The sequence below is a fragment of the Malaclemys terrapin genome, chromosome 19 (assembly GCF_027887155.1).
Source record: "Malaclemys terrapin pileata isolate rMalTer1 chromosome 19, rMalTer1.hap1, whole genome shotgun sequence".
Lineage (NCBI taxonomy): Eukaryota > Metazoa > Chordata > Testudines > Emydidae > Malaclemys > Malaclemys terrapin.
Window position 1 is genome coordinate 5,686,349 of NC_071523.1, and position 69,176 is coordinate 5,755,524.

Sequence of the window (69,176 nt, forward strand, 5' to 3'; positions counted from 1 at the left end):
AGCAGCAGCTGCTGGCCAGGGTGTTCATGTTGTTTGTGGGGCTGGAATACAGGTACTATGGTTTTTAATTCCCCCGCCCCCACCCACCCCATAATACCCACTCTGTTTTTATCCCTCTTACACTACTATGTTTCCAGTTTCTTCACATACCCCAGTTTGCGCACCACTGCTCTAGTAAATGCATTGGCTGGGCGTGTTTGCAGGATACAAGAAGCAATGGCTGGAAGCCGAAGGCAGCAACGTAGAAATACGAAATCAGGCTCGCATGGTGAACAGGGAACGTAGCTGCAACTCCCAAGGGCAGCGGTGGATTCTCCGTCTCTTGATGCAGCCAGTCTGGATCTGCTGGAGGGGACGCTTTAGCCAAGCACAAGTTACTGGGGTCAATACAGGGGTGAAATGTGAAATACAGGTGGTCAGATCTACTTGTCCCTTCTGGCCTTAAACTCAATGACGCTATGAAAAGTATCATCTATGGGGACATCAGGTTAGACTGGGAGCTCTTTGGTGCAAGGACTGTCCCCTGTGCTCTGTTTGTGCAGCACATGGGCACAACGGGGCCCCAGGCTCGGCTGGCACCTCTAGGCGCCGTGGGAATACAAATAACAATTGCAGCCTCCGTGGGAAAGCGAGTCGAGAGTTCCTAGTGGCGAGTGTAGGCCCAGAAATCGGGCTGGTTCCTGCACTGCCGTCACTGGGGTTACATGACCCCAGTGTAAACGTGGGGTGAGCAAGAGGAGAATCACACCCAAATAGAGGCACTCGTCCAATCAGAGGACAACAACACACCATGTGATCTTGGCGTCCAATCAAAACAGCTTGTGTTTCCAACTAGGGTGACCAAATGTCCCAATTTTATAGGGACAGTCCTGATATTTAGGGCTTTGTCTTATCTAGGCGCCTATTACCCTCCACCTCCTGTCCTGATTTTTCACACTTGCTACCTGGTCACCCTATTTCCAACACCGAGCATTCCCCATCCGTGTCACGAGCCGGCCGTCATGTGGCAAATGATGCCCGTACCCAACATGATAAGGATTTCCCTCAGACAAAGGCCAGAGGTGACATTGACTAGATCACAGAGTCGCCTGCCACTTCACTGCGCAGACACTGAGGCTAAATCGAGAAGGTGAAGCACTTTGAGATCACGGCACGGGAGCCGTTCTAGCCGGGTGACTCACGCTGATGCTATGAAGGCCGGGCAGCGGCAATTCCAGTATCTCTTAGAGAATAGTTCTAGCCCGTGAAGTAAAATGTTGGTCTCTGTTTCTCAAGCCAAAATCCTAAAATCAAGCCACTGTCCCAACATGCAAGCTCAGCACATGGGCCGGGCCACCCGCTAACTGTTGTTTTCTTTGCTCTGGCCGGCTGGCTGGCCAAGGCCGGTGGATGATGAAGTGGCTGGAGGGTTAGGCTGCAATTGTGGCTAGGTCCCTGTGGAATGCGCCTGGGCATAGCTGCGGTTGGGATGAAATGCGGGCAGGGAATGGGAGGCTCTTTAAAATACCAGCTCCACCTGGGTCGTCAGTGGGCTCAAGGGAGGGCGGTTGGGTGGCCTGAAATAAACATCCCTGGAGTCTGCGACCGTCCACTGACCGGTGGGCGTTGCGCACGGAAGGCGTGCAGGGGTGGGCCCCTCTCTGAGGCTGTTTGTTGGTGACCCGGGCACTTTGGGGGAGGCCATGGGAGGAGAGGCCCCAGGGCCGGTGTACCCAGTACGCGGTACTGTCTGCAGCATTAACAATTGTAAACCCATATCATCTACAGAGCTCCAAGGAAGGTCAGTAGTACCACCATCCCTGCGTTACAAATGGGGAAACTGAGGCACAGAAAGCGACTTGCCGAAGGTCAGCAAGTCAGTGGCAAAGCTGGGAATCAAATCCCTGGCTCCTGAGTCCCAGTCCAGTGCCCTAGCCTTTAGGGGCCAAACCCATCCCTGAACTAATGCCTCGATGTCAGCCATTCCTTCCCCGCTGCCCCATTCACCATCACCCCACAGCCCCAGGGAATTGCTCCTAGGAGCAGGCAGTCGGGGGCGTTACCCTCCCCCCCATCCCACCTGTTCCCTGTCTCACCCCACTGGAGACGTCGTTCCCCTGCCCTGTATTTTCCCTTCCCTTCCGTCCATGGCTCCAAGGCCCTGGTGAGCCCTCCACCGCCACCCGGGTGGGGCCCCCGGCTTGTCACAGCTCAGCCCCTGCCCTCCAGCGCAGTGTCGAGCACAGCTGGGCCAGGACTGTTAGTTCACCCAACGCACCCCCCGCAGGCTGCCCCGGCGTGTCAGAGCCCAGCATTGGGATCACTCCACCCCCCTCCAGGGCTATCGGGGCACACTTCACCATGACCGTCAGGCCCACCCCCTGCCCACGGCCTGCAGCGTCTCCTCCAGGGGCAATTGATGGGTCACCAGAGGCCTCACAGCAGGACGACAGCTGATGGCCACGTGTTGTGGTACCCACACCCCCTCCGAGAGCCTCCTCCTGCAGGGTGACATCCAGCATGGCATCTGTGCCAGGCTTCTGGGGCCCAGCCCCACCAGGGCCAGGTGCTGCCAGCCTGTGGTGTATGCCCCAGCCTGTGGTGTGCCAGAGCCACTGCCCAGGGCTCCTGCTCCCCCCTGGCACCCGCCCCCAGACCCTGAGCCTCCTGCAGCTGCTGGCTGGGCAAATCACTGACCAGCACCTGGTGCTGCCAGGAGTGGAGGAGCCGGTGGGAGCCAGCCCCACACAGCAGCACGCGGCTGCCCAGGGAGAGCCGGGCCCAGTGGCAGGCATAGAGGGTCCCGGAGCATGGCTCCAGCCAGGCAGCCTCATCCCAGCTGAGGCTGGGGAGGAGGCCAGGGCTTGGCGGAGGTAGCCATGCAGGGCACCAGTCTCAGCAGGCAGGGTGCCACAGCAGGCCGGGCGATGGGGGAGATGGGTTATAGCAGCCCGCCTGGCACAGTGGGGAACAGCCAGGTGATAACCCGGCCTCAGCCGGGACGTGGCCCAGTCCATGGCCCTCACCCAGCCAGCTGCCTTGGGCCCCACACCAGAGCCCCACGCTGTGAATGTGCAGCAGGACCTGCGAGGTGGGGTCCCCAGTGAGTGGCTGGGCCAGCAGGCACACGCCCCCCGGGCCATGCAGCACCACGCACAGGTCTGACCCCGGGCCTAGCAGAGATCCCTGGGTTTGCGTCTGGCCCGGGACAGGTTTAGATTCCCTGCAGCAGTTATCGAGTGTGGCTAGCGTATGTCACTGCTGGCAACTATTGGGTGGAATCGGAAGTGCCGGTCTGTGTGTCATAGCCCTCATACTGCTCATAGATGATGGTGATTCTCCTTTAGCTCAAGGAGCAGGGGCCCAGGCTTTTGGAGCAGAAGGAGCTGAGGTCTCACCCTGCCTGTAGCTGTGGTGTGCTAGCACTGCAGCGCTATTAACGACCTCAGCCTCATGCCCTTGCTGGGAGAGTGGTAACAAGTAACACCCGCATCGTACAGCTGGGGAAACTGAGCCACAGAGTGCAGAAGCCGGGACTAGAGCCCAGGTGTCCTGCCCCCCACCCCCGCCATGCCAGCCTTCCTCAAGGGCCTGCGAAGCGAGTGGTTACAAAGGGGAAAAGTGATTGTGTGCAGGGAGCGGGTGAGGGCCCCAGAGCAGCTGCCCGGCAAGGGGAGGGCGGCTCTGGAAGGCCTGTCTTTGCTCTCCTCTTTCCCCTCTGGCTGGGGTGTCCTGGCCTGGCCCCTGCAGGGGAGGAGGGGCAGCCTCCTCCCCCCACTAATCCCCTTTGGGCAGGGTGTTAATTTCACCTCCCTGGCAGCGATCCAAGCTCCGGGGCAGGGGCAGGGAGGGAGCCAAGATACCGCAAGCCGAGCAGGGAGGTGGCCCTGGTGGGACAAGGCCATGGGGAGAACCGAGGGCCAGGGACTCCTAACGCAAGAATCCAGCAATCTGTGTTCGGTGCTGGGCTTGAACAAACCCTTTGATACACTAGAGTGCCCGGGGGGTCATGGTACTGGCCCACCCGCCTGATCCACGCCTGGAAGGGTTAACTCGGCTTAACGGCAATGTGCTGTGTGGGACTGGGAAAGCCTCCCGCTGTGTGGGGCTGGGCAAGCCCCTCCGCCAGCCCGGGAACCAGCCTAGGGCAGCTGTGCGCAGCGTGGGGGGCAGGAGGGGTAGCCCCATAACATGTTATACGCAGCAGGGCCGGCTGGCCATTCCCTGGGGAAAGCCCACGGCCTGGCTAGGGCCATCCCAAAGGGAATTGAGGGCTGGAGCTCACCCATGAGCAGAGCTCTCTGCACAGCTTCCCGGCAAGCCCTTGGACAGGATGTGCTGTGGGAAAGCCCCACTGACAGGAGGGTTGCACAGAAGCCTGCACTGGCCTGGTCTGGCTTACTTAGCCAGTCATGTTTATATTGCTGTGGCTTCTGGAGGGAAGCTGGGTCAGCGCCCCGTTGCACCAGGTGCTGTACAAACACGCAGGAACCGGGCCAGCGCCCTGTTGTGCCAGGCGCTGTACAAACACGTAGGAGCCGGGCCAGCGCCCCGTTGCGCCAGGTGCTGTACAGACATATAGGGCCCACTTGCCATGAGTGCCGAGCATCCCCGCACACGTAGTCCATGGGCATTGCTCAACCTGCAACCTATGAAAAGCAGCCCCCTAGTGTACCGCACCCAGAGACTCAGACCCTGGATTGAGAGCACCAGTCCCTGTCCCAAGGAGCCTGCAGGCTGGAAGCTAAGACACAACAGCCCAGTAGGGCGGGGGGAAATAGGGTCATGGGAACAAACCCAGAGTCAGGTGGGGGAACGGGGGCGCTCCAGCAAACACCCCAGAGCCCCTCATGCCCCCTGAGGTTGACCAGCTACCGGAGGAAGTGGGGCCAGTCTACTGGACACCATCCTCGCCAGCTGTGCCGCCCCCACCACCCCTGGATCAGCGTCACAGCATGACAGGAAACAACATGGCCCTACTTTAAAAACAAAGCGTTTCTGTTTTCCCAGGCCCAGAGCGTGAGGCCTCACATGGCCAGCAAAGGCTGCCCTTCCCGTGCCCGGGGGGGGCAGAGCGGGGGCTGCCGTGGGCGGCGCTGGGCTGGTGCAGGGCCCACGGGGCGGCCTGCTGGGGGAGGCGCCGTTTGTTTCTCCGAGACTGCAGCAGTGCGGCCCACGCGCCTGCTCGGCCCTGTCTCCTTTTTCTCAAGCTCTGGGAGGGCCGGGTCATCGCTCGGCCAAGCCTCTTTTCATGCTAAGTGACCCCAGCGGGTCAGGCCGTTTTCGCCTCTTTCTCTTCTAGAGCTGATGGGAAGGGAAATCACAGGAACTTACCGGCCTGATTGGAAACCTGGTAGCCCTGGGCTAGTGTTTGCCTCATGGGGCCGCCTCTAAAACCCAGTGGCCAGAGAACCACTCGGCAACTGCAGCAATAGCAATGCCCTTCACCCAAGAGTTCCACAGTGATCGAACCTCATTAAACCCCCGGGATGTAGGCCGGGCTTACCGACCCCCCTTTACAGATGGGGAAACTGAGGCACAAGGCAGGCGAGTGACTTGCCCTGGGTCACGTCGATAAAAAGGGGAATAGACAAGCCCCAGTGTCGTGACCCCAATCCCGTTTGTTCTAACCACTAGGCGACACTGCCTAACGCTTGAGAGGCAGTGGGGGTCAAAGATGCGGGCCCTGCGTGGTGCCCATGTAACTCCACCACGTCTGTTGGCAAAGTGCAGAAGGCAGGCAGACACTGGGGGGAGGCCACGCTCTGGGGGCGGGGCCCAGCTGGGATGGTGTCTGCAGAGTTCAGTCTCTTTCGCCAGGCTGCGCGTCCTGGATGAATCCTCCTCGTAAACGACAAGCCAAACCTTGCTCTTGGCCCGGGCGCCGGGTTCGGTTGTGCTCGCTGCAGCCATGGGCTGCGTTTACACGGACGGCCCACAATAGGCTGAGGGCTCCTCGTTAAATGGCGTGCAGCACTGGGCTGGGCCGGGCACGGTTTACGGTGGGGCCCACCAAAGCAAGCCCCCAGCCCAGTGTGGCTGGAATGCCTAGAGCTTCGCCAGCCAGGCCTGAATGACACAGCCAGCGCGGGCCGCCTGGGTCATTGGGGGAAGTGTGTTAAAACGCAAACAAGCTGCATTTCCAAGGCCAGGACAAAGGGGGCTTCTTAAAGAAAAGCTCCTCCGGACAAAGGCGGCTAGCCCCATGCTGGGAGCTCCCGCCAAGCGCAGGGGCGTTCGGACAATGCCCCAGGGAATGGCTGTGCAAAAGCCGCGCTGAGGGCTGGGCTCAGAGGAGCAGGGGCCTCACTGGAGCAGCCCGAAAAGGGCCCGTCCATGAAGACATTAACCCCCCGTGGCGGGAACGCCTGCCCGGGGCCCCAGAGACAGCCTGGGCTGGCGCCGACACGCCCACTGAGTTCGGCCCAGGAGAAGAACCCGAATGGCCCAGAGCCACTGGCAAATTACTCCTCCTGTGGGTTTAGCAACAGCCAGGAAGGCACAAGAAGGCCAATGCCCCGTCCTCTGGCAGTGGCATCAGATGAAGCTTGGGAGCAGAGCTGTGTCCTCGGCCCTGTATTACGAACAGAGACACCGGACACTCCTCTAACTCAGCCAGCAGGGAGCGGGGCCGCTGGAGCGGGCGGCGTGACGGGTGATCCCCCCTGTGAAGGGTGGGCAGGAGAGTAAGAGGCCCAGAGTGATTACAGCACTTCCTCGTTTGATGGCTTGCTGGTCTTTTCTGCCTCCCCCGTCGTTGCTAAAACCCCAGGAGACTCGGCTGGCAAGGGGGCATCGCGGGTACAAAGAGAACGAGATCCAGCGCCAGGGAGTTGAATTCAGACTCGCGCTAACGTGCACATGGCCAGTGAGCGTAAGTCACCACTGGGCCAATTGCCCGAGGCGGGCCGTGGCAGCTCTGTCACGGGGCGTCTTTAAATCAGCACCAGATCCACTCCAACTCAACCGATTCCTGCAGGAATCGCCGGTTGAGGGTCTTTCTGTGTGCAGGAGGCTGGCTAGATGACCATGAGGATCCCTTCTAGGGTGATCAGATGTCCCAATTGTATAGGGACAGTCCTGATATTTGGGTCTTTTTCTTGTATAGGCTCCTATTACCCCCCACTCCCTGTCCCGATTTTTCACGCTTGCAGCCTGGTCACCCTAGTCCCTTCTGATTTGACCATCCGCGGATCTATAAAACAGCCTGTGGGTTGGGTTCTTTTTTCAATATAAACATCTTTCTTTAAGGGTTTTCTCCCCTCTCCCTGCATTATTGGGAGGACAGGGACGGTTGATGGATTTATTTCTTCTTGTCCCTGAAGGAGCAAAAAAGAGCTGTGTTGATCTGTCGTTAACCTCCCTCCCTGTTTGCGGAGAGGCCCAGCCTCCCAGAAGCCAGAGATCAGAACAATCATTGAATTCTGAACCCAGCGTTTATCCCGAGCAAATCCTTGTGGCGCTTTGCTGCCCATGATTCGATGAGATGGTTGAGTTTTAAAACAGGACACGACGCAGAGGGAAGATGCTCGGGGTGATGCCAGCACGTGCGACACGCCGCCGCTAGGGAACGATGTGCCAAGGCCAACGCTGCTCGGTTTCCATCTCCGAACCGGGCTTCAATTTAAAGGTGGAATCCGAGCCTAATTGAATCGCTTATGGTTAACAATCAGGGCTGAGACTTTGTGAAATATGCAGCTCCTCTGGGCCCAGGGACACTCGCTTGAGAGCTGTTGGCAAGCGCGCCGAGGTTACATTCCTGCTCGCTTCCATGCAGACATTGGTTTGGAGAGAGCACATCCGCCTGCAACCACTGTGCTTGCCTCAGCTCGGCTGCCTCAGCATCGGGCAGAACCACAGCGTGGCCCCTTTGAAAGGACGGCAGACGCGCAGAGCCATTAACCGACTCGCCCACGGTCAGTGGCAGAGGGCTTGAGCCTCAAACGAAGTGCCTAACTCCCATGGACTTCAATACCTTTGAGGATCGGGGCCTGAATTAGGACTAGGCCCCACAGCCTCAACTGCCAGTCCCTCTCTTAGCCCAGAGGCAAACACTGCTTCCTGTTTATTGGCCCTGGAAGCTTACAAGTTAATTGATTGGTCCCTTTGTGCTGTTTAATTTGCCATTAAACTACCGCCATCTTAGTCAGCCTTTGCCAGATCGCTGCCAGAACTCTGCGAAGAAACGGTCTCTCTCCGGGAGGCTGCATGTGCCTCTGTGCGGAGGAAACTCTTTCCCATGGGCTGACCCCAGCCCTGCCCTTTGCCCTTCCAGTTTTATCTCGTTCCTGTCGTTTGGGAGCCCGTCCTTATGGGAACAGGCCTTCAGCTGGGTCCTCATGCGCAAAGCCGGGCTTGTTCCTTCCGGAGTATTCAGCTTCAGAGCTGGGCTGGAGCGATTCGTAAGCAGAGGCTCGAACGCAATCCTTCCAAGGCAGTTTTGCAATCTCAGGAGGACGCTGCTGACTAAGCCGGGCTCGGCCATGCAAATAAATCTCCTTCGCCCGCCTCTGCAAAATCCCGACTAACGGCCTAAGAACTGGCTCGGGCGGCTAGTAGCACTGATTTGCGAGCACAGACATGTTCCCACACAGCAAGCAACCCACAGACACCTCTCTGCACGGCGCCGGACACGCAAGGTGCATGGCTCCGCAAAATCCGGCACTGGTGCAACCCTGCTGTGGGCGCACGGCTGCATGGGGGGCATCAGCCGAGCCGTGCAGAGGGGTGGGCAATGGATTCTCCATGCCACCGGGCCTCTGTCCAGAACCCAAACTGTCTTGGTCTTTTCTCGTTTGGTCCGAAGAGCGAATCGCCAATGGGAGTCGCACCTCGGAGGTGTCTGACCACCCGGCTGGGCTGAGTGAAGCCCCCCGGAGCCCTCAATACACATGCAATGACCCCTGGCTAAGCTGGCAGCAACAACTGAATCTGGCACCTGCTGGCACTTGTTTACATGGTGGGGTAATGCGCTCCGCAGGTGTGGTTTCCAAAGCACACTAACGCGCTGGGCATGAACTGGGCAGTGTAGACCCTGCTGACGCGCTGTAACGTAGTGCAGTTTGAAACAGCGCTGCATTAAAGCGCACCAGGCAACCTTTAGCGCACCCCAGCAGGGGCTCCACGGACCAACTAATGTGCAACCCCTCCATGTGTTTTAGAAATCACACCCCATAAAGCGAATCACCCCGTGTGGACAAGGCAGAGATTTTGTCCTAGTAGAACCCCGTGGGCCGGGGGTGGGGTGATTTTTACTCAGAGTTCTACCAGTACAACGCCTTGTGTGGATGCAGTTAAACTAGTATAAAAGTGCTTTATACCAGGATAGCTTATACCCCTCCCCAGCTGGGACTAGCCCCAAGTCTGTGGTGTGTGCCCCCCATCCCTCTTCCAGAGTGGGCAGCCCCCAGCGACTGCTTCCAGCTTGGGTTCCAATGCCCAACGCACTCCGGGCAGGTCAGCTTGTCTGCACGGCAGCGTTACCTGAGTTGGCACTCAAGCGGGAGGCTGCTGTTAATTTGAGGTGGCCGGCCAGAGCGGGAGTATAGGGCCATATCGGAGTGAACACAACTCATCAGCTGCTAACGGGACGCTCTGTAATGTGGACGCAGGTTAGCTCCACTCGAGCGCGGCTTGTCTTCCAGTGACGGTCTCTGCATTGCATCTAGAGGCTGTGGGGTCAGTCCCAACTATGTATTACCGTGTCGATTCTCCAAATGTCGTGCAAATGATAAAGTGAACCTGCGTGTTCCCTGCTCCACACAAGAGTTTACGGTCAATGGAAAGTATTTTAAAAAAACCCGCACATTTTATTAAAATCGCAGAACAAATTTTCCTGGAACCCAGGAGCAAACTCAATTCCATTGGACTGTCGGCCGTTTTAATCTTAACAGCAATTTTGAGAGAAGGCAAAAGGCCTTTGATTTCCATCAATAAATATAAAAAAATATAATAAATTACATTAAAAAAAGTGAACACTGACAGACTAGCAAAGGGCGTCTAGCGAAACGCAAAGGCGCGCAGGGTGGGGAGCGGAGTGGAAGAATAAATAGAGAGAAGGAAAATGGTTACATGACCTTGGGCACAGCTATCAACCGTCATCTGCAAAGCCGCTCCGCTCGCTACCAGAGGAATGTCAAATTTAAGGCACTGGCATCTGCCCTTCTCTTGTGGCACCGACAGGAGAAAAAAACCTACTTAGCAGAAGGTTTTTGATACAGCCAGTTGCTTAAAAAGCAAACGCACTGGAGCGGCGTCTCCGTGCCCAGCAAAAGGAAATCGATCGAGCCAGGCTTCGGGTCACCCTGGTCAAGATGTGGGTTCCCCTGCACCTGGAAACTTGGTTGTTTTGAAGTTTAAACTGAATCACTTTATTTACTATAAATCTTCATCCTCTTATAAAGAGCAAAGGAAAAATCAATGTTGCTTTGTCACAGCAAAGTCCCGGCCTACCCTCTGCTTAGAAATGGAGGCCGTTCTGGAAAATCCACATACTCCTGCCAGTCAGGAGAGGGTCAGCACAGCAGGGAACGAAAGACAAGCGGAAGGAGCCCCGCTCTGCTTTGGCCGGCCCTGTGCAAGCAGCAGGCGGGGGAAGAGTTCGCCACGGGCCTCCTCTGCAAGCACAGAACCTGCCTGACATCCGGCCACGAGGCTGCACGCAAGGCAGCTGGAGCGCTTTCCAAAGATGGCAGCTGGTGCCCTGGCCAAAGCCAAGGAGGGCGGTCCTTCCGAACAGGCTGCAGTCTAGCGCCTCCCCCTGGAGCCAGCTACCATCGCACAGCAGCGGTTGCACGCAAGAGACCACCCAATACTAATCATCATCATATCAGCAATAAATAAAACTAACTGCTGTGGAGGTATAATTGGTACAAGATGGCATGAGAGACTGGCTGACTCCGCTCTGGGCACTGCCATCCAGTCGGTCGGTGTCCTCACAGGCTCTTGGTTGGGGACGATGCCAAGCACACTTCAATTCTCCACTTCAAGTATTTCCCGGTTTGCACAGCCGCTGAGTGTCGCTTTCTCTCCCGCAGTGATTCCTTCTCCACGCGGGTGGCGAGGCTGCCTGGGCTGGGGCCGGCTCCTGCTCAGATCGGGATGCCAACCATGCTCACCTGCTCCTTCAGCCCCAGCAGGCTATAGGCGATGCGTTTCTGGTGACCCGGCAGGCGCACCCCGATTTTCTTAATGTCGCTGGGGAACAAAAAGGCAAAGGGGAATGTCAGCAGGGCGCAGCCGCGACCACGATGCGCGAATGCCAGGTGCGGGCGAGGGCCTCCCTTTCGGTCCGAGCTGGTTTGAGCGGCTATCCACAAGGGGAGAAGGACTCAGCCCGCATTTACCAAGCGGCCATGAAAGCTGGCCTAGCAGCCCGAGCGTGTGGGGCGTGGCCAAGGAAAGGGGGCGGGGCTGGAGTGCGGCTGTGCCCCTGCCATCCCTGTCTGGTGCATTACACCCCTGGCAGAGCTGAGAGCAGCCTTGAGGCTGCCCTGAACTAAGCAGCAGACGGTGTTGAACTGGTTTCAAGACCAAGGAGCCACCTGCACCTCTTGGGACCACCACTGAGGACTGGCACCCACCCTGCATCGTCACGATCTCCCCCTGCCCTTTCTTCTTCCCCGTCCCTCTCTCGTCTTCTCCTTCCCCCCCCGACCCAGCCTGATCCTTCCCTTAGGACAACTGCCGATGGCCCGCTCCAAAGCTAGTGAAGCCAAGGGAAAGACTCCCAGGCTCCAGTGAGCTCTGGGGGAGGCCCCATGTTCCCGGCTGGAGCTTGGAGAATCTTTCTCATGCCCTGTCCTGACACTGCTTCCTTTTGGCAGCCCCAGTGCTTGAACAATAAGGGGAGGGCAGGCCAGCCTGTCTGTTAACGAGCCTCTCCCTTGTTTCCCTGTAAAGCCAGTTAATTACAGGGTGCGTGTTCGGATCGGCAGCACCTCTTGAGACATCGCTGAGCCACCTTGTGGGCTAGGGCAAGGCCAGTGGAGAAAACAGGCAGCTCCGCACACCTCCACAGGGAATTAACAAGGGTAATTAGTCTCGTTCGGCTCCGCAGCATGTCTCCAGGCCCTTCACAAAGGGAGCTTTGTCCTCATTGGGGAACCCAGGTGGGCGGGCGTGGCTTTGCCAGTGGTCACAGGCACGGTGGAGCCAGGAACCAGATCCAACCCCCACCCTGCCCAGTGCTATGCTCTAGCCACTAGACAATGCTGCCTCCCTACAGACATAGAGGGACAGGCCAGCTAGTCTGCCTTCCAGCCTTGGAAATAGCCAAACTCCGCCGGCCTTGCTGGCAGCCCAGGAACACCGAGAGGCCCCAACAGAAATCCAGCGCCAGACTCAGCCCTTGTCCTGAACAGCTTAGGATAGAAATGGAAACTGAGGCACCGGGGGCAGGAGGGAGGGGAGGGGCTTGACCAGCAGGCTGGTGGCAGAACTGGTAATAGAGCCCAGGTCTTCTGAGTGCCACTCTAGTGCCCTGACCACTAGGCCACCCTGCCTTCTCTGCATTTAGAGCAGGCACGCTGCAGGGAAAGGCTCCCCGGGCTGGGCGGAAGAGGAGAAGCCCCTTGGGCTTAGTTGAGCCAGCTTTGTTTAGGGAACGTGATGTTCTGCAGCTATCCCCGGATGCTCCCCCCCATCCCCGTCCCTGGGGCGTACAGAAAACATTCCCAGCCTGGTCCAGCAGCCAGCCAGCCCTGCTGTTTACACAGGCTATATTTATCCTACAGGGCTTGGGCTGTTGTTATTTCCTGGGGGATGAGGATTTGGAGGGGGGAGGAAAGGAAAAGAGGGCCCCCCCTCCTTCCAAGAGTGGCTGGAGGGGAACAGGGGGGGAGATTACAGCGCTTCTCCCTTCTGGGTGACTCTGAGCGGGGTCCCAGCGTGGAGAGGGACGCGGCTTCCCGCGGTTCTGCCAGGAACTCAGGCCCTCAGGCTGTGGGGTTGGGAGCAGGGAAGGCGGAGGGGCAAAACTGAGCCCAAACCACCAACTCCAAGGAAAGAGAGAGCCCGAAGGGGGGCTCCATTCCCCCACCTCGGCCCCTGGTACCTCACCCGCGCCTGGCCCAGCGGGACGGGGGCGACGCAGAGCAGGGAGGGGGCAGCGGTTAGCACCATGCAGTGCCACACAGCAGCTCTGGGCTCAGCTCTCTGGGCCCAGCCTCCCACTTCTGGGTCCAGCCGGAGCTGGGAGCGCTGGAGAAAGATGAAATTCCGGGGGCGGGGACCTAGCACGTGCCCCCGCTGCCTGATCAGGGACAGCTGACGGGATCCTGCCCTCCTTGGGCAGAAAGCAGGTAGGGCTCGGGGGGAGGTAATGCCAGTCGTTGACGAGGGCAGGAGAACGACGCTGGCAGGGAACCAGAGGTTCCACCAGGGGAAAAGGGACAGCTCAGCCCTGGAGATAAGAAGAGCAGCTCAGTGGGCATCAGGCCCTACATACCAGCCCAAGGGGGACTCCGGGGCCAGGCCCAGTGCTGCCCCCGGGTCAGAGCTCTCTCCCCCACACCCAGGACTCAGGCCAGTCCCGCTGGCTGGCAAGGATCAGCCTGACGGGGCTTTGAGAGCCAGGAAGTGATCTGACTCCTTTCCGAGTGCCACAGGCAGAGACAATCCAGCTCGCGGTAGGTGCCCGCTGCAGCCCAGCTAACCTGCCCAGCGCTGGAATGCCCAGGACCCGCTCTGCCCTGGCAAGACACTAAGCAGCCAATTTGGGAAGCTGGTGCATGCATCCGCCCGCGGGTGCCCGGATCAGACCCAGGCCCTGCCCTGGAAGCTCTCAGAGGCGGGGCCTGCCAGCGAGCGGCAAAGGCAGCGGAGGGAGGAGTGTGACTCACTCGTTGCTCATCTGCACCACTTTCTCGATGGCGTTGTAGCCGCCCGACAGGAAGTTCTCCGTGTACTGGTTCATCTTGATGGAGTCCAGCCACTCGGAGACGGTCCTGAAGGGAAGGCCCTCCGAGCCGCTGGTGCTGGGCAGGCGGATGGACACCCTGCGAGGACACAAAGCCCCCAGACGTTAGCGTCCCGTCTCCCCTGGGCAGGGCAGCAGCTGGGCGGGGATGGATTCCTCTGCCCAACACCCTGGGCAGTTAGACCAAGACATGGGGGCAGGTACCTGACAGGTCACTTCTCCTTCCTCCACGAGCCACACGGGTAAAGCACATCCCTTCCCCCGGCACCCCCTCTGCAGGGAGAGTCGCACTTCCCATCCCCAAGGTAGGGGCATGCTTCCACCCCCCCCGCCACGCCTCCCTTTCATCTCAAAGGCGTCAAATCCCAGGGCTGATGAGCGGACGGCACGCTCTAAGGGACTGAGCACAGGGCCGGGAGCCAGGATCCCCGACGTTCTAACCCAGCACCACCACCAGCTCGCTGGGTGACCTTGGATAAAGAGCTTGAGCCGTGCCTCAGTTTCCCCATCTGTCAGAGGAAGGAGGGGGTAACAAATCCCCGGCGGCTGGGAGGGTTAATTGCATCGTGTCTGTAAAGGGCTGGGTCAGTGTGAAATGCTTTTTAATTATTGTTCATTGTTAGTCTGGTGGGGGCTCGCTGGGCCCAGCCGCTTCACAGCTTTCCCAGGGGCTCAGCTTCGAGGGGATCCCTGTGGGAGTGATGGGGGAGAGATGCCATGGGGGAGCCCTGGCTGCCTGCTTGCATGCTACAGTGGGAGGGTTCCAGCCCCTGCCAGTCTGTGCTCCCCGCGACCACTTCTGCTGCCCCATGGGCCTGCCCCAAGTCCAGCCTTGGCGCGGGCCTGTTGGCTCAAGGGCTGGTTTCGGCCCTGCGTCCCCGACACTTGGTCCGAGCCCTGCCCCCAGGCACCAGCCAGCTGGCAGCCCCTCCCGTTAGCACCACCTGGAATGCCCAGCGAGGATGCCCAGACCCCAAGGAGCCCAGGGCTTCACCTCCCTGCAGCAGCCTCCTACCGGTGCCACAAAGCACTGGGGGACGCCGGCGCGCTGCACCCAGCCCGCTCTTGCTTTCCCAGCTCCTGTTGCGGTGCCCACCCTCTGCAGGCCACCGCCCTGCAGAAACACCCTCCCCGATAGCCAGCGCTCCCTGGTCAGGCCCGTCTTCGATGGTACCAGCTGTACACGACTCAGTGTCTTGTCATCAGGAAGCAGAAGTGGCTTGGACCAACTGCCTCCTGCTGTCCTGGTTTGCGAACCCCCCCTCCACCCAGAGGAATCCCTGGCTGAGCGGGGGCCGGGGCCCGGCGGGTGGGCTCCGGACCAGGGGCAGGCGGAGAAGGCTGGTGACCAGCTGCCTACCGGGGGTCGAAGTCTGCCAAGGTCTTGAGCGACTCGGGGGCCCGGATGAGCTTGTCGAGGATGCTGACGATGTCGTTGAACTTGGGCCGGCGGCTCCGCTCCTGTTGCCAGCACTGCATCATCAGCTGGTAGATGGCGGAGGGGCAGTCCATGGGGGCGGGCAGCCGGAAGCCTTCGTTGATGGCTTTCATGACCTGCCGAGGGAAGGCGACCGGAGGGTGAGGGACGTGGCCTGCGGATCAGCGGCACCCGCCTCCCACGCGCTGGCAAGGCAAACGCCGCTCGCTCTGGGCCCTTCCTTGCAGTCAAGGGGGTGGCCTCCCAGCTCGGCGCATGCCTGGTGCTGCGGAGAGCTGCCCGGACCCCACCCATGGCGTGTGGGGCAGGCGGGCGGGGAGCTCTCCCATAAATCCCTGGCTGGACAGGGAGCGTCTCCTTGTCTCCTGCTCTGAGAACGGACACGTGGGTCAGACCATCCCAGAGAGCCCCACGGGGGCTCAGAGTGCCTCGTTCATCGCCCGCCGAGCAACCCAGGCTGTGCCCGGAGCGCACACCAGGCTGGCTGCAATGGTACAGCCTGGGGGCTCTGCTCTGTAAGTGGGGGCCTCGTGCTGCCCATCGTGGGGGCTCAGGACAGCCCCTTGCCATGTTAACCCCACCCACTCCAGATGCCCAAGGAGGCAGCACTGTGGCACTGCCAGGCTCACAGCAGTGCGGGCTTCCCCCGCGCTGCCCCGCGACCTGTTCCCCCCCGGCCCTAAAGAGGAGCTCGGTCTTCACGGCCAATTCGCTCCTTGGCCCCGCAGCTGAGATTGCTGGCCACGGCGGTAGGCTTTGTCCTGTGGACACGTGTTCCCCCCCCCAGTGCATTTCACATGGGCCACAAAGGGCCATCAGACGGAGCAGCGTTTCACAACCAAGCCAGGCTGGAGTCTGGTGCCTAGCCCGTCCCAGGTCTCTCGGATGTCCAAGCCCTTCCAGAAGGGTGATGGATGGTGGAGAGACAGACAGACAGACAGACACTGTTTTATCCTTCCCCCAGGCCCTTTGAGACGCGCCCGTTGCGTTGTCAGTGCCGGGGCAGCAGGCACAGCGAATAGCCGGCGCGTGGGGCCGGATCCCCACTCTAGGGACATGCAGCGCCCATTCCCGGGGGAGCCCGGCAGTCCATCCCCATCAGCGCCATTCAGACACAGGCAGGCCGGGCTTTGCCAGCTGCGCTCACCTCGTGGTTGGAGAGCTCCCAGTAGGGCCGCTCGCCGTAGGACATCACCTCCCACATGACGATGCCGTAGCTCCACACGTCGCTGGCCGAGGTGAACTTCCGGTAGGAGATGGCTTCCGGGGCCGTCCAGCGGATGGGGATCTTGCCGCCCTGCGAGAATCACACAGCCCAGGGTTTGACACTGCTGCCTGCCTGCCCCATCCCTGGCTGATGCCGAGGGAGGCTGCGACCCACGACTGGCCATGCCGGAGCTCGCTGGACCCAGAGGGGGCTACGCAGGGGGCGGCACCGGCAGGGCCCAGACCAAGCCGAGCTCAGGCTCGAGAAGCAGGGCGGGCTCTCAGCATGGCCACGCTCCTTGCTGGGTATGTGGAGGGGGGGAGAATTTCTCTGACATCCCATCAGCCCCAACCACCATGCCCACTTAGTGTAGGTCCTACGCCAACAACGGGGGGCAGGCACAGGCCATGGCTGCAGCCCCTCCCTGCCGGAAAGAACTCAGCTGCCCCCAGCCCAGGGGTGTGTCCGCCCACTGTGGCGGACGGAGCACTTACGCTGGTGGTGTACGTGGCCTCGGGATCATCTTCCAGGACGCGGGACAGGCCAAAGTCGGACACCTTGCAGACCAGTTGGCTGTTGACGAGGATGTTGCGGGCAGCCAGGTCCCGGTGCACGTAGTTCATGTTGGCCAGGTACTTCATGCCCGCGGCGATGCCCCGCAGCATACCCACGAGCTGGATCATGCAGAACTCACCGTCCTTCTCCTGCGTGACGAGAAGAGAGCTGCTCAGGATGGTAAGGGGTTAAGCCGACCGCCTACCCCGCATGCACTGTGCTCCTATCACCATCTCACAGTTTACATGGCTCCTTGAACCCAGAGCAGGCCACAAGCTATAGCGATGCCATGCAGCCAAAATGCAGCCACCTCTGGGGTGGAGGGTGGCTGCCCATCAGTGCACAGCACAACAGTGTAGGCAGAGGGGGTGAATCATGGCACAAATCCAAACTCAAAGAAAGGGCTGGGAGATCTTTAACACCCATGTGGAACCCCAGGAGTTACGGGTTTGACTCCCCTACAGGACACTGCATGTAAATCTATGGGCTTGACTGTCCCCTTGCTGCACCTGCAAAGGATTGTGGGATATGGTGGTTTGTGGGTTGCTGAGCAAAAAATATTGAAGAACACTGGGTTAGACAGTCCGGCTCTTTTTCTTATTAAAGTCGTGGTAAAAAAAAATGAGACGTTTAAAGAGCCAATTCCCTTCCTCGTATTCCAGCTCACATGGTTCGGATCAGGGGCATTCTGACAACCCAACGGACTTTGCATCACTGGTGCAGCTCGTTTACTTTGCATTTTGCTCCGCTCCAGACATGGCCCGTTTCGTCGGTTTCACTTCCCATCTGGGATGCACTAGCCCGGGGCGGAGATGCCAGGGATGCAAAGGCTGTAGGGGAGAGTTCCGTAGACTCTCATCCTCCCACACGCTTACGACTATTTCAGCTGAACTGAAAAAGCAAATAACGTTCACCCTGAGTGTTAAATCTTGGTGACTCCCTTCCTTGTTATTGGACAAAACCTAAATCCGAGGGCCTGGCCTGCACTTCTCGACAACGTCCCTTTAAAAATGGGTGGGCCTGGCTAGGACTGAATTGTGCTTCTCCTCTCTCTGTTCATGAACGACAGCACCTACCCGCAGGAACTTGTCCAGGGCTCCGTTCTCCATGTACTCAGTGATGATCATGAACGGTTTGTCTGAAAAGAGAAGGGTAAATCACGAGACATCCTGGGAGAGCTCCCTCCCCCAGGCCCCAGCACCGCCTGGCGACAGCCCACGGATGTTTGTGCACGCAAAGCAGGAAGGGGAGCTGGGTGCTGGTCATGGGGCGGAGAGGTGGCTGGAACAGCCTCCCAGGAGAACAAGCCCAGATAAGGTGATCAAGATTCCGCCCAGCATGGACGTCATCTGCGCTGATGGGCACCTGGCAGGGAACATGACTGGGAAAGGGTCATGCTTGCGGGAGGGGTCTACTCCAGTGTGTCTATAGCCAAGCCCTGCCAAGCCAGCCGCCACATTCTGCTTCCGGCAGTTGTTCTGGTGTAACCCCAGGATTCGGGTGCCTTTCGGTAGGAATGATCCTGGTCAAAGTCCTGCAGTGAGGGGCGAGGGGATTTTTTGAACAGTGACTTTCCCTGAGTCGCCCCCAGCACAAACCTTGCCATTTTTGCAGCTGAATGAGCGCTCTTGGCAGGAAAAACAACTGGTTGTCAGGTGAAAAGGGACCATGGGGGGGCGTATGGCATGGGAAGGGGGGGGCGGGGGATGCTTACATTTGGAGACGACGCCCTCCAGCCGGATGATGTTGTGGTGGCAGAATTGGCCCATGATACTGGCCTCGCTCAGGAAGTCGATGCGCTGCTTCTCCGTGTAGCCAACCTTCAGGGTCTTGATTGCCACCGGGATGTCCTTCTTCCCGTGTTTCAGTGTCCCCTTGTAAACTTCCCCGAACTCGCCTGGCAGGAGGAAAGGAGGAAGAGGGTGACCCTCCTGAGGGTACTGGAGACCTGGGCATGTCCACCGCTGTGCGATGCAAAGGCCCGTCTGCCTCTTCTCTGGAGGGAAAACCCCTTCAACTACTGGCTGCACCAGGAGGCCGTGTCCCTCCTACCCCAATCACAGCCTGCTTGAGGAAGGCGGGCCCCACCTGCACCAGCCACTGGCAGCAGGAAGAGGGAGCGACCTACCTGCACCGATCACCTTCTGCCGGGTGATGCACGAGGGGTGAATCTCAGTTGTAAATTTCAGCACCGCCTGGTTGGGGTCTTCGTAGGTGTGGGGGTCCACGTAGGTCTTCAGGGGCTTCAGCTGTTCTGTGGGGCAGAGGGAGGGAGGGGACATATGGAAGCAGGCATGAGGTTGGGACTCCAGACCCCAGCGAGATCTCATGCTACTGAAAGTACAGTTCCACTCATGGCCATTTGAAGCCCAGCCGCCCCGGCGTGCTCAGCCCAACACCCGTTTCCTCCCCCTGCTGCAGGCAGGGACTCCGCCGACGTCAGGCTGGCAGCGGGGGGCGGGGTCTCCCTTGAGCCCGCACAGACATTTATGGGTCACACTCCGGGTTCCTGTTCACTCACTGGGCTTGGCTGTAGCCCCAGGGCTCCAAGGGCCCCGCAGCCGAGCTACACCCTGCACAACCACCACCGGGGACCCACGCTAGGGCCGTTCTTCAGCAGCGGGCTGTGGGGCCAGCAGGCCGCTCACAGGGGGCCGGGGGCTTGTAGGGTCACATTCTGCCCAGCCCCTGCATGGTCAGGTGAGGAAAGACACACGGACTGTGCTGGGTCTGCCCACCACCTTGCGGGGGAAGCACTGTCCCTGCCTCCAGGGGTACAGGGGCCCTGTCTTCATGCTCCCGGCCCAGCTGAGCACATGCTCTAAGGGGCACATGCTCCCTGCCACACTCCCTGGCGCCTGTCCGACCCAGCTCCCACTGGAGTCTCTCACTCACCAGACTTGGAGAAGTAAACGTCCTCAGACGACTGACGGGCCCGTGAGCGCCTTCTCCTACAACAACAAGGAGGGTTAGGCCTGGAGACGCTCCCCACTGCATCCCGAATCACATGGCCAGCAGCCCCCCGATGAGAGAACATGCCAGACAAGCTCATCTCCCCCACATCCTTCTTTGCTGTCCTGAAGAGACCCCAGATCGATCCAGCCCCCTGCCCTGCCTCTTAATATGGGGGAACAGATCCCGGGGGGTCCTGCACTCAGTCCTTCCTTTGGCAAAGTCCCCAGTGACGCCCAGTCTGGGTAACCAGCGAGTAACGGCCTGAGGGCCTTGTGGAAACTGACTAGTCTGTTTCATTTCTGTCTCTGGTCAGTTTCACATCCGGGCTCTCCTGCCATGGTGTCTGGGTTGCAAGAGGTCGGTTCCTCAAGCAAACATTTCGGTTCCTCTTACACAACCTAAGCTGGACCCAAGCCGGCCCATGTACATCTCAGCAGCCAATGCCAGGCCAGCAGCAGGAATCACATGGTAACACGCCTGGGCTGGCAGCAAGGCACAGGTTAGCTGCCTGCAATACTGCCCCCTCCACACCTCCAGGCAAGTGGGCGCATTGGCTGTGGGGGAAGGGAGGTCCAATGGGGAAGGGACAGGCAGCCGCTCCTGGGCAATGGATGCCTAATGACAAAGGGGGGGGGGGATCCAAATACCTTCGGTGAAGGTAGAGGGCGACAGCTACCACGAGCAGTATCAAAATGATCCCAGTGATAGAGCCGCCGACCGCGGCTGCCGTGTTCATGCTCTGGGAGCCTGCAGGAGGAAGGAAAGACGGTGAAGGAAGCCACGGGGAAACTAACCACACATTCCCAGCATGGCTTCTTACTGGCCGGGCTCTGCCCAGGCCTCTCCAAGGGTGGTGGGCGGTAGTGGGGAGTCCCTTGGCACCTGAGATTTAGCAATGTCCAGGCAGAGAGAGCGCTTGCTCCCTCTGTCACTCTCGGCTCCCTTCATTCTGATCTCTGCCCTGCACTGAGGGTCGGTAAGTTTCGAAGGTGGGATGCAAGGAGAGGCAGAGTTGGAAGCCGCGGGTGGCAAGTGATCAGAGCTGGGGACTCAGAAACAGGATACTTGAGTTCTATTCCCATAGTCTCTGCTATTGACTCGCTACGTGGCCAGGGGCAAGTCACGTCGCCTCCCCGTGCCTCAATTTCCCCAGCTGGGAAATGGTGGTAGTAACAGCGGGAACTGCCCCTCCTTCACATACTCACCCTCAGCACGCGTCTCAAACTCATACTCCATGCTGTAGGCCCCCTGGCCTTCTTGTGTCAGGGCCTGGACCCGCACCAAGTACTTGGTGCCCGGTGTGAGCTTGGAGAGGGTCACCGAGTTCCCTTCGGAGCGCAGGACCGAGTAGCTGTTCTCATCCATCTTCAGAAAGCAAAACACACAACCCCCACCACAAAGATCAGCAGCCTCGCGGGACCAGGCAGCGCCCCAGAGCCCAGCCGGGGACGGGAGAGGGCGAGCCAGTGACAGCATCAGCCTGGCTCAAGGATCAGCGGCTGAGGCCAAGCCAGTGAGGACAATCTGGCTTCACTACCAGGCCCCCGCAGTGACCTGATGTCCCTCTGAGTATTCCTGGAGGCCACTCCAACAGCTTGATTCATGCTGTGGCTTGTGCATCCGAGCCAGGCCCTCCCCTTCCAACTGGCTCCATGGGCAGAACCACTAGGAAGCTGTGGTCCCCTCTCCCTTCCCTCCAAGCCCAGAGGGCGTGACTAGCTCGGAAAGTGAACGGCCAGCACTACCTTCTTGCTGTAGGTGACCTCGTACTTCCAGACGCGGCTCTGCTGCCGGGGCTGGACGGTCCAGGAGATGCTCAGGCTGGTTTCAGTCTGGCTGTCCAAATTCACCGATGTCACCCGGGGAGGCTCTGGCCAATGGAGAAGAAGGCGACGGTCAGGTGGGTGCTAGGAGGCGTGAAGCCATCACCTCAATCATCGGGTGCAAGGATGCCGGGCCCAGACAGAGCTGCCCATACACCGGCATGGCCGGTCCAAACATCTAACTACACACCAGTGCGTTTGCTTTGCCGTACTCACCAGCGGATGGTCTCCTCTGCTGCACAGGTGACTTCAGCTGCTTTACCACACCCCATCTAACCCCGTCTCTGATGCCTGCCGAGCCCCGTCAAACCCCATACCTGACATTCATGGCTTTCCCATATTAACCAGTGCACCTCCCTCCTCTGTATATAAATCACCCCCTCCCCCCCGCAAACCGAATGTAACAGGCATGTTGATACAAGCCCACCGGTTATATATACCGACCACCCCTTACCTGTCTGGTTGACGCTGATGCTCGTAGTGCCATAGCTGCGGCTGGGGCCGTAGGCGGACACCCCGTTCCTGGCCTCCACGGTGAAGGTGTAATTAACATGCGGCTCCAGGTCGCTGACGGTCAGAGACGTCCTGGTCAGCCCCTGGGGCTGGTCCGAGTAGCGGATGCTGCTGTCACAGGGCCGACACTCCCCCGACTCCGGCCAGCACTGCTCACACGTGATGCTGTAGGTGATGTCCTTACGGCCCCCCGTGTCGCGGGGCGGGGACCAGCGCAGCTGCACCTTGGCGCCCAAGCCGACGGCCATGACATTGTGGGGGGCAGAAGGGGGACCTGGATGGGGGAGGGGAAAGGTCATGGGTCATGGTGCCAAGGGCATTTCCTTTTGGGGGCAGGGTAAAGAGAGCACATGGATCCCAGAGCAGAGAGGCGCTGGAGTGACGAGCTTGGAGCTTCTGGAACTGGAGGAGGGAGACCCAGCCGACATGCCCCATCCCCAGCCCTGGGGAACGGCAGCCAGATCCATCCCCCGTGGCTGCCCCCGCCAATATATTCGCTGTTTGAATGACGTCACTATAGGAAGTGCCGCCCTCAAAAGCGCGGGACGGGGCGGGACTTCCTGTCATTTGGGGTGTTCCCCGGTGGGCGACGAGACTGAGTTCATCCCAGCTCTCAGGGGTGGCGCTCACTGGGCTGGTGTGACCCGGGGTCGAGACTGGGCTGTCTCATCCCCAGCCTGCCGATTCACAGCCTCACGAGGATGAGCGGGAGGGGCATTATGTGGGCCACGTGAGAGAGTTGAGAGGCGGGCGGTCTGGCTCTTAGAGCTGGGGACTGGGAGGCAGGACTCCTGGGTTCTAGTCCCAACTCTGCCATTCGCTCACTGTGTGACAATGGGCAAGTCACTCGACCGCTCTGTGCCTCAGTTTCCCCACTTATAAAACACCGGGGAGCCCTTACCCACGCTGAAAGCACTAATGCTCACAAAGCGCTCTGAGATCCTCAGGGGTCAGTACTATTCTAGATGAGCAGAGAGTTACTATTACAGGTCAGGAAAATGGAGCAGGCTCTGACCTGTCCTGGGGGCAGCTGGGGTGGGAATGTGGGTGAGAACAGCGGAGGTTTGTCACCACAGCAGGGTCTCATACTTACGGGTGCAGGGAAAAGACACTGGATCCTCTGCCGCCCGGAAATAGCCTTCCTCACATGGGCACGAGGTGGAGCCTTCAGGAGAGGAGAGCGTGTGGGGGGGACACTTGGAGCAGGCATCACCGGAGATGTCCGGCTTGAAGGACCCAGCAGGGCAGGCTGCGAGGGGAGAGCAGGACACAGGTTAGGCAATAGGGGCACTCATGGGGGTAACACCCATTCACGGCCCTGAACGTGCAGCTGCCAACTCATCCTACTCCCGCGGAGCCTCCCCAGAGCCTGGCCTGACCCCCTGCGACCCAGGAGAAAGCAGGAGATGCAAAGTGATGGAGGAAACACAGGAGGGACTGCGAGAGGAGATGGTGACCAGGGGGTCTGCAGATCCCGGGGATAGCTCCTCAGACAGCCTAAGAACCAGGACGCTGGGAGGTGGTGTTGCAGTTAGGGGGAAGGAAGCAGTGTGGGGCACTACCATGGATTTGCACAGCCTCCAATGCTGGCCCCCCAAGGCATGTGGATGGGGTTGTATGTTTCCAGGCGGGGGCAGGGTTGGGGGCTTCCTTTCTAAAAGTAACTGACAGCCATGATGTAAGCATGGAGACCAGCTTGGGTGGGGGACAGGGCTGGACTTTCCGAGGCCTGGGGTAGGTTTAGCTTTCGGTGCTAACCTCCCCCCTCCAGACGCAGATCTCGGGGCAGCTCTGCAGCCTCAACTCCTGCTCCCCTCAATCCCGGCTCCGGCTCCCACAAGGCAGACGGGGGAGATCCCCCCTCTGTGCCTGCCCAGCCTCCCCTCCGGTATTATTAAAGGGACAGGCCGACAGAAGTTTCCAATCCAAGACCAACACCTTCCTCCCCCAACCTGGCACTTCAAACTTCTCTCCTCCAGTCCTGCAGCCAAGGCCGGGACGGGGGACTGCTCAGGGCGCCCACCTGAATGAGCAGCCGCTGACTGACGTGAGGATCCCGCTCTCCCGAGGAGCTTAGCTCGCTCCCTCTGCAGCCCCCAGCGTAGGAACGGATCCCAGAAACATGCAGCGAGAGGACAGCGCTTAGGCGGTCAGCTCTTCGGGGAGGGCAGTATCTTCACATTTGCACAGAATCTAGCATGATGGGCCCCCACTGTCTGCTTGGGGTCTTGACCGTAATGCCAACCAATCATCATCATGCTACAGCGAACAAGCCTATGGCTCAGTCTGTCTGAACTCCCCTTCAGAGTCCTTCCTCCCACAGCGATGAGAAAACTTTATCTAAATGCAGGAGAATGTGGCTGACAAATCACAGAAATTGGCCAGGGGGAATCAGGGGCAGATATGGAGCCTCAAATTAATTTTCACTCGGTTTTGGGAGGTAACACAGTCCTCGTCCACACACTGATTTTATCCTGCTTTAACCCTGCCAGTTAGAGGGGCGACTTTTTACCAATATGGTTATACCAGTACAACCCCCAGTGTGCACACAGTTGTACCAGCACAGACGTGTCTTGTACTGGTGTGCCTTTCCCCCCTTCCCTACAGCTATACCAGGCTACGGCACCTTTCTACCATTATGGCTACGCACACAAGGGGGTGGTACCGCTGTAACTAGACGAGTTTCAAACGGATACAGTTAAAGTGTCACAAGAACTGTGTAGACAAGGCCTTATCTCAAGGTGATGGGGCCCCATCGGACAACAAAGGGCTAAGCCCCCCCCTCCGGGATTGTTTGCAGATTCAATTAGTTTTTTTTCTTTGGTATCTTTAAACAAAGAGAGTAGCAGGGGTGGGGGGGAGCCTGACTCATTCCCCATCTGATCTGGGTTTTCCACAGGAACCCAATTTCCGCCTCCTCATCCCACCCTAGGCTATGGGGGTTGCTTCCTCCACTGTTCCGAAGAGGAAGCGGTTTCAGAAGCCACACAGCGGCGTGGCTTTTCAGGAAGGCCCTTTCCTCCGCTCTGCCCGGGGCAGTGACGCTGGGCACTGATTCCCCCTCTCGATTGTTGTGTTTCTTTAATAAAAACACAAAGATCTCGACCAACTGGTCAGACGGCCCTGGTCCGAGCGCCCATCTGCAGGCAGCTAAGCAAACAAGGGGCCTGCGGGCCTGCCCAGCGGTGCTGTGCCCGCAGTGGTGGAGGGTTATGGGGAAGGGGTGTTGTAGATGTTCACAAGCCCCTTCCCCCACAGCAGCTAAGTACCCCTCCAGCCCTAATGTTAGGAAAGTTTCCCCTCCTTATTGCCTCTTTTCCTGGGCTGTTAAAGAAAAACAACACCACTTCTCCCAAAGCGAGGCTGCCCCGATTTCATGTGTGGTCTCCGCTTGCCCTGCTTGGTGGCTTTGGCTGCACCTTGAAACAATAGGGCAGTAAACCTGTCAGGATTTCACTGGTGTCCAGAGGCTGGCTTCCTTCCCCAGAGCAGGGGAGGAGTGGGAGGGGGCAGGAGGGACCCTAGGCCTCTCTGGAGCAATTAGACTTCTAGGAATTAACTTCCAACTATTAAACACTGATAGATAGATGGGGTGGATGGGGATAGATAGATAGATAGATAGATAGAGTGTATGGGGACAGATTACAGATAGATGGATAGATAGATAGATGCAGAATGCAGGGTCTGACTCGCTCAGACCCCTGCGAGTTGCCCAGGGTACGGACTCCTCCTTGTGTTCCCTGGACGGAAGGAGGGGGTGAAGCTTTCATGGAGGGGGGGTGAGGACTCTGGCAGCAGGAGGAGAGGCTAAGAATATCTGTGTTTATTCCTAGAGATAAACTCCTTTGTTTCCTGCTCGCTGGGCTCCCTTTCACAGAGGCCAGCAGGCTCCAGCGCTGCTCCCGGAGGTCAGAGAATCGCTCTGCACAAAGGGCAAATTCCATTCTCCATCCCCGCCCCGCATCTTTGGCAGGAAGCGCCTCCATCCGACCAGGGAGAGATCACAGGGGCAGCTCACAGGCACGTGGCAAGTGGCCAGGGGAGCAAGGTGCTCGCTGGCCTGCCCGGAGGGCGAGGAAGCCAGTCAGGTTGGGAGCCACTGCCGGGATGTGCGGCCCTGCCAGTGACACCGACTGGCCGGTCCCTCCCTCCCTGCCCCCAGGGCACGCCACAGGCACTCAGCCCCTACGGGCCTGGGGGCAGAATCAGACAGACAGTGATGGGTGCAAAGCACACAGACCGTCCTCACACTCGCCACGCAATGCCAGAAACGACGCCCCATTTTAAGTCCAGCTTCCATGGAGGGCCTCCAGGAACTGAGGCTCCTTGAGGGTTCATGGTCCCACAGCAGCTGGGGCCTGTCCTACCCAACCTTTGGGGTAGCCCCCATAACATTGTGTCCTTCCTCAGGACCCAGAGCCCCAGGCAAATGCTGTGAGTTGGTTAGGGGGGTGGGTGGGATTTGTGTGGAACTGTTACTTCCTGGTCACCCACGCTCTGCCCATCTGAAAGCCTCCTGGGCTCCCAGGCAAAGCGCTAGTGAACCCAGCTGCCATCGTTCCTACAGGGGTGTGTGTGACCCATAGAGATTACAGGTCCCAGCATGCAATGCTCCACCCACCGCCAAACAAAGGGGCAGCCCAGGGGGACGCCAGCTTCTATCGTGCAGTGCTCCACCGTGATACCGGCGGACTGCACCAGTGGGCAGCCATCCTGCACTGCATGCTGGGGCCTGGAGTGTCTGCAGGCTGCGCCACTGGGCTCAAACGAAGGGGCAGCCGCGCTCTGGGTGCTGGATTTCTGTGAGCCACACCTGGGCATCACGGTCAGGACTCCCTCTGCCCCAGGCAGCAGGGGACCCCCAAAAGGCCAAGGACACCCACTGCAGGGCCTGTCAATTAAGCACGTCTGACTCACCGCCAGAGACAGCGGGGCCTGCCTGGGACAAAGGGAGGCGTCAGCCCGCACGGGTCCCAGTCCCAAAGGGCCGTCTGACTTAATGAGGGACACCATCAGCAGGCGGGGTCCCTGTCCCCCCCACCTCACCACACACACACACACTTCTGCAGACACAATGCCTCCATTCAGCCAGCATAGAGAGCTAGTGTCTGCACTGGGGAGGGGGTGCAAACCCTTAGCAAGTCTTGTTTTCCCAGGATGATGGGGGGTGGTGGATGGGCTGGCGGGAGGAAGGGGAAAACACAAGCAAGGCATGAGAGGAAGACGGATGGAGTGTGGCTGACAAACAAGACCGTGGGGGAGGGGGAAGCAGGCACCGTGCTGCCCAGGAGATGAGGGGAGACATCTGTCAATGCCAAAGGGTCGGGGGCTCGAGCGGGTGGCACCGGCCTGGCACGGGACATGCCCTGGGGAATGCTAGTGCAACTACACTCTGCACATGTGCTTTGGCGCCCAGGCACTCTCCGCTGGGCCTCACTGTGCAGCTGGCACCTGGCTACCAGGGCACTGGGGCACGCAGACTCGGGGGCATGGGGGGCAGGATGAATGCCAGGGGGAGCACGGCAGGGCCCTGCCCTAAAGCTTCTCTCAGCGGGCCAGGGAACAGAAAGGGGGCACTATGCATATCCCTTTGCGCAGCTGATGAAGAAAGAATGAGGAGGAGCGGAAAGGAGCAGAGCCCCGCCCGATGTCAGCATGGGGCGGTTTGGGTCTTGGCTGAGGACAGTTCCCCTGGCCCGCCCCATCCCACTGCAGGGAGCCCACCCGGGAGCTGCCGCTCGCTCCCCTCATGTACCAGCTGGAGGCAGAGGGGACAGGAGGGCAGCAAGAATGCTGTCACCATGGCGACCCGCTGGGCCTACATCACGTCAAGCCTGGCCTGGAGGGAAGGGGGTACCAGGTCTGCAGTTCTGGGGTGACCTCCGCAGCCAGGGAGGGGCCAGAGAGCCCTCTACGGGCCGGGGAGAGGGAGAGGCATCTGTATGAACAACCCTTTCCCTTTGGTTGTTGGCTTGGGAAGGGGGGACAGAGCGCCTGCGGTGCTGGAAGGCTCCTTATCTGGCTCTCCCCGGAGCGCACGTGGGCGAGGGCTGGAGATCCGGCACTGAGCACCGCTTTAGGCAATCCCCTGGATTATCTCCCCTCACATTCCTGACCCCAACAAAATGGAGGGGGCCCCTCCCCCAACCCTTTATCTCCCCGCTTTGTTTCATTCCCTTCCTCTCCGCCCCCGCGAAGGCTGAGCTCTGCAGGGAATGGGGGCTGGCCGCAGATGTGCCCCCCGTCATGGCATGTTCTGTGAAGGCCCCTCTGCTCACAGCACCCCCCCTAGGCAAACTTGAGGGGGGGGTGCACCCCAGCTTACTGCTTTCCCATCACCTCTTACCCGGCTGCTTTCCCCCCTGGACTAGCAGGTCCAAGGCTGGCTGTGGGGGTGCCCAAGGCCATCGCTAGGATCCCAGGGTAATACTGGTGCCCAGCGCCCTCCACTCCCACTGACAGCAGCCGTGGCTGGCTCAGCACCGGGCGGGGTCTGAGTTGGCACAAAGCTCCCTTTAACTTCGGGGGTCTACGTCCCAGGCCCTGCCAGGTGGCCAGCGCAGGGTCTGACCTGCTGTGCCCTGCTCCAGGGCAAGGTCCCCACAACTCAGGGGCAGCTGACCAACCTGTGACATGGTTGGACTGGGTTTGTGACAACCCTGGACTAAGCCAGGCATGGCCCAGGCAGGGGTGGGACAAGCTTCCCCACACAGCTCTGCCATTCCATATCTGGGCTCCCTGCCAGCGCCCCTCAATCCCGACCCACAGCCCCTGGCTATCCCAGCCCTTGGCTCCCCACATAGCCCTGCCGGCACCCCTCAATCCCGATCCCCAGCCCCCAGCTATCCCAGCCTTGAGCTCCCCACCCACAACTCTGCCATTCCACATCTGGGCCCCATGGGGGCAGCTTTTCCAGCGCCCCTCAATCCCAACCTGCAGCCCCCGGCTATCCCAGCCCTGAGCTCCCCATCCACAGCTCTGCCAGCCCCCCTCAATCACACTGAGCTCCCCCCCCCCACTGCTATTGTAGCCCCAGGATTCTCCTGTGTACAAACTCTCTGTTCCCAACTCGGGGGCACACAGCTGAAAGAGCTGCATCTCCAGAGAGATGCCAGCCCCAGTACCCCAAGGCCTTGATCCCAGCCCACCTGCTCCCAGCAGCCGGGGAACCCAGCCAGGAGACAGTGCATCTGGGATGGGAGCTGATGCCCCTTGCAGTCCCCGAACCAGAAGCTGGGGGAAGGCACTTCCTAATGTATTGCTGCTCAGGCACTGTAAGGACACCGCCCCACCCCTGGTCCAACAGCCCTGGGCCCGTCCCTGAAGGTCCCCGAGCACACCTTCCCCTCCAAGAGTAGGGCCGAGACCAACAAACTTGAGTCACTTGTGACCCAAGGCAGATGCCAGTACAGCTGTCGGGGGGAGGCTGATGCATTGACCTGTCAAGCTCCCGCTCCGCACAAGGGAAGCTGGGGAGGACATGGAGCCCCAGGAACCTGCGGTTTGAGGTCAGGAGGCTCCTGCTGGCTGCAGAGCTGGCCGAGGCCTTACGAAGACGGGAGGGCCTTTAGCAGCCCCCCGGGCTCAGCAATTTGGGGTGGGAGGGGGCAGCTCCCTTCCCCCCCATCCCGGCCCCCTCTGCCTGGCCAGGGGGCTCTTGGGCCATGTGGGGGCTCAGCACCACCCTCACCCAGCTGGGCTGGAGGGAGCCGGGCGGCCACGGCAGGCGGAGAGGGCGTAGGCCCTGCACGGCCCATGAGCCCCACCAGCTGGGGGGGCTGAGCCGCAGGTGCTGGAGCGGCAGCCCAAGGGGAGGGGAACGGCTGGATCAAAGCAGCTCTCAGTCGTGACATAACCACAAGCGCTCCTGCAGGCTGCCCCACGCGCACAACACCCGGCCGGGGGATCCCACCGCGCCAGCCGCTAACGCGCGAGAGCTCCCCGCGAGGGCAGGGCTCACCCATGGCACCGTAACCCCCCTCCTGTGGGGCCGGCGAGGCCCTGATCGAGGGACAGGGCCAATCCAGAGCCCAGATGCGGCTCAGGCCCCCGCAGGGCTCCATGCTCCTCTCCTCTCTCCCACCTGGCGGAAGATATTTCTCAAGCCCAAGGCAAGGAGCTGACAGCAGCTGGGCGGCTGAGGACTGAACGGGCTGCGGAGTCTCCCCTAAGGGGATCCCTCTGGGCGCGGGGGCAGGGGCATGCCAAGCTGCTGCCTGTGCTGGGTTTGTCTGGGGAGGGGAGGGGGGGCGGCAAATAGACCCCCAGGGCCATCAAGCCAGCACTGCACTGGGGTGTCTCTGGGGGAAGCACTGGGCTGGGAAGAACAGCCCCAGCACCTGGCAGGATATGGCCTGGGTGTTCAGCCCCCTCCCTCACCCCCACCCCACTGGCTGCATCCCCATAAATCAAACCCTTCCCTGCTCCTTGACCTGGGGGACCCCAGACTCCCCCGAGCTGTTGAGGGTCGACAGCAGGTATGTGTGTGTGTGTGTGTGGAGGGGGGTCAATTCCACCCTGCCAAACTCTGAGTTCCCCCCACCCCCCGGCACCACTTTCCGCATTGCCGGGGTTTATCCCGCCGGCCCCTCTCCCACTGCATTCCTCACCACTCATGTCATGAGGGAGCTGCCAGGCCGGCACAGGCATCTGCTCCATGGCCGGACCCCCTGCCCCCTCCCCCACTGCTCCCAACACTGATGCCTATTGTTTAGGAGGGTTTTATCAGGGAGGCTCAGATCTCTGCTCTCGGGTTCCCTGGTGCCCTCCCGGAGCAGGGAAACAGCCTCGAGACCCGGCCCAGTGGGGTGCCCCCAAGGGGGAGCGGGGCAGAGAAGAGCATGAATGGAAATAGATGCATTTGCCCAGGGCTGGGAGAGCGGGGTGGGGTGCGGGGCAGGGTTGAGGGCCATCAGCAGAGCTGGGTGGGGAGCCCAGGGCTGAGATACCATGTGGCCACAGGCCCAGGGCTGGGACACCGGCAGAGCTGAATGTGGAAGCCCATGGCGGGCAATAACAGGGGAGGGGAGGGCTGCAGGTTGGGACTGGGGGGCACCACCACCGCTGAGTGTGGGAGCCCACAGCTGGGAACAGAAGTGGATGCTACGGATCAGGACTGAGGGTCACTGGCAGGGCTGTGCATGGGGCAACCTAGAGCAGGAGCGGAGGGTGCTGGAGGCCAGGCCTGGCAGGGGGTGAGTGTCTGTACCCAGGGCATGAGGCACTGGGCTCCAAGGCCCTGCGATACCACAGTACCCAGCAGCCTCGTACACACGAGATCTCCCCGCCCCCCACGCGCACCTCCGTCCGGATGCCTTTACCTTTGCAGCTCTCCTCCACCTTCTCGTATCCCGCCCGGCACAGGCACTGCCCGATGGGCACCAGCCATTCCCCGTCCGAGTTGCAATGCATGCTGGGCTCCTCGCTGGCCACCGCATCCTCCACGCACGCGCCTCTGACCTTAGCCAGCGCCTGTGAGTCAGCGCCGGCGATGGTCTCGGGGAAGAGTGCCATGTTCTGCAGCACGCCGGGGCACTTCTTGTAGTAGATGCGGACGGAGAGCAGGGCCACGCAGGCCCCGATGTCCTGGAAGGCCAGGTAGAAACCCTTGCGGCTCAGCGGCCCCACCGTGCGCACCTCCATGTTGAGCTTGACGTTGCGGGAGGCGAAGTCTTCGCGCACGGTGATCTCGTCGGGCGCAATGGTGTCGATCTTCGTGAACTGGCGCTTCTGGAAGTTGGTGCCGTAGTCCACGTCCGACTCAGCGTAGTACAGGTTGAAGGTCTCCTTGCAGGAGCTGGCCCCGCCCGGGAAGCTGTTGCAGTCCCGCACTGTGAACTTCAACTCGATGAAGATGCGCTCAGCCTCGCTGCGGTAGATCCAGTTGGTCCGCAGCCAATTGTCCTGGTCACCTTCCATCACATTGCAGACTGAGTAGATGTAGATGAGGGATTCGTTCATGACATTCTGGAGGAGATCCCACTGCCCGGGGGAGACGAGGGGTTAAATGAGAGCAAAATGGGCTGCCGGGGCTGGAGCCTAGGCACTGCCAGCCCGGCTCCTCTCTCGGATGGTCAGAAGACGGTGCAAGAAACCCTGCAGGGTTCCTGGTTACGTTTCTTCCTGACCCCCTCAGCTGGAGGTTGGCTCACGCCCTGAAGCAGGGAGCTGGGAACTGCCGAACCCAGCAGCTACCTCGGCTCCGCCCTGCAACCGAAGGCAGCCACGGGCGGCTTGATCCCAATACCCAAAACCACTCGCCCCACGCCCGCCCCCTCTGCTGCCTACAGCCTGGCCTCCTACAGACACGCTGCCATTGTCCAGGGACGGATATTGATCCTCAACCCTCCGGTGAGCTCGTCAGGTCAAGAGACCAACCTTGGTTTTACAGATGGAGGAACTAAGGCATGTGGCGGTTCAGGCCCAACATTATTAAGGGGCCTCTGATTCTGGGTGCCCTGCACAAGCCTGCAAAGTGCAAACACAGAGCTCGGACCAAGCTGCCCACTCCCTGCTAGAGCCAGGACTGTCGACCGGTTCTCACCCCAGCCACAGGGGGGGCCCTGCTTCCAAATTATTCCACATGCTGGAAATTAAATTCAATTTCATCCCATTCCTGGGAAGCCTGGCCAGCCAACGACACTCTGACCCACTGCGCTCCTGGACATCAATGGGTATCTTTCCACTGGGAGCCAGATGGGGCTGACAGCCTGGCTGGGGCGGAGGCTGGGGCTGGGAGATGCAGGCGGGGCTGGGGCTGAGGCTGGAGCCAGCCGGGTTCCACCTGGCCCTTGGAAATAGCCGAGGTTTAGCAAACCCAGGGGATTAACTTGTCAGCACAGTCCTGCGTGCACCGGACAATTAACCTCCTGACATGGCCCACAGGAGGGCAGGAGATAGGAAACCTGCCAGGAGAGACCAAAACAAATAACCGCTCGGGTTGGGGCAGGGGGAGGAAGAGGAAGGGGCAGCCAGCCTGGGGGTCTCCGCACTGCTGCAAACAAGGGACATCTGATCCCACCCGGCAGCCCCCTGGCCTGCCCACCAACCCCATGCGACTCCCCCAGGGGCTGGAACATTTCCCAGCAGTCTGGCAGGGCCGGAGAAGAGATTCCCCCACAGCGTGTGTTGAGAGCTCCAGCCGCCCTCCGGCCATCCCCAATGCACCAACCTGTTATGCTGGCCCCCTTGGGCCGAAGCCACTCGCTCCTGCAGCCCCACTGCAGACCTGCCCCTGCTATTCCACCCTTGGGCCTCCCCGCACAGCTCTGCTGATGCCCCGCGACTGGCGCTTAGCCCCTCACGCACTGCGTCCCCCCTGCAATCGGGCGACCGGAGTATAACCCCCCCCACCTCGAGCTCTGCCCCCTGACCAAGGAAACAGGGGGGCAGGCTCTGATCTCAGTGACCGCAGGGAAATCCAGAGCAGCAATAGGACCCTGCCTGATCTCTAGCCTACATCCCTTCCAAAGACCCCACCATAGAGGCCTGCCAAGCAAGGCCCTGCCTTCCTTCCAGAGCCGGATCTTCGGCTCCTTGCTGGGGAAAATGCCCCTCGTGCCCTTCCCTGCATCGGGACGTGCGCCGCCCCACAGGACAGCTCCCGGCGGGCAGGACCCAGCTCTGTCCTGAGGCCCCCAGCACGGCTCTACCCCCCTCTAGGGCCAGGGAAAATGCCCAAGAATTCAGGTTCCTTCCCATTGGGGCTCTCCACTGCCTCCCGCACGGGCAGTTCAGACCCTGAGCCAGGCGCTGGAAAACAGGGAGGGGGCAGTTCCTGAAAGTCTCAGTGGGGAGGGGGAGGAATCCAGACCTGGCCCCTCCCAGCAGGCAGCGATGAGCCGATTTTCTTCAAATGCACCAATAGAGCCCAGCACTATTACCGCCTCCAGCCACAGCGTTCAAGGGGAAAGTCTAGCGGTTAGAGCAGGGGGACCAGGAGTCAGGGGTCTTGAGGCTGGTTAGAGTCGGGGGACGGAAGCCAGGGGACCTGGGTCTGGTTAGAACTTGCGGGGGGAGGACCAGGAGCCAGGGGACCGAATCTGGTTAGAGCCGGGGGGACCAGGAGCCAGGGTACCTGGATTTAATTCCTGACTCTGCCACTGGCTCGGGATGTGAGCACATCTCTTCCCCTCCCCGTGCCTCAGTTTCCCAATCTGTACAAGGGGACAATCACAGTGACCTACCTCACCAGCATAAGGGGCGTGGGGGTGGGGAGATTAATCCAGACTGAAAAGTGCTTTGAGATCATCACACCAAAGGGGCTCTCAAAGGGCTGGAGTCATGGATTGAACTGACCTGATCAACTTTAAAAACTGGCTGTGGAAAAGCAGTGACTGCGGTGAGCCCTTAAAGCCACCACCCAAAGCCCCGGGACTGCCCAGCCTTCTCCCCAACCCACATGAGATCACGGACAAGATCACAACCCCCATCTCTGGACAATAAACCGAACCTGCTTATGGAAGGACAAACCGCCCCTTCCCCACCCTGAGCTTTGGCCCTGGGCCTATGTTATGTTTAAAGCAAACGTACCCTGTACAGCCCACCCAATTCACATCACGTGTCAGAGCTGGGCACTCCCTCTCAAGGGGAGGGCTGAGTTTGAAAAGCTCCCCACCCATCACTAGCCAGCATTGCTGGGCCAGATTCCGCTGTCATTTACACTAGAGCGGTTACTCTGGATTTAAACTGAGTTGAGGGTGGGCAGGATCCAGAAAGGAAAGGCAAAGAGTTCCCTAGGCCCTGGCTGCTACTCCCAGAGGGTCTGATCACCAATCAAGGCATGGGCACCTCCTGTGTCCTCCGCCTCCCAATGGATGTCGAAGCGGATTCTCCTCTCGCTAACCCCAGAGTGAATCAGGATCTACGGAGTGAGCCCTCCCCCCCCCGCTTCCCCCCCTCCGCCCCGAGAGCTCCCGTCTAGTGCTAGGGATTCAGACTTACCCCCTTCCCATAGGGATGGGTCAGCCAGCCGAGCTCCCCGTGGGCCGTGGCAAAATCCAGCAGGACGACTGAAAGGGAAAGCAAACGAACACCGTTAGACCAGAGGAGGGGGGAATATACAACCCAGCGGCAGGCACCTCATCCCGCTGACAGACAACCCGATGCCCGGCCCAGATCAGAACCCTCCGCTCTCGCACGCTGGCACGAGGGGCCGATGGTGGCTGTTCCCCAGAGCGGGGCAATACGAAATCCGGGTGGCCCTGCAGCTCAGCACAGAGCCAGAGCAGGACAGCTCTACCCAGGAGTAACCTCTCAACGCAGGCACTCGCTTCCTATGGCCTTGGTCTCCACTCTCCCCTACCCCTTTGTGCCGGGTCCCCAAAGCCGCAGCAGCATCATACCCCCGGGGCTGGGCAGTCACCATCAGGGGTGGAGACACCAGCACCCTTATCTCACGCTTATCTCCGGGCTGCTTTTTTATTTGCCCTCATTCCCCGTATTTGAGCAGCTGACTAATGAGCTAGAGAAGAGGGCGGCAGCCCGAGAGGAAAGGGCACAGGATCCAAAGGTGCAGGAGGGAGGTTCCGGCAAAGATCAGGCCAGCCTAGCTTTGCTCATGGCTAAGAGGAAGCCAGGTCGGGTTAGCCAATAGGGCCAAATCATCCCTGGTGTAACCCCAATGAAGTCAATGGCGTTATGCCAGAGATGAATCTGCGCTAGCTGGGATAAGGATTATGAGGTTATCAGCCCTCATGCTTCAGGGCACCAGCTCAACGGAGGTCAGGCAGGAATTCCCTCCCCCTATCACTGCAGTAGCAGGTCTAATGCCTTTCTCGGAAGCATGCGGCTTCGGAGACAGGATACCAGGCAGGATGCCCCTTTGCTCTGCTAACTCCTGTGCTGGCAGCATCCGATTCAGTCCTTCCTGCTGCATGCCCCCCACCCCACCCCACCCCCCCGACTCGCTGGTCCTTCACCCCAAACAGGCATGATCCCTGTCACCTCCGGGGTTTTCCTCTTTAGCGCTCCCATTCTCCAGAGTTTTTTCCACTGTGTGAGAAGGAGCCGCGGCGCTGGGGGAACAAAATCTCTTCCAGACGCCGGTTTGGATCCAGCGGCTGCTCGCAGCTGCCAAGGCTGCAAACCGTTCATTACCGTAACGCTGCAGCTTGCAAACCAACCCTTCTGCCTCCAAGGGGGCTTGGAACGGGGTGGGGAGGCCGGGGGTGAGGGGGGTGTCTATCTCCATTCTCTGGGTCTCAGCAGATGGGCTGGGCTAGGATTGCTGGAGGAAGCCTCACCCCACTCTTTCTGCTCTCGCTTATTCCCTGACTTGCAGCGCTGTAATCCCATTGCCTTCCTGCTTTACACCACTGGGAGTGAGAGCAGAATCAGTCCCAGGAGCTAGGCCTTGCTTGGTGCTATCTGTGCCTGGAAGAAGGGCTGGGGTGGGGAGGGGGTAACCCTAATTCTCCTAGCTCTGGCTCCCAAAAAACACTGCTGTAACCACAAGACCCTTCCCGTCTTCACACACCGTACTGCCAATCTGTGTAACTCACCGCTGCAGGATTTCTCAGCATTTCCGCAGCCTCCTCACTCCAAGTACCTCCTAATTCATTACCGAGAGATTTAACCCCATAACCCACTGAGTGTGATTAGGGGAGTGTGATTAGCCTCATTCTAAAGTGGGGAAACGGAGGCTCAGAAGGAGTAAGCGACTTGCCTAAGATCACCCAGGGAGCCTGTGGAAAAGCTGGGAGCAGAAGCCAGCCGGCCCGAGTCTCAGCCCAGGGCTTTCACCACAAGGCCATCTTTCCTCATCAAGGCAAACGTTGCGGTTGGGAGTCTTTGAGAGGACGAGTCTATTTTGCAACCACAAGCGAAAACTGGAGCCATGCAAAGTGAAGGTAATGACAACAAGGCAGATCATGGCACAGGGGGCAGGAAAGAAATACACCCCTAGCCCCACCAGCTGGAGCACTGTACCATTGCACAGGCACATAACAAACAGGAAGCCTCAGACACCGGCCACTGTTGGCCTTGACTGGCCAGTGATCAGATCTGCCATGGCTAGCCCCTGTCCTCAGCCAGCCAAACCCTCACAAGACATGTTCAGACATGCCGGGGCCGGAGCCTCCTGTCCCCATCAGCACAGGGGCGGAGGCTGGGACTTGCCAAGGGATCAGATGGGTTTGAAAAGAGGAAGGAAAGAAGGAAAGAAAAACAAATAACCCAGCAGCCGCATGACAGGGGCAGCGAAATCAAAGGGCGAGCGGCCCAGGCCTGAACGGAAGCAATTACCCAGCCCATCAGGGCCCTGCCAAGCCCCGGTGAGTCAGCCAGCCAGGAATGTGATAGCATCAGGGATCTCTGAGCGAGCGGTGGAGGGCATCGGCCAGGCCAGAGGTGCACGAACCCCGTGGGCTCCTGGCTCGGGCTGTTACGGAGCCCAGGGTTCAGGCTGGGGAAGGGGCCCGACTCTCCCCCCTCAGATCTGTGCGAGCCAGGATGGAGTCAGGGGGAGGAATGCTGCAGCCTGAACACCAAGGGACCCCGGGCCGCGTGGGACGGGCTGCAGTCCCCAGGCTCCCCCCGCTCTGTTCTAACTCATTGCTGGGGAGCGGGAGGGAGGCAGGGGGGGAATCTCTTCATGGTGATTCTCCCAGGGCAGCAGAGCTGGCGCCACACCCGCCCTCCCTCTATAAAGCAGCACTGGCTAAATCCCCCTGCTCCAGCCCACCAACTTCCCTTAAAGAAACACGCCCCCCCTTGCCAGCCCCACCAGGTGGGCATGAGAAACAGCAGGGCCTCTGCTCCTCCCAAAGGACCTGCAGCTCCTGCTACCCACCAGCCGGCTGCTGGGGAGGAAAGACCTGGGCTCTTCCTGCTGCATGGGGGTGCTCCCTGCCGCCACGTCTCAGGGTAGGGCTACGTGGCACTAGTCCCGCGGCTGGCCCGGGTCAGCTGACTCGGGCTCGCAGGGCTGTCCAGTTGCAGTGTAGACGCCCAGGCGCAAGGGTCTCTGAGGCCAGGCACCAGGCCGAGCCGGAACGTCTACACTGCAGTTTTATAGCCCTGCAGCCTAAGGCAGTTGCCCCGGGCCGCGAGACTGGTGGCTGCATTTTATCGCCGTGTAGACGCACCCTCAGAGCTGACCGGACGGCGCCTTGGTGGGGCTGGACTGCAGGAGGACCAAACAGATCAGGCAATCCACGCCCTGCACCCCAGAGGGTCCCTAAGCCCCGTCGCACCCCCCACACGTGACCCAGCTTGGGCCCCGCTTTTCCGACGAGCCCCTGCATTTCCACTCCCACCCAGGGCAGTTGCCGAAGGTTGCTCCAGACCCCATTTTGCCTTCACAGTTCCCCGCTTATACCCAGCCGAGCACCCCCTCTGCGCTGCCTGCGGTGGTGTGGCTAAGGGCGGGTTCCTGGATCGGGGCAAGTACAGGGTGGATCCGTGGGGCAGACTGGACCTGGGCAGCAGGCGGGGCAGCGAAGCCCCTTTGGTTCTGTGGATCCATCTTTTGCTACCTGCCTTCGGGCCCAGCCCAGTCATAGGGCTGGAAATGCCTTTAATCCAGGGGCGAATGAACCCGTGCCTAAGAAGAGCCCCAGCAGGGGGTGGGGTTCAGGCCCACCCGACTAACATGGGACAGCCCAGCTCCACAGGCTCCCCCCCCCCATCTCTTTGATCCAGGAGCCAGCATCCCCTCTCTGTGGGAGGCTAGTTCTGCGGGTCCGATCCGAATACGCTCCTTGACACAGGAGGTCTCTTCCCGGTTCTCCTGCACCCCCATACCCCCTCCTCCCTGCGGCAGCGAGGCAAAGCACAGCCGGGATCTCGCACAGCGGCAGCGAGCCGAGTTTGAGAGTTCTCAGCCCGAGCACCAGTCCCACCCCCCTGCCTACTGGCTAGCAGCAGGGGCGAGCCCCTGGCCCACGCAGGGAGAGGGCGCTCCCTCCTGCTCCATCAGCAGGTTGCACCTGACAAGTCACAGCAGGTTTTGAAAGAGCAGCCAAGGAGTTAAAGCCTCGCTGAGGACTGGTCTTATACAGGGGCTTTCTCCGAGCTCCCGTGCGCCTGGGACGGGGCCGGTCTCGTGAGCTAGACCCCTGAGCCAGGCGGCTGTTGGGAGGAGAGTTTAGCAGAGCGGGCACAGGAGGGCCTGTGATACACACAAGGAGGATCCATCCTCGAGGCTGCCGGCTGCAGACAGACCCTGGGGTTCCCTCTGGCCCCCACACTAATTAACCCAGCCCGTGCCGCCTAACGTCACCACCCAGCGGCTCCCTGCATCCCGAGCTGCACTCCTGGAAGGGGCTGGCTATCGCTTAACCCAACAAGGTTCCTGGGTACTACCACCCTCTCCTTGCAGCACATGGAGGCGACCCATCCTAGCGCCCTGTTTCCCAGCATTGCTACATCGCGTGCTGGGACCTGCCCCTCCACCAGCCGCGCCTCCGCATGAGAGAGGAGGTGGCTGCAATCCGCAGGCAAACCGGGTGTGGTGCCCAGGCTCCTGGCTCGGCAGGAACTCCCAGCCCGGAGCAGCTCAGAAACCGGGCTGTGCAGGGAGTCGGGATCTCACCAGGGAGCTCACTCAGCCCTTCATTTCCTCTCTCGTGGCTACAGGCCGGCTGCCAGCAGTGACCCGTCTCTGCCACTGCCCAGTTAACACCATTGGCTTAGTTATACGCCAAGGTGGGCTCAGCTGGTTTCCATCCCCGTCATTCCAGGGCGCCTGGTGGTGCTGCTTCCTCCGCTTTCTTCGCCCATTTATCCCCCCACCCCCCCACCGCCGCCCCTGGCGCTTTGCAAAGATTCATCTGAATCTCCCGCTTTTGTAGCTGACAGGGCAGCTGCAGGGCTGACCACTCCTCTGCTGGGGAAACCGAGGCACACAGCGAGGCAGTGACGCTGCACAGTGATTCTGTGGCAGAGCCTGGAACCCGGATCTCTTGACTCACCACCCCAGCCTTTGCAAGTGCCGGTTTCAGGCCCAGTTTCAATCCCATTTGACTTTCGGGGCATTTATGCCCTGATCCCCAAAAGGATTTAGGTTCCTAACTTCCAGTGCGAGTCAGGAACCTAAATTCCTTTGACGATCTGAGCTTAGTGCTTTCCTGGACTTCAGCATGTGCTTAAGGCTGTGCCGGATCGGGGCCTCGGTGAGCAAAGCTCCCGCGTCTGCCATGCGTGCTCTGTAACGTTAACTATCTCCCCCGCCAACCTACTCGGAAGGCGATGTGAACAACACAAACATCTCAGCGGGCCTTGGCCTGCACACGGGGGGCCTGGTCACCGAAGCAACCCCAACTCCAAGTGTTTTACGCAAGAGGGGGGGGAAACCCCAATCACAGTCTGCCTGTCTGTCTCTCTGCTTGTTCTGTCATCCAGGCAAAGCTTTCCCAGGCTGGAAGAGATTCCCCCCCCCCCCCGTGCCCCCACCCCATTTTAATCCTTTTCTCCCTTCCCTTTTCAGTGCCGGGTTTAATCTGTTTTAACTGGCTATTAAGAACATTAAATCAACAAAGGAAAAATCTTATTTGAGAAGTGAAGTGATTTGCTCAAGGCCACAAAGGCTGATAAAATGGGACCCGCCCGCCACCGCATGCGTTGCCCCACCGAGAACACCTGAGACTTGTCTACACTATAGCTTCTATCTTTGGTGGAGAATTCCCTAGCCTATTGTAGCCAATGCAGACCAGCCCCGAGAGGGAGCCAGTTGTCAGAGCAGGGATTAGATCTCCAATTGTAGATCTGCATTCAGACCCTCAGAGCATATTAACTGTAATAATAGGGCTCTGGACTAATGGCAAAGATCTCCTCTGGCCCCTCATCTAGCATGGTTTGCTCTCTCTACATCTGGAGGAACTCTGGGTTTTTTCCCTAATGCAGAATTGTTACTCCTAGGGGTAGAATCGTAATGTCAAGCTTGGTCATGCAGATCGGAAAGGAGAATTTCACCCTTGAATATACTTCTAAGGTTATAGCCCAAGGACTGATTTAAAGCACGTTTTCTTAAAGCAACTGATTTTGCTGGTATACTGCATCATAAAAAGCATAAAAATAGACCCGGGGAGTTCACCAAGTACCGAGCCCTCTTCTCATTCCACAGCAACGTTAATTGGAAACTGCAATTTGGCACGAGATTAGTCCACATTAGACACCAATTACATTTGGCACTTGGAAAACTACAAACGCAAACTTAATCTGAAAAACTGCCACAACCTTCCAGCGGCTCCTTCTCGCGGGAGCTAATCAGGCGGCGCGGGGAAGCTGCGGTCGCGATGCCTGGTTTTAAGGATGGTCTAATATCCAAGAGCGGCTCCTAGTTGCGGGCGGCCAACCTGAGAGGCAGTAATATCAAATCTCGGGCACCCACAAAACGAGCTCCCGTGCTGAGTACTTAAAAATCCAAGCGCCCCAAATTAGTGCTGCTGTTAAATTGTTGGGGTTTGGGGGGGAGGGAGGGGACTGCCTTAAATCACTATTTACGCAATAGATTCTTACGCATCTTTCTGAGCAATTACAGCCCATCTGCCCAAGCGTGCGTATTATTCCAAATTCCTCCATGCCTAAACCACACTCGGCTTGGTTTTTTAAAAGAAATCCAATAACTCAGCATCGGACCAAAACCATCCTGGTGTCATGTGCCAACACCTAGGGTTTGGATATCTTTACAATCCTTTTTTTTAAAGAGACACACACACAAAATTTCAGCGTTAGCTCCAATGGCTTTTTCTAATGGTTCCTTTGAATGAAAGACGGGTCCAGACAAACATCCTCAGTCCCACCATTCAGTTCTAGGTGGGAATTTTGCAAATAGCCCCGGATCTTGATCACGGAGAGAACGCAGACGCCAGATCGGAACCGCCCCATGCTTTGGGAAAGTTCTGAGCTGAAGCTGGAGCCGATCAAAATTTGGGAGCCATCCCGGCGGCCTCCAAGCAGCATGCCTGAGTTGCTCTCTGGACCTAAGCCAAGGCTCAAAGCCAGTGCGAGTCTGACCACTGCGCAGATCAGTTACTGACCCCTGCGAGCTTGTCTGCACACCGGTTTTTGTAGCAATCTGATGACTATATCAGTTTAGAAACAGATCTTGTTAAAGCAGCACATGGATGCAGTTATACCAGTATAAAGGTGCGTCTGCTTACTCAGGACACAGACAGAAGACAACCTCTAGATGCTATGCATCTGAAGAAGTGAGGTTTTTACCCACGAAAGCTTATGCCCAAATAAATCTGTTAGTCTTTAAGGTGCCACCAGACTCCTTGTTGTTTTTGTAGATACAAACTAACACGGCCACCCCCTGATACTTAACCGCTAGAAGCACCCGTGTCCTGGTAATTGTAATCACTCACCACGAAGGGGGTGAGTGAAGGATGGGGAAAAGTTTATTTGATTTTTAAACAACTCTTAATATTGTCCTGATATTGTCCTAAATATTCCAGGCAGGAATTCTGCTTCAATCTGCATTGATTTTTCTCCCAGGGCGGCAATCCCCAGGAGTGTAGGTGAAACCCTAGAACGCTGGGAATGTTTCAGACATGGGCCCAAACACAAAAAGCCTAGATCCAAACTCTGGAAAAGCTTTGAGTCGGACCTCGGCCCCACCTGTCTGGAAGCATTACATGGTAAAAGTACGGCTTGGAATTTGGGACCAATTTTCCTCAGCTCCCCCAAAATTGAATTTAACAATTCTGTCTTCGGAATGCTAAAGGCCAGAGTCAATCTGGAGCAACTTTTCTAGAAATCAGCGGCGGTAAATTCAGATTTAGGCTGGTGACACTGAAAGCAGAATCTGGCCCTCTCTCTGCTATATCCTGGGTGTGTCTGGGAGGTTTCTAAGGCAGGAGAAAGACCACTCGTGCAATTTACATTTTTACAAAAGCAGCATTCAGGCAACACACTAATAATGTCTCTCAATTAACAATGGGCAGAACTGCATGTAAAGAAGGAATCTCCTGAACAAAATGAGGAAAGACACCCCCACATACACACCCTTTAATGGTTCACACCATGCAACGCAACACCTCATGCACCTTCCGACCAGTGAGTCAGCCCCCTTCCCTCCTGCCTGGCCCTACCGTGGGCTTGTGGGGCCCTGTCCCAACCGGGGCGAGCCAGGCGGTTGTGTAACCGAGGTGTCACTGCTCGCACTTCCAGGCCAAGCGAGACATCGCCCTGAATCAGCCACCCCGGGGCCGAAGTGGGGCAATAGCGACTTCTCCCGGGGGCCAGGCGACTTCCACAGACTCGGAGCAGGCGGAAGGGGCCCCTCGCCTTCCCCCGGGTATTTGAAGCCGGGGAAAATCCATTCACCCGGGGCGATTTTCTCCCACCTACCCACGGCGGCAGGTTCCTCCACCGAACAACCCCCCACGCGTGACACTTCCTGGCCAAAAGGTGCCTGCTCGCCAATCCCCGCTCCTAGCCACTCAGCCAAATCCGCGCGGGGATGAGTGCGCCTCTCGATCCGGAGTCACAAATCCGCGCGGGGATGAGTGCGCCTCTCGATCCGGAGTCACAAATCCGCGCGGGGATGAGTGCGCCTCTCGATCCGGAGTCACACCCAATCCCACGCACCGCTAAACCAACCTGTCTGTGAGACAGCGACGTGCCGACGGGAGTTTATCAAACTTGACCGGTGTCCTGCAAATCTTTGCCGCGGCGGGTTTTTTTTCTTTCGGGCACCTCTGGATTCCGCCCCGGCCAAGCCAGCTCCTGCCCCCCACTCACCCCTGGGGGCGCAGCCCCCTTTGGTCGCTACGGCCTCGGTTCTCAGCCCCTCTCCCCCACACGTGTCGCGGGCCCCACGCGAGGAGACCGGCGGCGGATCAGCCCGAAATAAAGGCAGGGGAAGACCCTCACTCCTCCCCGCTCCCCCCCAGAGAGGGGCGCCGAGTTCCCACGGGGGCGGCCGGCGGGGTGGACCCGGGCTCTGGCTCCAAAACCCCGGGCAAAGTTTCGTTTTTACCTTCTTTGGCCCGGGAGCTGAGCAGGGCGCCGGGGAGCAGCAGGAGGGCGAAGTAGAAGGGCGCTTGTCCCCATCCGCGTTCCATGGCTCCGGCCTGGGCCCCTCCGGAGAAGCTGAAATGATCCGAGTCTCTCTCCCGCTGGGGCCCTTATCTGCGCCCTCCTGCCATGAACAACTTAATGGGAGTTTGTGGGAAACTTCAGTCCTGTTCATTCATGCCCTGAGCTGATGTCACCCAAGCCACGCCCTGAGGAATGCCTTAAAGAGACAGAGCACCAAAATGGGTAGCAAAGGGGGACTCATCAGACCCAGGCGCTTTGATCTTTTATCACCTTTCATCTCGGTGCCATCCTGTTCACCCCATGGGGGGTGTGTGTGGGGGGTGTTCTCCTACTGGGCAGCAAAGCTTCACGCGAGGGCATATGGTAAATCCCTGGGAACAGAGCAAGCTGAGAAATGCTGCCCCTCCCGCCTCCTCCTTAGGGACAAGGACACATTTGGGTGTTAAAGTAGAATGTATTTAAGAGATCTTGCACCCTTGTGCAGCTGGACTCCTGGTACAAACACAGAAATATCCTCCCTGTCCTCCCACTACCGCCGGACCACACACACACACACACACACACTTTAGTTCAAAGGAGACAATTAATTGGGAGGAAACGTCCTTGTAATATTCTAATCCTTCAGCAAATGTTCCACAATGTAATTCACACTGATACACTGAGATATTGACTTTCTTTTCACCTGCTTAGCATTTTTTTTTCATGTCCTCAGCTGGGTAAGATTTTTTTTTAAATGCCCACGGTAGAACTTGCACTAAGGCCTGGATTTTCAAACCTGCCTGGTGCAGTACTCAGAGTCAGAACCCCATCTGTAGACGCGCTCAGCACGCTGGGGGCAGAGCGGTTTTTAAAATCTAGCTCCGGTTCTGGGTGCGGAGCACTTGAGACACTGGCCCCAAGCGCTTTCGAAAGATCCCTCCACATGCCGCTCTCTGAACGCCACGTGTCATGCGAACCCTCCAAAGCATTCTGAAAATTCCACTGGAATTCTATTTGCCCTGGTCATCAGTGTCTCACCCCAGTAAACCGGGAGGAGTCACTCCATGGCAGGCAGTGAAGCAACACTGGAGTCAAGCCAGAGGGCAAGCAAGCCCTGACTTCCCTGATTTTTGTGTGTTTGATTCTGCTCTTGATGCCAGTGGTTCCACTGGTGTGACTCCACCGACTTCACTGCAGTGATGGCTGATGGGGGGGCTTGAGGACACTCAAGACATTGGGCCAGCTGGGGTTCCTACTTCGGCTAGCTTCACACAAGGTGCTGGCTACGGTGGAGTTAGTCCTGGTGTCAGCTTTAAGCCCAGAATTAGTTGTGCAAAGATCCCGGGGGCTGTTCACATGCTTAGCCCTGTTCTCGAGCACTGGGACCAGCAGGTGACGTGAGATCAGTGCTGTTCCCCTAGCACTAGGACCCATCCTACCAACACCTGGCGCTGTGGGATCATTCCCTACTATGGTATGTATTTGTGATTTTCTATCGAGCCGATGTAGCCCCCAGTCCTACACTCTGACCAGCTGAGAACAGCCCCCCAGGGGGCCCTTCCGAACAGCCGTTACAAATGAAAGATTATAGGTGAGCCTTATAAAAAATAATCGAGGGTGGTATTTATGCTGCCACCGTAAACCCTAATGAAGAAGGAACTCTCCCATAAAGTCCAGGGAAGGGCCCGAGGTGCTGAATGCCATTCCGAGCCGACAAAGCGCTCGTAAAACTCCAGCCTTAACCTCATGTATAGTGTATTGGGAAGTGTAATGTGATGGCAACACCTTTCCGGGAGGCGTGAATTATGATAACGTCCCATGATCCCTTATCACGGGCTAGAAGCCTCTGAGGGGTTGCCTTGAGTTCCTGGCCGCTGCAAGGACTGTGGGGTTTATTCAAGTGGAAAGCATACTACGGCTGGGCCTGATCCTGCCAGCTTGGTTCCTGCAGGAAAGGCCCTGATCCCACCGCTTGATGCCTTCCCTTTGACGTCCCGAGAGGCTGTGTGTGGCAGCCTGCATGCAACAAGTGCCAGGATTGGGGCCCAACTGGCTTCCACAGAGTTCCATGCATGCAGGGTTCGCAGGCTGGGCAGCCCAAAGCAATCACTGAAGGACATGACGTCCAGACCTGGAAACTAACCTGTGACTGCAGAGACCACCGGGACTTTTCCACTGCACACTCGCCCCGTTCCCTGCTGTTCCCTCGTCCTCCCACCATTTCTCTGTTCATTCCCCAGTCACGTTTTGTCTCGCTCCTGCACTGCGAGCGCTGGAGGGCAGGAACCGTCTTTGTGTTATTGGTAGCACAACGGGGCCTTGAGCCCTGTCTGAGGGCCCTAGATGCAATATACTAGTAATAATTTGGGGGCAAGGCTCTAGCTGGAATAACATGGAAAATCCTGGGGGGGAAATCCAGGTTTTCATGTTTCATTTGAGGGATCGCCCCAAGGGTTCAAGCTGACAAGAAGAAAAGTTTTGAAATGTAGCCAGGAGTGGGGGGCTGCGCCGAGGAATGAGGCTGCCCTGCATTCTGAACTGATCCTGTTTTCAAGCAATACCCACAAACGGCTCAAAAATGTCAGGGCCGTGGGGAGGTTCAGATGTCCCATGTTTTCAGTGGGAACCAGGTGGTTTCATCTTGCATCACGTAATCGTCTAACATGAAATGGCAACATTTTTTCAGCAACATTGTGCAGGGTAAAAAATGTTGCGGCCCCTCTTATCTCCTTTCCAAAGCTGACCTAGAGCAGTGGTACAAAACTAAGCACTGTATGGGGTGAATTCTGCCCTTGGTTAGACATGAGATGCTGCTCCATGGACTTCAATGGGGACCAGACTTGTCCCTGCAAAGTGCTAAGTGACCACGACGATCAATGAGGTTCAGGAACTAGACTTGCAGAGTGTGATTTCAGATCAGGACTGAGGGGCACTGACAGCTGCTGGGAGGAGGAAACTCAGGACAGGACTAGCAGAGGCTGGAGGTCAGGATTGAGGGGCGTCAACAGAGATGTGTTTGGGCACCCCAGGACTGGAATCATAGAGGGGCTGCCGAACAGCGCTGAGGTGCAGTCCCAGGGTTGTGGGGCAGCTTGCAGAGCTGCAAGAGTCCTGGGGTTCAGAAAGCTTCCAGTCCTCGAGGGAGGGAGTGTCGTTTTTTACAGGAACTCGGTGTCATTCAATGGAATTCACCCTGCAGGGCAAGAGATCCTCTACCGGATGAGTAGGATGGTAAGACACCAGGATAGTACCTGCGGTATCCAGGGTTATTGGGCCCAGATGGAGCATGATTCCCTTGCTCCCCCCACAAGTGCTGGGATGGGGCGTAACAAGCGGGCACGGCTGGCTCTGCTAACATCTCAGTGGGTACAGCAGTTCATTGCACTGTGAGCTGCGTTTGAAGTCCCTGTGCAGAAAGTCCCTGGGCGGTAATTGAGTGCTGCTCTTTCTCTCCCCTCATGCAATCTGCTGCCGGCTCCGCTTGCTTTCAAGGTGAGCATCGCAGCCGTGACTTCCTGCCCGGATCCGTCACGTTTCACGGTAGCCTTTGAAGTAGATTCCTGCAAAATCCTACCCATTAGCGAGCAAGTATAACTGTAACTCCCGCCTGCCTGGGGTTTGCCAGCCACACCTTGTTCTCCGGGTTCGGTGCCAGAGGCGCCTCTGCTGTTTGCCGGGTCTCCTGCTATTTTTGGTTTGGAATTCCAGGGTTGATTTCTCTTGCCCGGCAAGTGAGGACGGGACCAAGTTAGAGCCAGGTGCCATGGAAGCTTCCCCCCCACACCTCTGCCATTGCCCTGCAACTGCCCGGCTAGTCGAGCTTGCCTCATCCTAACCCCGCCAATGCCTCTCTCTATTTCTGACCGGCAGCGTCCTCCGCTTTGCTGGTCCCAACAGCTTCTCTGCTGTACTCAGTCCTTCTCTGCAACATGCCTTGATGGTCCAGTCCTGCCTTCCCACCCACGCACATCCCCAGGTCCTAAAGGCTGCTGCGGCCTTTGATCGAAACCTGCTTCTCCCTGTGCTAGTCCCACCCTGGGCTCTGGACCTATGCCAGGGTTGCCCGCTCCAAAGTTTTTAGTGCAAGTCTTGTGGTATTTGATGCTTTTCTTAAAACCCCAGTGGTTTGAGCATTAGCCTGCTAAACCCAGGGTTATGAGTTCAATCCTTGAGGGGGTCACTTAGGGATCTGGGGCAAAATCAGTACTTGGCCCTGCTAGTGAAGGCAGGGGGCTGGACTTGATGACCCTACAGGGTCCCTTCCAGTTCTATGAGATAGGTATATCTCCATATATATATAAACCTATATCTCCCTCCTGCGTTCATTTGACAGCTTTCGTTGTAAAAAGAGTGCAGAGAGGAAAGAGTTAAACAGGACCCGGGCCACTGAGTCAGTTACATTTTATTCATTCAGCAAAAGGTTGATTGACAGTGTTACAGCCGAGAGAGTATCCAATTGTGTCGCTCCATTTCCTTTCAATGGCAGGGGGCGTGGCCACCGAGGGGCGTGGCCAGGCAGGTACTTGGCACCCACCTGGCAGCCTTGGAGTGTGTTTTCCAAGCCTTGGACGCAGGGAGGGGCTGAGCCCTGGGGGCCCTGGAAACAGCCCCATTTCACCGGGGTTATCACTGCACACAAGGGGCCATTCATGGGGACGCCCTCTCCAGCCTTTCACACCCTGAGAGGCCGGTGGGTAAACACAGGCCATGGACTCGTGACCCTGCTAAGTGGCAACTTATCTCGGCGCACTGACGCACCCATTCTCCCTCCCCTTCGCCTTTCATCCTTCTAGCAACCGGACAATTTTTCTTGCTTTTTCACAATCAGTTTTCCCAAGGCCTCTGGTGCCTGCCTGGAGCTGGGCCGGGAACGTGTAGGAAACCTAGTGTGTGGGAAAGTCTAGGGCCCACACGGGATCCCGGGGGAAGTACAGCACATGGGTAGGGACCAAAGCATCACCCTCAGTCCTATCATCAAAGGAGACCCCACCTCTCCATCCAGATCAACGCAGCTGGGAGGTGGCAACATCTGTGAGCTTCTCGGGCAGGGATTGGGCAGGACAGCAAACCCAGTGCTTCTGCATTGGACTTAGGGTTGAACAACAGGATGTGCTGATGGTGGGGGGCAAGATAGGGCTTGAACCTTCAGCCCAGCAGCTCCGCACTGCTCTCCTCTCCACTGCTCCCAACAGAAACCTGGGGTCAAGTCTCGGCCTCCGTGGCTCCCTGAGATGGGCGAAGTGAGTCCCTCCTGTCACTCACTCAGCAGCGCCCCGTCTGGCTGAGCAAAGCACATCATCTGGGACAACTTTCATCCGCCAGGTCGATGCGGGTGCCACCAAGGCTGCAAGTGTGGGGCTGAGGTAGGTTCTATGGGGCTTCCACAGGAAAGTTCTCCTCCCTTCCATAACGTGCCCTGAGGACTCCTGGTTTCTCTGAATCTCTGCCGAGACCATTCATTCATTCTCCTCTTCTACCGTAATCCCTTCCCCCACCGTTTACCCCAGAGCAGCCAGGAACTGATTGCCCTTGTTTATCCAGCCCTCGTCTTAATCTCGCTCCTCATCGCTATTTATCCCAGAGCTGGGCCAGAACCGTGTGCCCTGAGCCACGAGCCAGGAAAGAAAAGATGGCCGATGTCTGGTCAAGAGCCAAACAACCCACCGGAGACAGCGAAGGCCCCAGCCTGCAGAGAAAAGATCTTAAAAGACTAAAAAACAAAGCTGCCAGTTAGCTCCTTTCATTATCATCTGCGGTTCTTCATCCAGAAGCTGCGCATTAACGGGGCTTAGCGCAAAGGAAATGAGGCTTCAATGGAGCCAGAGAAGCTCAGAAATATTTAGGTTTCAGACTAGCAGCCGTGTTAGTCTGTATCCGCAAAAAGAACAGGCGGACTTGTGGCACCTTAAAGACGAACACATTTATTTGAGCACGAAAGCTTATGCTCAAATAAATGTGTTCGTCTCCAAGGTGCCACAAGTCCTCCAGAAATATTTAGGGCTTGGACCCATCTTCCCAAGAGGCCCCGGGTGGCTCAGAGAATTGGCAAAGAGATGCAGCAGGCTTCCCCTACAGCTCACTGGTCTGCATGCCTGCAAGCTCAAGATCGGGTGGGGACTGTTCCCATCTACTAAGCTATTCACCGGCCTCTGTGAAATGAGTTTGATGGGACTCAACATTTTGCCTAGTGGGAATCCAAACCCACCAGCGCTCTTGGTGCTAACTGGCCCCTGCGCTGGCAGTTTCAGCAGAGACGCTTAGGGCTGGACAGACGAGGAGACAGAATTAGGAGTTTAAGTGGGCTCAGTTTTCCAGAGTGACTATTGATTTTGGGTGCCTCTGCTTGGGGGGCAACTTGAGACACCTTAAAAGGCTTGATCTTCAGCACCTGACCTCTGAAAATCTGAGTGGGGCACTCAAAATCACGAGTCCAGTGACTCTCAACCTGTTGTACTGGTGACCTCTTTCACATTCATAGACTCATAGACTTTAAGGTCAGAAGGGACCATTATGATCATCTGGTCTGACCCCCTGCATGCTGCAGGCCATAAAACCGTCCCTACCCCTTCCCTGGACTCTGCTGTTGAAGTCCCCAATCCTGTTTTTAGTGACTTCAATCGGCAGAGACCCTCCTGCTAGAGATCCCTGCCCCATGCTGCGGAGGAAGGCGAAAAACCTCCAGAGGCTCAGCCAATCTGCCCTGGAGGAAAATTCCTTCCCGACCCCAAATGTGGCGATCAGTAAGACCCCGAGCATATAGGCAAGAGTCTCCAGCCCGACCCCGTTAGCCATTGTAAGCCTCTGATTGCGACGCCCCCTTAGAAATTAAAAACACTTTTTAATATATAATATATTTAACACCATTGTACATGCTGGAGGCAAAGCAGGATTTGGGGTGGAGGTTGACAGCTTGCAACCCCCCACGTAATAACCTCGCGACCCCCAGTTTGAGAACCCCTGCACTAGTCTTGCTGAAAATGTAGGATTTGGTCCAATGCTGAAGCACTCCAGGGGGAATTCGGTGCCAGGTCTGTAGATAGACGGACAACGCCATGCTCCAGGGCTGTGAGATGTCCAGCATTCCCGCTCACACCAGCACCTTTTGCCAGCGTGAAAGAAGGCCGAATGAAATAAACGGGGGCTCTGGCTCCCAGCCTGCTCCTCACCGAGGGGCTGCAGACTGCAGGGGCCGGAGGGGAATGGAAAGCTACAGGTAGGGGTGTGGAGTGCAGCAGTTCCCAGCCAGGAATGCAAATACCAGAGATAAATAACAGGGACTTAGCTCCCCTGCCCTGCTTGGAGGCCAGCAAGCAGCACAGCTGGAGATAGCCGGCGCATCAGGAGATAGGAAGCCGTTTCAGGCCTGTGTCAAGCCATTTCACAGCAATCAGCAATTAAATGGCTTGTTAACCTTTCATCCCTGCCCCCTCCCCTGCTCGCAGCCCCAGAACAAGGTCCCGTGAGGAGCCTGGAGAGATGGTCGCCAGGCAAATCTAACTGGCTGGATTCCAAAGCCGGGTCTGGGCACGTGAGTGGGGTAGGGGCGAGGGGGAGTCAGCGGGAGCTTTTCCCTGAGTTCAGCGAGCGGTGGAGCAGGGCCGGCAGTGGCTGTGAGGCTTTGCCTTGGCTGCGCCATGGTGGATTAGTCACGTCTCAGGAGGCGCTGGCTGGATCGCTCCAGTCCTGCGCCCCCCAGCGCTAGGACCATGCTGAATCTCTTATTAAGGGACACGCCCTAGGTCATGCAGGGAGCCTGTGGCAGAGCAGGGCATCGATCCCAGATTGGCCAAGCCCTAGGCTGGTGCCCGGCCCATTAGGCCAGGCTTCCTCTGACAGTCTAGGATGACGGTTTCCTCCTTTAGCTCCAGGGTCTTTGCTTCACCATGTTCTGAGGCAGGGTAAGGCCCCTCCTTGCTCCCATCCAGCAAAGCAGGGCAGGGACCACCAGCTACTGGGTGACACGGGGGAAGGGCCCCACGTGGGAGCAGAGCCATTAGAGATGGGAAAGGTCCAGCGGGCTCTGAGGCCACCTCCTGCCTCCTAGCACAGCGGCCCCCCCGTCACCGTTACCATGGCGCCCCAGTGCTTTGCCCAGCACCATTTTTAATGACCCTCTGTGGGGCCTCCATCTCCTCCAAGCCCACTGGGTCCCATGTTGTCCATTACTGGGTCTCCGGGCACACATGTTCCTTAGCATATATTGGTCACTGGCCCGTCTAGCTTAGGGTGACCAGATGTCCCGATTTTATAAGGACAGTCCCGATATTTGGGGCTTTTTTTATATGGGGCTTTTTTTCCTATTCCATTTACTATCTGGTCACCCTAGTCTAGCTGGTCCCCTGGAAGAGCATTTCAGTGTGTGAATATCAGGGGAAGGCTTCCCCTCCAGGCTATGGGGACCTCCGGAGACCGGGAAGCAGAGCAGGGAGAGAGCAAAGAATCACCAGGCGAGGAACGGAGACCAGAAAAGCAATTGTTTTCCAGCGGCATTGACAGATCGGCTGTTGGCTGCCCCCTTTCTCCCCACAGCCCCGTTCCAGACGGATCTACTAGGACTATAGGTCCCAAGCAAGAGGGCAGCTCAATGGGTCACCGGGTGCAAGCCACGAAGTCCATTCGGGTCTGTCTACACTATGGCGCAGCAGCTGTGCTGCTGTAGTCCTGCTGTGTGGACGCGTCCTACGTCGCCGGACGGGGGTTTCTGTCTCTCCGAGAGGCGTAGCAAAGTCGATGGAAGACTCCTTCCATCCACCTCGTGGCAGCTATACCAGGGGTCAGGTCCACCTAACTCTAGTGCTCAAGAGGCAACATTTTTCACAGCTCTGAGTGACAGACCAGCCCGTAGGCTCCTAACTGCCCTGGAAAGCTGAGTACGGTTCCCAGAGCTGGAGAAGAGCGCGGTGTGGCTCCAAAGTGCGTCTCTCCCACCAACAGACGCTGGTCCAGTAAAAGATACTCCCTTGCCCACCCTGTCTCCCTCATCTCCTGGGACGAACACAGCTATAACCGTGGGGGTTAGGAGCTTCAGTAGAAGTGAGGTTGCTTTGTGCATTCCACTCATGGGGTGTGGGGTTTTAGGTCTGCAAGCCTACACCATGCTCACTGAGGGGAGCCCAAAACCAAAGCGTCTGTTTTCAAGGTGCAAAAAGGAAATCACTGTAGTCATTTATGCAACCCCTGCCTTATGCAGGAGGGAGGGGTGCCCCCCTCCCATCTACGCCCATGGGTGCCCAGCATGCAACGTGGCTGGCTGCTCCGTGCAAGATGGAACGTGGCATGTTGGAGCCAGTAGTCTTGTGGACCACACCTCTATTAAAGATGGGTGCAATCGGGTCCATAAGGTGCCAACGAGGTGGGGCACCCATGCCTACCCCGAGCCAGTCCTTCTCTTCCTATCCCTGTCTGCAGTCCGAGGGCCTCCTCCTTGCAACCATCCGGCCTGCTAAATCGCCTTCCTGCATCCGCCTTGTAAACCTGCTCCTCACAGCCCCTGCCATGGGCGGCCTGCGTTTTATGGGCCTCGGCTCATTCAAAGGGAGAAAACCCCAGCCCCCCTCGTAAAGCTGTTAACAGGGGGAGGGGGAGGAAGCCGTCTGTGTATCGCTGCGGGAGGAGGGCGCAAACAGTCTGAATAGGGCTCTGGTGTCACACAGGGCTGCTTCCTCTGTCGTTAAATCTCCATAAAGCCTTGGATGTGGTGGCAGGCGGAGGGGGGTCACTATCCACCATCCTGCCATCCCCCCCCCACCGCCAGCCATCCACACCCTCCCCCTCCCCGGGGCAACACCGAGCAGGGGCTCCCCAGCCCCGACTCAGACAGGTCAGGGCATCCCCCTACCCCGGCCCAGGCTTCCCTATGACTTGCGAGGCCGCGCGGCTCGTCTTGAAGCCGTACAACCCCGGTTTGGATCAATGCTCGGGACGAGATTAAAGCTAAGCTAAAATCAACCCCTCTGGAATTGAAATGCGAGTGCCCACAAAGGGGCCGGCAGTGGCTTCGCTAAAGCAGTTTAGACACCGATTTAAGCTGAACCGGTTTCAGGCTGTGTGTGTGGACAAGGCCTATGCTTCAGATACACCGAGATGAGGCCAGGCTGCCAAATCAGGATCCAGCTCCCAGCTGTGCTGTGATTTCGGGGTGTCTGGATTCAGTAACAGATGCCCTAGTGGGATTGGGGCGACTGGTACCATCTGGATCTGGATGCAGGTGCCTAGCTCCAGGCATCTGGCTCCAGATGAGTTCACCTCTGCCCCCAGTGTCAGATCCAATGTGATTCTGGTTCTGCACACCGTAGAATCATAGAATATCAGGGCTGGAAGGGACCTCAGGAGGTATCTAGTCCAACCCCCTGCTCAAAGCAGGGCCAATCCCAACTAAATCATCCCAGCCAGGGCTTTGTCAAGCTGGGCCTTAAAAACCTCTAAGGATGGCGATTCCACCACCTCCCTAGGGAACCCATTCCAGTGCTTCACCACCCTCCTAGTGAAATAGGTTTCCTAATATCCAACCTGGACCTCCCACACTGCAACTTGAGACCATTACTCCTTGTTCTGTCATCTGCCACCACTGGGAGTGACGGGCACCAGCCCCCTTAACCAAGCAAACAACAATCAATCCCTTTGCCCCTGGAGCGCAGCCAGTGATTTATGCCAGCTTGCCAAGGGGAAAGCCCTGACGCCACAGGCAATGGGCACAGTCCAGCCTCAGGAATTTAGCAAACAAGCCACAAGGAAATGGAGGGTCTGTCGGATCCCGCCGCCGTTGTTACAAATGGCCGAGCGCATCACCGATGTCAGTGGACAGGCCTGGGCCCTAGGGAGGGGGACAAAGACCCTCCTGGAGCTGGGAAGCTGCAGGATGTTTGGAGGCGGGAACAGAGGTCAGAAGGGAGGTGGGGAATTTCCACCCCTGCCGGTGCAGCGGCCAGGTGGGGCTGGGAAGGCATTTCTATCCCCGGCAGCCAGCGGGCCACAATTCCCAGGGCAGCCAGAAGGGGGCTGCTGTAGTTTCCTGGTCACACTGGGCCGATTTCTCCCCTGTTGCAGGTCCCTGGGGGTTACTGGAGTCCTAGCAAGGAAGGATTGACTCCCCGGGAGGCAGGGCAGCATTGTTATCCTCACCTAACGGATGGGGAAACTGAGGCACAGCGAGCTTGCCCAAGCTCACCCAAGAAGACAGTGGCAGAAAATTCTCCAGGGCAGGGCCTGTCTCCTCCGTTACTTGTCTATTGCTGAGCAGAACGGGGCCCGGAGCCACGAATGGGATTCCCGAGCGCTGCCCCAATACAAACATAGCAGCAGCAGCTTCGTCACCGTCAGAGCCATGGCTCTGTGCTGCCAGGCCTGCGTCTCAGCCACACCACGGCTCTTCCTCCCGTAACTCACTCGTTTCCCCTCTTGGACCCAAATGTCCCTCGGTCCCGCGCTAGCCCGCTGCTCCCTCCCGAGCTGCCTCCCGAACGCTGGCTCAGGGAAACGCGGTACCCAGACGGGGTGGAAAGCGTGCCCGGCCCCTCCCCCGTTTCTGTGTCCCACCGAGGGGGGAGGGGGGCAGCGGGAAGCTGGGCTGGATCCAGCAGGAGCCGACACAAACGAAACATTTCCTGCGATTTGGAAAGAAGCTGCGGTTAGCGTCATTTTCCATGTTCGCTGCAGCGTCCGTGCGCCCCAGCCAGGAACCGAGGCCCCAGGACAGATTAACGGCTCCCTCACGGCAGCGGCTGAGGTCAGGGGCCCATCGCGCGAGGCGCTGAGCGGGCACATATTTAATGCCCTGTGAATCGAGAGTAACACTGTCCCTGGTCAGGCATCAGCATCCCGCAGCAGTGCCAGTCGCCCCACCACCAGGCAGCTGCCCACTCTGGGGTGTAGGGCAGAGCGTGAGGTTACCCCCCAACCGCCGGGCTCTGGGTGTAGGGCAGAGCGTGAGGTTACCCCAACCGCCCGGCTCTGGGGTGTAGGGCAGAGCGTGAGGTTACCCCCCAGCCGCCCGGTTCTGGGTGTAGGGCAGAGCGTGAGGTTACCCCAACCGCCCGGCTCTGGGTGTAGGGCAGAGCGTGAGGTTACCCCAACCGCCCGGCTCTGGGTGTAGGGCAGAGCGTGAGGTTACCCCAACCGCCCGGCTCTGGGTGTAGGGCAGAGCGTGAGGTTACCCCCCAGCTGCCCGGCTCTGGGTGTAGGGCAGAGTGTGAGGTTAGCCCCCAGCCGTCAGTTTCTGGGTGTAGGGCAGAGCGTGAGGTTACCCCAACCGCCCGGCTCTGGGTGTAGGGCAGAGCGTGAGGTTACCCCAACCGCCCGGCTCTGGGTGTAGGGCAGAGCGTGAGGTTACCCCAACCGCCGGGCTCTGGGTGTAGGGCAGAGTGTGAGGTTACCCCAACCGCCCGGCTCTGGGTGTAGGGCAGAGTGTGAGGTTACCCCCCAGCCGCCCGGCTCTGGGTATAGGGCAGAGCGTGAGGTTACCCCCCAGCTGCCCGGCTCTGGGTGTAGGGCAGAGTGTGAGGTTAGCCCCCAGCTGTCAGTTTCTGGGTGTAGGGCAGAGCGTGAGGTTACCCCAACCGCCGGGCTCTGGGTGTAGGGCAGAGTGTGAGGTTACCCCAACCGCCCGGCTCTGGGTGTAGGGCAGAGCGTGAGGTTACCCCAGCCGCCCGGTTCTGGGTGTAGGGCAGAGTGTGATGTTACCCCCCAGCTGCCCGGCTCTGGGTGTAGGGCAGAGCGTGAGGTTACCCCCCAGCTGCTCCCACGAGTGACACATGATTGGGTGCCAGTCCTTGCCCACAAGCTTCCAGGGCACCCGGTCTTCTCATCTACCAGTCTTCTGTGCGAGACAGTCCCTGCCCGAAAGAACGTAAACTAAGCTGACAAAGAGTGGGAGGGGAAACCGAGGCACGGGGCAGTGCTGTGACTTGCCCAAGGTCACACAGCAGGCTGGGAATACAACGTGGTCTCTCAGGTCTTAGGCCAGGCCTTCTCCATGGGGCTGGGCTGCCTCTCAGAAAACCCTGCTCTTTGGGAGGGGCTCCAGCCCCACAAGAGGGACTGGCTCCCTCCTGAGCTCTCCAGCCCAGTGCTATTGACACAAGATGCGAAACGCCTTTGGAAAGCACCGACCCCCAAGCTCCGGAGGCCGGCCCATCGCCGGTCCCACCTCGTGTGCAGCCAAGAAGGAGCAGTTCGCGTCATTCTCTGCATTGGTTCAGTGCGGGGCATCGTCCTCATGGTTCGTGACTGGGGTGAGATGCAGCCACCTCTGGGGTGGGAAGCAACCTCGCATGCTGCATCACAGAGAGGGGAGGGAGCAAGGAAGATGTTGTCCCAGGCGATCGGGGCAGACCCCGGCACGCACACGTGCACAAACTTACACAAGCTGCCCTTGGGCTCTGGGGACCCCTCGATAGTCTAAGCCTCCTAGAGACGTGCTCTGAAACCCGCCGGCGGGTCTGCGGGGGGGGAGACCCCAGAGCAGGGGAGGAGTTTCTGCTGCTAGAGTCCCCCCCCTTGGCGAGTCTCCCTGCAGCAGCAAGCCAGCCACTCTCCCAGTCACCCCCTCTCCACCACTGGGACTGGCAGCGTCGGGGTCGCTCCTGGGGAGGCCCAAGAGAGGAGGGCAAGTTCTGTGGGGTGAAAGCTGGGGCAGAGGGCTCAGGGAGTGGGCCCCGACTCAGGGCCAGATTGGGATCCCAGTTACCCTGGTGTAAAGCAGAGACACCCCACTGAGCCCACCCAGTAGCTGAGTCCAGAGCCCGGCCCCACGCCTGCGTGCCGGGGCGCCCGCTCCTCAGGCCCAGCGGGGGGCCGGTGGCACATCCAGGGCGCAGGTCTCTGCCACTCTCTCGGGGACGCCAGCCCACAGCAGGACGGGTGCTAGCCAGCGGGTGTGCTGGAATGCGGATCCGGCCCAGCTGGTGCTTCCTGCCCCCGGAGCTGCAGAAGCCCTTCCTTCCTGCCCCGAAGGCCAGCCAGGGGGCGGGGTGGCTCGGCACTTGGCCGTGGGAGTTTCTGCGATTCCTGCAGCTTCCGGACGCTGCTCCTGGCGCTTGGCGAAAGCCGAATGGGCAGCAGCCAAACGGCCGATGGAATGGCTGCTCCCGCCATCGCTATCGGGGGGGTGGGACTTGGGAGCAGGACTTCGTGCGACCCCAGCATCTTCCATCCCTGATCACAGCACTTTGACACCTAACCCCTTCTCCCTGACGGGGCAGCCGGGAATGGCTGGCCCCGGTGTCCTGCTGGGGACGCTGGGGCCCAGAGATCACGCTGCACGGGAGGGGAAACACCAGAAATAGAGCCCAGCATCCAAATCCCCTCTCCCCTTCTCTGGCACCCAGGCGGCAAGGACTAGAGCCCAGCCTGCGAATCCCGTACTCTAGCCACTAGGCCACACTCCCTCCCAGAGCTGAGAACAGAACCCAGGCGTCCTAGCTCCCAGTCCTATGCCCACCAGACCTCAGCCCCCTTTATTAACCCTCTGTTCACCACAGGGGCCAACAAGAACCGGGCCTTCCCTTCCCCAGTGGTAGCACCGCAGGGCCGGCAGGGTGTGAGTCTAGCTGTCCTGGTTCTTTAAACGTGTAGCAAGGAGCCAGGCGGCCGGAGGGGAAGGGGAGACCTGAAGCAGAAGCTCTACAGTGAAGCTTTGGGGATAAGGCGGCTTCCCTCCTGCCACCAGAGTTCCTTGTTCAGCGTCAGAAGAAAGCGGCTCTCCCCGAGGTTCTTGGCCTGCCCACTGCCCCGGAGCGCAGGGGAGCCGCCGTCCCGAAATGGCCATGCCAAGGAGACAGGACCTTCCCAGCTGCCTGAGTGCCTGGTCCAGCCCGGCCCTTGTGCCTGCCCAGCCGATGCCTGCAGCGGAGATCCCCTTTCACAGGCCTGGCAGGCCGCCCTCCCGCTGACACTGGCATCCATTGTCGGGCAGGGCGTGCCTGACTCGGGGGTGGGCAGGATGAAAAAGGAGGCAGGTGCATACACAGGAGCCCAAACCTTTTCTCCCCTGGAGCTGGGCCTGTACCAGGAAGCTGCTCGGGAATTACCGAGGGCTGGCAGGAGCCCTCCCACGCTTTGGAAGCACGGGACAGCTGTAGAGAGGGTTTGGGTAGAGACCAGGCGGCAGGTTCTGGGCACGCAGGCTGCTGGGGGCGACCTGGCAAATACTGCCAGGGTTGCCATCTCCCCCCCTTCCTGGCAGTGCCAGAGCAGGCTCCCACCCAGCCCCACACAATCGATGCAGCCTCCCGTCCACGCCACGTGGTCCATCGCACGGGGGCGGGTCCTATCCCCGACTCATGCTGTGCCCGGGGGCGAGTCGCTGCCCTTCCGTGTGCCTCAGTTTCCACATCTGCAAAATGGGGATGAGGATGCCCCTGAGATCGAAGGCAGAGTGTTATTCGTCTGCTCTTATGGTCTGGCCTGGAGATGGGTGGGGAGCCCAAATGTCTAGGGCTGAGTGCACCTGAGGACTCCCCGCTCCCAGCCCCGCAGGGCTCGTGTGATGTGCTGGGAAGATGAGCTGCAAGAATGTTCCTCAACGCCCTGGGGCCACTCCACCCTCACCCCTGTGCTCGGCTGTATTGACAGCAGCACACACACCCCCAGCACCTTCCTGGGGCCGAACAGAGCCAGCTTGTGGGGCGAGGGAGAGAAAACCTCCAGGCCTCCCCAGAGCCGGGAGAGCTAGAGGGGCAGGAGCCCTGGAGTGTTCTGGATCCAGAGGTCCAATGCATCTCACGACCCTGCTGCCAGAAGAGAGATTTACACTGGTGCCCAGTGGGGGCTGTCCTGGCCTGGGTAGCATCTGGCACTCACCTTGCATGGCTGTCAGTGAGGGCACCAGGTGCCAGGTGGGGGGAGGCAAAGCACCCCATTTCCCTGTCTGGTGCCACTGCTTTACAGCTGGCTTCACCGATGCAGGGGGAGTCTCCGGCATAGTGAGTCCATCTGGCTCCAGTCTCCTGGGACGTGGCCGGGGGAAAGGAGCAGTGGCTGGGTGTGTCCCCCTGCACCTTGGCTCTCTCCGGCTGGTAGCACAGCCGTTGCAGGCCAGCCAGCCAGCGTAGCTAACAGCAGCCTCTGGGCTGCTCCACATAATGCTGGGGGCGCCGGCCCGGCCCCGGTTGGCCCGAAGTCCACGGGGGAAGCACAAAGGAGGTTTAAGGGCAACGTTGCACTCTTCTCCCGAGAGATTCACTAAGGGCCCCTGGCTGTGGGCTGCAGCTTGGATCCCATAAGTGTGGGGAGACCGGTTTGTAACAAGGCAGAGGTGTGGGGCGGCAGGAGAGTCTCTGGGCTGCAGAAGGGGTTTCGACAGGGCGCTGACCTTGCCTCGGGCCATGCAGCCTGTATCCAGCTGGCCTCGAGGTTCCCATCGGCTGGCACCTCCCCGGGCAGCTGTCAGGAACGGGGACCAGCCTGGATCTGGACAGCCTGGACCATTGGTGCCAGGCTCCAGCCCAGATCCTCCCGGCGAGCTCCGGCTCCACAAGCCAAACAGCCCAGCGCTTTGGGGCAGCAGGGTTCTTGGGCCCAATGTCGCAGGAGTTCCCTTGGCCAGTTACACACCAGAGCAAGGACCCGTTCTCTGCCCGGCTGCTCCAGGGTCTGCATTGGCACATGCCCAGAGAGCAGAGAGGCTCCCGAATTGGGGCACTGTACCTTTAAGGCTCTCGCTGGGCTCTGGAACAGTTTAGCGAGCGGCTCCGCTCTGTCTGGACAAGCGGAACTGAGCCGCTGGCTCCCCGGATGGGGCAGGTGCTCGGCCGCGGTGAGCTTCTGTCTCCTCCTGTTATCTTAACCTCCGCCGACAGGAGGCTGGGAAAGACATTGCCGCTGGCAGGTTCCCCCCGCGCCAGGATAAGCAGCAAAGGGAGATGCAGGGCTCCGGCCACAAAATCTGGATTTGGGCCCATATGGGGATCCGGATCCCTTTGGGGCTGGGGATATTCAGGGCCAGGGTTTGGCTCCAGCCTTCAATCAGCTTTTCGGTATGCAAAGAGCCTGATTTTGCTCCACACAGGTGTAAGTCAGGAGTTACCCCACTGGAGTGAATGGGGTAAATCCAGGGGAAACGGGAGGAGAATCTGGCCCATTGGATCTGCTCTGAGTCCCAACTGGGCTTCCCTGCCGGCAGGAACAAGGGCCCAGTTCATCCTTGCTGTGTGTCTTGGGTCTGCCCCGGCACAGTGTCTTCCACCAGTGCAAGAGGCGTGAAAAGTGCTGCCGTTCTGAACTCACAGACGTTGCGGCCATGTCCCGTGTGCTTTGCAGGGCAACGGCCGCGTCACCAGCTCCTGCAATGTCGGCACGAGTCTCACGGCATTTGGTGGCTTTCCATCAAGCCCCAGCTCCCGGAGTCACAGGATGAGGCGATACTCTCAGCTTCCATTGGGTAAAAAAGCAGGTTTCCAGCCCTCGTGGTTGGGGCAAAAAGCTTGAAAATGGGACCTGAGTGGGACTTAAAGGCTCCAAAGCCAGAAAAAAACCTCACAATTATTTAAAAAACCCTCGAACTTTGGGGCCTGATGCGTGAGTTCCGCAATGCTGCCACCATGACGCCGAGCTCCATGTGGCTGCTCCGGTTAAGCCACAGCCCTCGGGGCCAAACAACACTCCCAGTGCTTTAAGGGGGCTGAACCAAACGGCCCCAATCCCAGGCTGGAGCAAACGCCCCCAGGGCCTAGGGACTGGCCCCAACTTCCCCGCCCAATGCTCGGTGCAGTTCTTTCACGTCCTTCCCTAATGTACACACAGAGCAATGTGTATAGTAAAACCTAAAACCCTACCAAAACAAACCGCTCCGCAGCACACACGTCACCCCTGGGGGGCGACCAAACCCTGCGTGATGGATGTCAACCGTGTCGCTGAACGGCTGACCGGGAGGCGCTCAGATGCTGCGGTGATGGGTGTGCGATAAGGCCCTGTAGCTCTTGCTCTCGGACTGGCCCATGGGCAGTGCCAGGGGCTCCTCTCATGGCATAGAAGAACCTGCCGGTCTTCAATGGGCGTAGCCCAGCCCAAGGGCTCTAGGCGCTTCCCTGACTCCCCCAAATCCTCTCTCTGCCCCCGCGAGTGGCAGCGTCTGACCCTTCCCTGGCTGGAATTCAGCCCTGATCAGATTTGCAGCCAAGAGCCAGGAGGGCAAAGGGATCGGGTGGGGGGAGGACTCAGGCCTAGCCAATGTGAAACCCCACAGCCCGGGAGGGGCCCAGGGAGGGAGAATGGGGCGGGAGGGAGCTTTCCCCAGCAGTTCCTGTGTGAGCTGTGGGGAGGGGGGCGGGGGGGAGGAAGCTACTGAGCAGCACAATACACAATAGCCCGGGGGCAGGAGCAGAGCCTGCCGCTCGCCAGCTGTCACCCAGGGAGAGAAACAGGTGCTTCCGTCTGGTCGCCTGGATTTCCCGGGCAGGATCCCAGAGGCAGGCCGGTCCCAGGCACATCTGGGCAGGCTGCATGGCCAGGGCTTCACGGCTCCTCGCCCACCGCTGCCAGTGCCCACGGGAGGGGAGTTCAGAAAGGGCCGAAGCGTGAAACAGGGCTCCCCGGAAATTCCCAGGGTGTCGGGCTCTGGGGATCTGGGCCCGTCCCCACTCTGCCTGCGATCACAGATGTAGGGGCGGAGGAGCGATGCTGGAGGAGGACAGAGGCCCCAGAGAGCTCCTGAGTTGGAGAGCGGGTCAGGGAGCATTAAGAAACGGTGCTCTGCGGACAGCCCCCTGCCATGGGGTAGCCCGTGACCAGGGTTAGAGCCACTGTGGAAACGGGCAAGGTCCTGGAGCCAGGCCGAGCAGCATGTCGCTCACCCGCTGCGTTCCCGTGTGTGCTCGGCAGCCCAGCGGGGTGACCGACGGGGCAGGGCCCCGAGAATCACACAGGGGGATTAGAGGAGCTTAGAGCCAAGGCAGCCGAGCTTTGAACCGCCTGGATCATTCCAACAAAGAGCCCCGGGGGGGGAAATGAACACAAGGAAGGGCCCGAGGCAGGGAAGTGCCAGAGCGAAGGGGCTGCAGGGACCCCCTCCAGCTTTGCAGAGGGGCTGGGGAGGGGGGCACAAATGGAAAATCAGCCCCCCCCTTGGGGTTTGTCATGGTGACTCACTCTGCCCCCCCCAATTCAGCGCTGGGGCCAGTTCTGTCTGTTGAGGGGTGCGTGCACCCCCCCGGACTGGAGGCTCTGAGCACCTCACACCCCGTCACGGAGCTCGCTCGGACACCCCTGTGCAGCCGGGCCGGGCTGTTAGCCCCACTGCCCCGATGGGGAGCTGGGCCCCGAGATGGGAGGGGACTTGCCCAAAGCCACAGTGGGGGGCTGCGGGAGCGCTGGGAACTGACCCCTGGTCTGTGGCTTTCTGGAGTAAATTAAAGCCCCTGAGAGGCAGATTCTGATCTCGGTTACATTGGGGTAAATCTGGAGTCACTGCGCTGGCATGAGCCCTGGCACCAGCGAGGGCAGAGGTGGATCACCAGGCGTCGGTGTGAGCTCCGGGCTGGCGACAATGGAGCGTGCCATGGCGTGAGGGCAGAGCAATTGCTTCTGCTCTGGCAGGGGACCCTGGGGCTCTCAGGCAGGGGAGCAGCCCCCCAGAATCTGCCGGATGGGGGAGCCCCCTTCCCTATGGACCAATCAGCTGCGATGAGGAGAGAGGGGGGAAGTTACACAGCCGGGGCCTGCAGGACAGCTGGGAGGCAGCCACGTGGTGTGGGAAACCCTGACGGTGACCTTAGCTTGGCACCTGATGCCACAGATGCGGGGAGCCCGGGCCGCTCTGCCCTGCCTGCACCCCCCAATCTGCCCCTGCTGCTGCCCTCCAGGCTAGGGGGTTTACATTGGCCCATGTGGCAGTTGAGTCGCCGGCCAATGATGAACTGGGCCCTGGGGGTGGGTTGATCAGAAGAGGGGTGCGGTGGCTGGAGCGTTGAAATGGCGGGGATCTGGCAGGCGGGGGGCTGCAAAGGGAGGGGGACAGGCACTGGGGGCTGGCAGGATGGTGTACCGGGGTGCATATTAATCCAGAAGCCTCAATTGCTCCCCTTCCCTGTTCCCCTCTGCACGCGCATTACAGCCCTTTGACACCAGATTTGTGCCACTTATACTCTGCCGCTGCTGCACCCCCCCCCCCGTGGGTACTGGCCCCTCCTATCACCTCACCGCAGGGACGCTCCCCTCTGTCCCCACCACTGGAATGGGGTCTTCACGCAAGCCTTGTGGGAGGGCTGAGCCTGGCACAGCCACACACCCCTGATCTGGGGACCCCTCCTGAGGAGAGGGGCCTGTGAACCCAGGAACCCGGGAGGGCGGAGCTGGGAGGGGAACAATAAAGATAAAGGAAATATGAAGAGGGAGGGAAGCCGCTGACGGGAAGATCAAAGCTGGGGGAAGATAAAAGAAACGGGGGCAAGGCCCATCGAAAGCAAATACGTGTCCCGGCGGCAGGAGGGCGAGCGGCAGGGATGTGGGGGGAAGGGTGCCATGGGCCAGTACACAAGGCGAGCGAGGAATTTCCCTGCCAGCCTACGGAGGAAGGCGCCACGCCAGCCACACAGCACAGCCGGGCCATAATGGGGCAGCTGCACCCAGCGCTCCGGGGGGCTGCGGGAGCTGTTCCCGGCTCGCGCCTGCTTCATCGATGTGCCACGGCCCCTCTGCGCCAGCCAGGTGGGGGCAAGGGGGCCACAGTGCAGGGAATGCCCAGGCACAGAGCCAGCGCTGCCCTCTGGATGCCACCTCCCTGGCCCAGGGCGGTTCTAGGGCAGGCTCTGGGCAGGGCAGGGGCAGGGCTGGAGGCAGGATGGGGTGGATCACAGGTGGACTAAGTCCTGGCCAGTGTGGGTGAGTCTGCACCCATGCAGCACCCCATAGGGATCATTACAGCAGGAGTTCAACATAGGGCAGCCCCTGTGCCTGGGGCTCCCACAGCGCCTGGGCAGGAGAGGCAGCCCGGCTTCCTTTCTGCCCTCTGGCTCCACTAGGGCTCCCGTGGGTGCAGCAATGGGGGCAACTCTGATGCCAAGGCCAAGTGCCGACAAGGTGGCGGCACCTGCCGGGGTCCCAGTGGTGTAAACACAGAGCTGCTGCCCTGATTTCAGCACCGCTGCGCCGGATTTACCCCCCGGCGGGCCAAGAGCCCAGCCTAGCTCCTTATATGGCCTGAAATTCCTCCCCAGTCCCAGCTGAGCCCTCAGGATTTCCTGCAGATGAGAGAGCGGCTCCTCCCGCTGACTCACGCCAGCCCAAGGAGCCCACTGCACTGGGCCACGCTCTGCTTAGTAACCGGCCTCCGCAAACACAGCCCGCCTTGCCACCCCAGAGGAGCCGCAGCGGGACGCTCCCGGGAGAAATGCAGCCGGCATTCCTGGAGGGAGGAAGGATGGGCGATCGCAGTGCAGAGTTGGAAGGGGAAACCCGGGGAGGGGGATGAGAGACCCCAAAGGGCCGACATCTAGTCCGCCCCCGACAGCACGGCTCTGGTACAATCCCCTTCACAGCACAGACTCTGTTCAGTGCACCGGGCTTGGTGAGGCGAGCCCTTGCTGTGTGGGGGCAGTGCCAGCACCCCATGCATCTCTCTCCCGGTGGGGGAAGCGGGGAGCTGGCTTGCCCCGTTAGTCCCTCCAGCCTGGTATCTGCCTCCAACACCCGAAACCTTCTCTCGCTGTTAGAGATGGGCCAGAGCCCCAGATCCAAACACTGGAGGGGGGGTGAATGAACCCTACAGCTGGGCCCCCTCTCTGCCCATCATGCACTGGGGCAGCTCACCCAGCTGTCTGCCTGGCACCGCACTGCCCCATTCCCGAGCATGACCCAGCAGAGCCCATCTCAGCTCATCACACTTCAGGAATCTGCTCGCAGGGCTCTCAATGAGTAACGGGAAAGGTTCTCTTGCCGGTCATCTTTAACCCCTTGCTGCCTGCACGCCTCACCCTGGCCCCGGCTCTGCTGTTTCTCCGCCCGCGTTGGCACGGACGGGGCTGTCGGCACAGGCTGGGAAAGGTGCCACAGGATCTGTGGAAGCTCTGGCTGGGAGGGGGGACGTTTTCCCCTTTGGGGCCTGGGGAGGTACATGCCACTGGCGCCCCTGTTCGGCCCCTCAGCTGAATCCAGCATGTGGAGTACAGGGGAAGAGGTGTCACTTCTTTAAAGGGGCGGCAGCTTCAGCCCAGCGGGCAGGAGGAGATGTGGCCACTGCAAGAGAAAGGGAGAAGAGGGGCAGCCGAGCAATGGGGGTCTCCGGTCACCTAACAATATTGCAATCGGCTGCGGTGCACCACTGCCCTCTGCTGCATGGGATCAGAACTGCTCCAGTGCCTGTCCTAGCCTTCTACTGCTAACCGCTCGTGGGGAGTCTCCTTTAGCTCAAGAGGCAGGGGTGGGTGCTGTAGGCACAGGAGGGACTGAATTCTAGCCGTGATAGCTGGGGGGGGGGTCCTAGGTACCCACACATCTGTTACAATCCTTGTGACAAAGTGGGGCTACTCTTAACGTTTCCTCTGAATACTGTGTGGGTGCCTCAGTTTCCCCTATGCATTTCTTAAGTCTCCAGTGTGCATAAATGGCCAACACTCTGTCTCCTCGCAACAAATGGCCGGGGCCCTTCCCCGCTGCAAGGGGATAGCTAAAGGTGAACAAAGAGATCAGGTGACCTCCTGGCCCAGGAAAGAGACAAAGGCCAGAAAGGAGGGGCTGGAGGGGGTTTTCAGTTGGGAGCTGGCTGGGGACGGGGAGCAAGTGCAGACGGGGTTGTCTGGCTCACTGGGCCCCAGAATGGACCCGGCTGAGGGATCCCGTTCTCTGTACCTACAAACTCTGTTTTAGACCGTGTTCCTGTCATCGAATAAACCTCTGTTTTACTGGCTGGCTGAGAGTCACATCTGACTGCGAAGTGGGGGTGCAGGACTCTCTGGTTTCCCCAGGACCCCGCCTGGGCGGACTCGCTGTGGGAAGCGCATGGAGGGGCAGATGCTGAATGCTCCAAGGAGAGACCCAGGAAGGTGAAGTCGTGTGAGCTTCTTGCCCTGGAGACAGTCTGCTCCAAGGGAGAGGAGGCTCTCCAAAGTCCTGCCCGGCTTTGTGGGGAGCAGTTCCAGAGCATCGCCCGGGGACTCCGGGACAATCCTAGGAGGCCCCAAGAGCAGAGCTAACTGCAGAGCGTGGCCCCTTTGCACAGCCTCAAACCAGGGGCCTGGAGCTCCACAGGGGACACTGCTAGACCTGCAGCCAGCGGGAGACGTGCTGAGGACGTCGCCGTGAGGAACCGAGAGTTGTGCTGCGTGGGATCGCCGTGCCGGGGTGGGCCTGGTTTTGTGTGTCCGTGCTGCGCCCACCTCTGCGGGGCCCTTTGCAGGGAGAGCAGCGCCCCAGGGGCGGCCGAGGGCTGAGCGCAGCGGAACCGGGGGGTGGGGGGTGTCCGTTCCGGGGGAGCGAGATCTGCCCTGCGAGCCACCCGCACGCAGAGAGAGGGGCCGGCAGCATAAAGCATCCTGGGATGAGCTGATCTCCTGTGTTTTGTTAGGCTGACAAAGCGCGCAAAGCCCCAGGGCTCAGGCGCTGAATAGGGGAGCTGGTTCCCAGCGCGGCCCCGGGCCAACGCCGGCAGTCTATAGCCAGGCCGCATTATCCCCCAGACCTGATGAGGTCGACACTTCCTTTTCAACCGGCCCTGGCGACAGCCTTAGCAACACAAACAGGAAGTCCAGAGGTTGCTGGGGGAGGCACAGAGGATGCACAGGATGCGCAGGGCGGCCGCTTACCTGTCAGTAGCACTCTTCACCTTTGCAGCGGCATCCAGGCGGGTCCCACTGGATCCCAGCTCCAGGCACATAAACCCCGTCTCCAGCCAGCTCCCAACTGAAAACCCCCCCAGCCCAGTGCCCCCAGCCCTGCCAGATCCCGGCCAGGTGCCCGCCTGCCTTTAAATGAGGAGCGAGCCCCAGGCAGCCGTGCAGGGGCTGAGTTCATCCAGCCTCAGCCTGTGGCAATAACCGAAGGTGTCAACTCAACACTCTTCCCTGGGGCATGGGGGAGAGAGAGGTCACGGGGGCATCAGGCAGGCTGCGTGGCTTGGGCACACGCGGATATGAGCAGCCTCCGGAGAGGGTAGGGGACACCCCTGACTTTTCCTCTGGGAACCAACCGTTCTGACTCCCACTTGCTTCTCGGATTATTGCCCCGTCCATGCCTGGCTTTTGCTGCTCCGCTCTACCATCTCCACACCAGGCCCCCCTGCCATGAGCTGGGCCAGGAACCAGCTAAGCCGGGCCCCGGGCTCTGCAGCTGGAGGGTCGCTACGTGGGCTCTTTGGACCTTGGCAAGCTGATGGACCGAGGCCCGGGCGGGTGCTCTTCCCTGGGCCAGACCCACTCGAACTGGCCCAGAATCAAGGCAAGTCTATGTAACCCACTGTGTGCTGTGGGGCCCTCTCCACGCTGCTCTGCAGGGAATGTGAGTGGGCGCAGCCCCCAGCTGTGGTGCTGCAGGTCACGGGCTTAGCTCTGGCCACCACATCTACATGGAGCTTTCCACGAAAAGAGCCCGCCGAGGCCCAAGGTCACGCAGCAGGAGGGACTGAACCAGGGGAGACTGGTCCTGCCTCCTGTCTTCCTGCTCTAACCTCAGGCAGGGCATGCCCCCTGGTTCTCCCTAGGCTGGTGACCCAGCTTGGCAAAAGGAAGAAATCCCCACCTGGCCCTGGACGTGAACGCCCTGGAGGGGAAGGGAGCCTGTTCCCTTTACGCTCTCACTTCGATGCTGCAGACCTAAGTGGCACAGAGCAGATTGCAAGTCGAGCACCCCCTTGCTACCTAGACCGTCCTGGGCCAGTGCCCATGGGGCAGGCATGAC

The 69,176-nt window shown here is 59.3% G+C and overlaps 1 protein-coding gene across 1 annotated transcript; it reads right to left on the bottom strand.

Annotated features, from left to right (window-relative positions):
• Positions 1–9,765: 9,765 nt before the first annotated feature.
• Positions 9,766–44,472, bottom strand: EPHA2 (EPH receptor A2). Its single transcript, XM_054009363.1, has 17 exons — positions 44,314–44,472; positions 35,331–35,398; positions 31,709–32,369; positions 23,482–23,637; positions 22,330–22,662; positions 21,798–21,922; positions 21,258–21,417; positions 20,700–20,799; positions 19,993–20,048; positions 19,226–19,351; positions 18,812–18,994; positions 18,174–18,235; positions 17,037–17,246; positions 16,483–16,632; positions 15,258–15,451; positions 13,821–13,976; positions 9,766–11,175 (listed from the first exon to the last, which is right to left on the bottom strand). Exons 1-17 carry the CDS (start codon positions 44,396–44,398, stop codon positions 11,070–11,072), a joined length of 2,931 nt encoding a protein of 976 aa, XP_053865338.1. The 5' UTR covers positions 44,399–44,472; the 3' UTR covers positions 9,766–11,069.
• Between the last annotated feature and the right edge of the window lie 24,704 nt (positions 44,473–69,176).

Bases quoted from the DNA above. Each gene is read 5' to 3' on its own strand.
- EPHA2 (XM_054009363.1), bottom strand. From the start codon at position 44,398: ATGGAACGCGGATGGGGACAAGCGCCCTTCTACTTCGCCCTCCTGCTG. The intron at 20,800-21,257 runs GTGAGTATGTGA...TTCCTCCTGCAG, and splicing joins GTTTGAGACGCGTGCTGAGG to GCTCCCAGAGCATGAACACG. The intron at 13,977-15,257 runs GTAGGCAGCTGG...GTGTCCTCGCAG, and splicing joins TTGGCAGACTTCGACCCCCG to GGTGTCCATCCGCCTGCCCA.